Genomic DNA, 72,089 nt, shown 5'->3' with positions numbered 1-72,089 from the left:
GCATGTAATTACAATTCTTGATCTAATATTTCACAGCAGAGCCCTGTGAGGGCTTACAGTGTTGTGGCCACAGCAACACCTAAGGCCCAAATTTCTGCTGAGTATATAGGGCAGGACCCTACTTTCAAACAACTAACTTACAAACAACTCCTACTTGCAAACGGAAGGAGACAACAGGAAGTGAGAATAAATCTACCCCTAGGAAGGGAAATTCTCTCCTGTAAGAGTTAATATGGGAAAAACATTTCTCCTTTCCACTGATGCTTTCCAATCCATTGGGACAAAAAGTGAGGTGAAATCTTCTGAAGAGGAGGAAAGACAGCAAAACAAATGTCACAGGGGTGATAACCCTTCCCTATGTTTTCCAAAAAGCTTAAAAAAGATTTTTTGGCTGGAGCTAAACACGTTAAAAATGTACCCGTTCAAAATGACAAAGAGATTCTACTTAACAACAAACCTACAGCCTGTATACTGCTGTTCAGAGTATATAGGGCCTGGTGGTCCCACACCTTTCCTTATTTTAATTTGGGTGCGGGGTTCCCCTTAATATCCATACAAGACCCAAAGGGCCTGGTAATGGACTGGGGGGTACCCATGCCGTTTGTCTCACTGATTTTCATCCATATTGCCAGGACCCGACATTACATTAAACCCGCAAGCAGTTTTAAATTAGATTTTTTCCTTTAAAAATGACATTTGGTGCAGGGACTGTTCTAAACACGGGAAACACGCGTCACTTTACAGGCATACTATAGACACCCCTCAGGTACGATATTTAAAGGAATATTTCACTTTTTTTTTTTTTACTTTAAGCATCATTAAAATCACTACTCCCGAAAAAACGGCCGTTTTTAAAAGTTTTTTTTGCATTGATACATGTCCCCTGGGGTAGGACCCGGGTCCCCAAACCCTTTTTAGGACAATACCATGCAAATTAGCCTTTAAAATGAGCACTTTTGATTTCGAACGTTCGAGTCCCATAGACGTCAATGGGGTTCTAACGTTCGTGCGAACTTTCGGTCCGTTCGCAGGTTCTGGTGCGAACCGAACCGGGGGGTGTTCGGCTCATCCCTAATCAGAAGTAAGGGCAGAAGCACCAGCAGAACTCAGCAAAGAATGTGCTGTATCAAAGTGTTGTATTGGGCCCAGGTTTTCTCCTGATCAAATACAGCATTAACAAACAAGCCTGCAGGGATAGAAAAGTGTTGTATAAGTTGGGTACCACACCAAGTAAGGAAGCCCTGCAAAGAGTGTTATTGAGGCAGACTAAATGGGCCTGCCATGTGATTAAAGTCCAATCCTTTCTGCTACTACCGATTAAACCGTAATGCCAGTTTTAAATTAGCAGACAGATAATAGGATCATCTGATGGTACAAAGAGGATCCAAAATCCCCAATCAATCCCCAATTGTAAGATCCAAGTCTCCCAACTGAGGGGGTACTGGTCTAGCCAGTGCAACATCCCCAGGACATTCACTGGCATCCTCTGACTTAGGAGGGTCAACCTTGGAATGTGGTTTGGCAGGTGGTATATTCCCCATCCAAAAAGAGTTGACCGCTGGGTGGCACCCCCCACAAATGGAAGACTCGTGTTTAAAGTGACATACCACTCACGGTAGCTCCATGCAGGTTACTGAAATGAAGTCGGCCTATGCAGGCATATGAGTAATAACCATAAACTAACATTTCGGCAGTCAAAACTCAGTTCTTTCCAGGCAGCCATTTTTAGGCAAAACTGGGTATCAAAATAAACAGCACTGCCATCCATATATTTTTTAGGCCCCCCAAATGAGATCCACATAACCGAATAGAGATGGGGCTAATTCTGGATTCTTTATTTATTTTAAATTTTTACAGAGCACCCTTGCATAGGCGCAGAAACCCTGTAACCAGTTCCTAAAGTACAAGGAAGCTGCTTTGATTTTTCACCCTCAGTATTAACATCGATATGTATTTATTTGTTACCTGTCTCTTTATCAAAAGACACCAGCATCAGCATATCAATGAACCCATGCTGCCAATTTAAAAAAAAAAAAAATAATGTAATTTTCTGTGCAAAATCGACCATAGAGGGCCACAGTGAAGAGCAGAAACATGCAGGGTTAATAAAAAGGAGCCTCCTGCCTCAAGTGACACAGAAGAAAAGGAGCCAGGGATGCAAAGAGTTAATAAGTGCCTCCTGCTGTACTAAAACCTTATCCCTCATACAGATAGTGTGAGGAGCTGAGTGAAATGCTGGAGGGGAAGAAAGCTGACAGTGTAATCAGGTACACAGGAATGAAACAAATATCCCTACATAGGTTTTACATGTATATCTGCTGTCTTCAGCTTTATATATCCTTTAGAAAATGCACATTGTGTTAGAGATTTTCTCTTCCTGTTCAGCACTGGGAGTGGATTATTGACATACAGCCAAGACAGCTGATTGTAGGAAAGGCATACACCCCCTCTCCACATAGGCAAAGGAAGGAAGGAATGTGCAGAGCTGTGCTGTGACAAGACAAGCTCTCTGCTAATCTATTTATAGCAACCTTCCATGACACAAATTAAAGGCTGGTTTTATCTCGGTTGCCGGAGAACTTGTCAGACATTATTATGTTGAAAACAGAAGAACAGAGCAGCAGAAACACATGGGACTTAGTGCTTTGGAGAGAAATAAGAAAACACTAGAGATAGATGTGCCTAGATCAAATTTCATGAATCATGTTTCCATCCACTTTAAGAAGAGGAAGGAGCCAGTGAGCCTGACCTCTGGATAAAAGATCTGTGTCCATGATGATACATGAACGCTGGATAATAACAACTCTTGTGACAGCTGAATCTCCTTAGAGCAGTTGGATGTTCCCCAGTGTAGCCTTTTCCTAGAGTTCAGGCTTCACCCAGTCACCACAGGCCTTTGTAGCCAATCCTAAACGGAGCCACTTAAAGGCCAAGTTCACCTTGTTCACTTTTTTTTTCTAAATTCCAGCTACCCTTTGTATCAATACAGCACTGATGTATTTATTTAGCAAAAATAAAACAGCTTTCCATTAATTCTACACAGGCTTACCTCACTCTCTTCATAGCTGTTTAACCACTTGCCCACTGGCTCACGCCGATATACATCGGCAGAATGGCACAGGTGCACAAAACCACGTACCCGTATGTCATTCGGTCATCAGCGGCTAGCAGGCATGCGCGCGCCCACCACGCGCTGCGGGAGCGTGCCCGCGGGTCCAGCGGACTCAATGTCCGCCGGTCGCCCACGATCGTCGCACTGAGAGGCAGAACAGGGAGATGCCTATGTAAACAAGGCATCCCTGTTCTGCCTAGCAACATGACAGGGATCTACTGCTCCCAGTGATCGGGATCAGTGATCTCTGTCATTTTCTAGTGAGCCCATCCCCCCTACAGTTAGAACACACTGGGGGAACACGCTTAACCCCTTGATCGCCCCCTAGTGTGTAACCCCTTTCTCTGCCAGTGACATTTACACAGTAATCAGTCCATTTTTATAGCACTGATCGCTGTATAAATGTCAATGGTCCCAAAATAACGTCAAAAGTGTCCGATCTGTCTGATGCAATGTCGCAGTCACGATAAAAATTGCAGATCACTGCCTTTACTAATAAAAAAAAATTAATAATAAAAATGGCATAAATCTATCCCCTATTTTGTAGACGTGATAACTTTTGTGCAAACCAATCAATATACGCTTAATGTGATTTTTTTTACCATAAATATATAGAAGAATACATATTGGCCTAAACTGAGGAAGAAATTCGTTTTTTTTTGGGGGGGGGGGGTTTAGGGATATTTATAATAGCAAAAAGTAAAAAATATTGCTTTTATTTTCAAAATTATCGTTCTTTTTTTGTTTATAACGCAAAAAATAAAAATCGCAGAGGTGATCAAACACCACCAAAAGAAAGCTCTATTTGTCGGATGTCAATTTTGTTCGGGTACAACGTCGCAAGACCGCACAATAGTCAATTAAAGCAACGCAGTGCCATTTCGCAAAAAAGGGCTTGGTCAGGAAGTGGGTAAATCCTTCCGGGGCTGAAGTGTTTAAAAACACTGCTCGGTTACTTCTGCCTTACTTCCTGGACAATTTTTAGGTCATGACACAGGAAGGAGTTGACCAGACAGTAGATGATGCAAGGTGTGCTAATGAGATCAGCTGGTCAACTACTTCCTGTGTCATGACCTAATGTCTGTCCAGGAAGTAAGGCAGAAGTAATTAAGCAGTGTTTTTAAACAGCTATGAAAAGAGTGAGGTAAGCCTGTGTAGAATGCATGGAAAGCTGTTTTACTTTTACAAAAAGAAGTACAGTACATTAACACTACATTGGTACATAGGGGGGCTGGAATTTAGAAGAAAAAAAAGGTGAACAAAGGTGAACTTATGCCCTGTACACACGATAGGATTTTCCGACAACAAAATCAATGGGATTTTTTCTGACGGATGTTGGCTCAAACTTGTCTTGCATACACACGGACACACAAAGTTGGTCGGAAATTACAAACGTCAAGAACGCGGTGATGTACAACACGTACGACGAGCCGAGAAAAATGAAGTTCAATAGCCAGTGCTGCTCTTCTGCTTGATTCCGAGCATGTGTGGAACTTTGTGCGTCGGAATTGTGTACACACGGTCAGAATTTCCGACAACGGATTTTGTTGTAAGAAAATTTTATAGCCAGCTCTTAAACTTTGTGTGTCGGAAATTCCTAAGGAAAATGTGTGATGGAGCCTACACACGGTTGGAATTTCCGACAACAAGGTCCTATCACACATTTTCCATCGGAAAATCCTATCGTGTGTACAGGGCATTAGCCTTTATCTTCCCTTTTAGGTTCACACCCACAGTGATGCCATGCTTCCGGCTGTCAAGGCTCCCTTTCCCTAAAGGAGGTTCAAGGGGCCTTCATTCTATATGACCTAGCAGTGACTGGCTGTGATTGTGGAAAACACCATTGCTCTAATGTAAATGAGTTCTTACAGATTATTAAACTGTAACAAATTACATTTTTGTTTTTGTGTTTAGATACACTTTAATTTCAGCCTCCTTGTTCCTAATTTTACCAAAACATCAACATTTTACCAAAACCTGCCAATTTTTGCTGACATTTCAGGAAAATAAAGACTGCAGCAGCTGTGTATGGCAATCAATCAGCTCATAGCTTTTGTTTTCAAATCTTAACTGAACAAACTAAAGCTGACTGGTTGCCATGAACAACTGCTTTAGATTCTGTGTGCTCCAGTTTTAGTAACCCCCCCCCCCAAAAAAAATTCTTCAAATCCTTGACAATGACAGTGCTTTCAGAAATTAGCATTCTTGATATCACATAACTGGAAATCTCAACTGGCTCAATAAAAACTGATTACACAAAAGGGGTCGCTCACCATAACTCCACATCACTAAACATGACACCATGTTTAAAAAGTGTTTAGCAGGGAGATGTAAAGCGTGTCACTGGTTGGTTGCATCAGCTGTACTGTTGTAATACAGCAGTAGGACATTAATTCCCAATTAATCATAGATAGTTGCTTAGCAGCTTAAACTTCTCAAATACTTAATGCTTTACTAGTAAATCACATGTTGTTAAATAGCTATGTCTATATCCAAATAGTCTAAATGCAACGTGAGCTGGTGTTGCTGTGTATGTAAGACATCAAATACCCTAGCCAGAAAAGCTGTGGATTAGCTACAGATAAATTTAAAAGCACACCACTCCTAGTGTTAAGGCCCCTTTGCTGTGTTATTTGGGTTAATTTTGGCTACATGGCCCATGTGTCAGACAGCATGTATTAATGAGCATTATTTTTTTTTTTTACTTTTACACTGCATGAACATCACAGCTGGACTTTGGTACATGCGTATTATTTTGTAAAACAGCGATACTTGAGTAAAAGTTGGTAAGTGACACCCTAGTTTGGCAGCAGCACCAACAGGTCAAAATAGACTAAAATCACAGGGAGGTGCCTGTCTAAAAACATTATATATATATATATATATATATATATATATATATATATATATATATATATATATATATATATATATATATATACACAGTATCTCACAAAAGTGAGTACACCCCTCACATTTTTGAAAATATTTTATTATGTCTTTTCATGTGACAACACTGAAGAAATGACACTTTGCTACAATGTAAAGTAGTGAGTGTACAGCTTGTATAACAGTGTACATTTGCTGTCCTCTCAAAATAATTCAACACACAACCATCAATGTCTAAACCGCTGGCAACAAAAGTGAGTACACCTCTAAGTGAAAATGTCCAAATTGAGCCCAAAGTGTCACTATTTTGTGTGGCCACCATTATTTCCCAGCACTGCCTTAACCCTCTTGGGCATGGAGTTCACCAGAGCTTCTCAGGTTGCCACTGAAGTCCTCTTCCACTCCTCCATGATGACATCACGGAATTGGTGGATGTTAGAGACCTTGCGCTCCTCCACCTTCCGTTTGAGGATGCCCCACAGATGCTCAATAGGGCTTAGGTCTGGAGACATGCTTGGCCAGTCCATCACCTTTACCCTCAGCTTCTTTAGCAAGGCAGTGGTTGTCTTGGAGGTGTGTTTGGGGTCGTTATCATGTTGGAATACTGCCCTGCAGCCTAGTCTCCGAAGGGAGGGGATCATGCTCTGCTTCAGTATGTCACAGTATATATTGGCATTCATGGTTCCCTCAATGAACTGTAGCTCCCCAGTGCCGGCAGTGCTCATGCAGCCCCAGACCATGACACTCCCACCACCATGCTTGACTGTAGGCAAGACACATTTATCTTTGTAGTCCTCACCTGGCTGCCATCACACACGCGTGATACCATCTTAATCAAATAAGTTTATCTTCATCTCATCAGACCACAGGACATGGTTCCAGTAATCCATGTCCTTAGTCTGCTTGTCTTCAGCAAACTGTTTGCGGGCTTTCTTGTGCATCATCTTTAGAAGAGGCTTCCTTCTGGGATGACAGCCATGCAGACCAATTTGATGCAGTGTGTGGCGTATGGTCTGAGCACTGACATGCTGACCCCCCCCCCACACACACACACACACACACACACACACACTGCTTCAACCTCTTCAGCAATGTCTATTTCCCAAAGACAACCTTTGGATATGATGCTGAGCACATACACTCAACTTCTTTAGTCGACCATGGCAAGGCATATTCTGAGTGCAACTTGTCCTGTTAATCCGCTGTATGATCTTGGCCACTGTGCTACAGCTCGGTTTCAGGGTTTTGGCAATCTTCTTATAGCCTAGGTCATCTTTATGTAGAGCAACAATTCTTTTTTCAGATCCTCAGAGAGTTCTTTGCCTTGAGGTGCTATGTTTAACTTCCAGTGACCAGAATTAAAGAGTTAGAGTGATAACACTAAATTTAACACACCTGCTCCCCATTCACACCTGAGACCTTGTAACACTAACGAGTCACATGACATCGGGAAGGGAAAATGTCTAATTGGGCCCATTTTGGACACTCACTTTTGTTGCCAGTGGTTTAGACATTAATGGCTGTGTGTTGAGCTATTTTGAGGGGACTGCAAAAACTACATTGTAGCATGTAATTTCTCCAGTGTTGTCACATAAGATATAATAAAATATTTTAAAAATGTGAGGGCTGTACTCACTTTTGTGAGATACTGTATATTTGTTTTTTATTTGTCGAACATTAGAATAGGCATGTTGGAAAACTTTTGTTGATCAGTGGCTGCAGTACCTGATCAGTGTAAAATGAATCTTCTATGGCCAGATTCAGTATTGACTAACATGACCAGACACCATAGACACACAATACTGGAAACAGAGAAACAGAGATACTGAAAAAGAGAAAAAGACAGTCAGGGTAATTCATAAAGAATGTCCACAACATCGTGCCTCCATACAACAAATGTTAGTGGAGGTAAAAAATTCATTCATGACAGCTAAAACTATTTCTTATACAGTGATCATCGCTGTATAAACAAAAACAGTGTTAAAAAATCCCTGCTCCCCCCCCCCCAGAGTAGTGCAGTGATGGCACTGAGCTACTCTGATGACGGGATGTAAAAGAAAATGTTAAAAAAGAAAAAAAAGTTTACAAAATGTAATAAAAATATATTTATTTATTCAAACATACTGTTACCAGTCAGTATCCCTGATCACCACCACACCAGTCATATGATGATGCTGTACGGCACTGCACTGGTGATAGTATGTTTAAAAAAAAATTGTGGAAAAAAATGTTTTTAATTACTTTCTTCGTTTTTCCAAAATAATTGTGACAAAAATGTACAACTTAAAAAAACTTGCTATGCCATGGACTGTCTACTTTCCAAAAAGGGGTCATTCGGGGGTATTTGTACTGTTGTGGCCTTTTTAGGGCCTCAAGAAATTAGGTTGTCAGGATTTTTATCTGGACTGTGATATTGTGGTAGATAAATTGGACACTTTTGACACATTTTTGGGACCATTGACAATTATACAGCGATCAGTGCTATAAAAATGCACTTATTACTGTATAAATGTCACTGGCAGGGAAGGGGTTAACACTAGGGGGCGATCAAAGGGTTAGCTGTGTTCCCTCACTGTGTTCTAACTGTAGGGGGGATGGGACTGTCTAGGAGGAGAGAGAGATTGGTGTTCATACATAGTATGAATACACGATCTGTCTCCTCTCCCCTGAGAGAACCGGGATCTGTGTGTTTACACACACAGATCCCGGTTCTCTCTCTGTCACGAGCGATCGTGGGTGCTCGGTAGTCATTGCGCCCGCCAGGCACTTGCATTGACTCCAGGCACACACTGCGGGTGCGCGCCCCGAGTGGCCAAAAGGTGAAGCAATGTAAGGTAACGTTTCGCCCAGCCGTGCCATTCTGCCGCGGTAAAACTGAGGAGGCTGGTCGGCAACCAGTTAATACACACTTATTGGGATTTTTTTTCACAAAGACATGTAGCAGAATACATTTTGGGATACATTTATAAAGAAATTTAATTTTATTGGATATGTTTTACAACAGAAAGTACCAAATATTGTATTTTTTTCACAATTTCCTGGTCTTTTTTCACTCATATAATAAAAAAAAAAAAAAAAAAAACAGTGGTGATCAAATACCACCAAAAGAAAGTTCTATTTGTGTGACAAAATTATATAAATTTAATTTGTATACAGTGTTCTGTGACCACACAATTACCAGTTAAAGTATCACAGAACTGAATAGCAAAAAATGCCCTGGTCATGGAGGGGGTAAAACCTTCCAGGGGTCAAGTGGTTAACAACCAGTGACAGGTGCAGAAATAAGGGGATATTCACAGAAAACATGCTGTTCTGCTACACAGCGTACAGAGACAGGCACCCTTCCTATCTCTGTGCACCAAGTTAAAGAGATTCTAAAGGCAAAATGTTTTCCTGGAGCCTCCATGGCAGCATACCTGTGACAAACTCCGCCTTGAGCTCTCCTCCCAAATCTGTTTGTTATTTTCCCCTTCCCCCACCGCTATCACTTCTCTTTAAAAGGTTCTTGCTCTCTACTCTTATTCTGCTCTCTGTTCCCTTTTTTTCTGTTTTATCTGCTACATTCCCCCCCCTTCTAGTTGCTTCTCTTCCGGCTCTCCTTGTGTAGAATGTTGTTCTCCCTCTAAAGCAGCCAACGCGTGCTCTTGTAATTTCTCTCTCCTCGTGTACCGGATCTGCGCATGCGCCTGCATATGGAATCCAGCAGAGATGCGGCCGTACAAGCAGTCCCAGCGCCACTGGTTGGCACATGCGCGATGTGGCTGTAAGCCATGGTGGCCATCTTATTGAGGGCAAATCAACTCTTTTTTTGCCCTTCCCTGCCTTATTCATATTCATATGTTTTATTACTTTTCCGCTCTCCTTCCCCTTTATATATATATATATATATATATATATATATATATATATATATATATATATATATATATATACACACCCAGGAGCTTTAGGATGGTGCCCTTCTGCTCTTGCTTCTGTCTTTGCTGAGAGACCCTGGAAGTACCGCTCAAGTCTTTTAATTGTAAGCCCGCCACCCTGCAAGTCTCTTTTCTTCTATTTATATTTCTTAGTCTCTCTTTCAGCTGCTATTTTTGCCCAGCGGTCATGATGAGCCAATCACTGCCTGACCAAGATCCTCATTTAATTATAAGGTAAGGACCTTCAGTTGGGTAAGTAGTAAACAAAAAAAAGAGTGTGCTAATGCTGGTACATTTTGTTCCAGCACTGTATGCCAGAAGATGTCTAAGGAGACATCAAGGCGGCATGAACAGTCAAAAGATGGCAGTCTGAGCCAAGATTAATCATCTAGATCAAGGCAGAAGGGCGCAGGCCCCTGCAAGAAAACAGCGTTCCTCGCATTCCCCACATCACAGGCCCAAAAAACGCTGGCCATGTGGGGCTACCACTTTGCCGCACAGCAAAAGAGAATCAGAAGGCTGGCAGGGTGCTGATTTGCTCAAAAAGTTTGTGATGGATTTGCTTTTGAGTTTGTAGTAACTATTCCTTTTGCAGCTGCCAGCTCAACCCCCTTTAGGAGGAGGTTCTCTCCAAGTGGCCTGGACCAACTATATCCACTAGCAGAAGCAGATTCTGAACTATTACAGGGCCCGCCAGTGGTGGACGTAGCTGCGATCTGCTTGGCTGAAGTATAGCACTATACATGGATGATTCAGCCTCGTTCAGAGATTTTCTTGACAGAGGTAAAGAGCCTGTCCTGGGAAAAATCTATCAGTTGGCAGAGAGTGCTAGTAAGTTGTCATTTGCATTGACCTCTATATCCAATACCTTATGAGTATGGATGGACAACATAGAGATGGCTATTCATCAAGGGGTCCCGAAGGAAGACATGATTAAGGCTCTAGATCAGGCATGTCCAAAGTCCGGCCAGTGGACCAATCGCGGCCCGCCTGGTAATTTGGACTTGTATATCTTTGTGGCCCCCAAGGAATCCCCAAGCCACAAAAGATATACATGCTGGCTGGCTTGAAGGGGACAGGGGGGAGGCGGGACGAGTGCTGTACATACAGGTGAATTTGCTGTTTGCACGGCGGCCTCTGTAATAGGAAGTCTCATCTCCTGCGTTACCATTGGACGACTGTTCTGTCCATCATAGGAGGTGTGACTTTGTATTAAAGAGGCCCCTGAGAAAACAGATTCTGCTGTATGTAATCTGTTGGCGCTTGTCCCGCCCCCTCCCTGTCCCATCCGAGGTTGCAGATGGGCATCAATCAGGCTGCACTGATGGCAATGGGGGTGCTGTATTCCTGGCAATGGTAAGGCATGGCAATGGTAAGGCTGCATTTATGGCAACAGTGGGGCTGCATTCATGGCAATGGTGGGTCTGAATTCATGGCAACGGTGGGGCTGCATTCATGGCAATGGTGGGTCTGCATTCATGGCAACGGTGGGTCTGCATTCATGGCAACAGTGGGGCAGCATTCATGGCAACAGTGGGGCAGCATTCATGGCAACGGTAGGGCTGCATTCATGGCAGTAGTGAGGCTGCAGATGAATACTGATTATGTTGCATCAATGGGGACTGACCCTTATTTTGCTTCACAGTTCTTTATTTAAAATGTAAGTTTTTTCCTGAAATTTCCCTCTTAAAGTGAAGGTTCGTGTTATACGCCGATAGCCAAATAACACGCCCAAGCTCATCTCTTCACCACACATAGCCACAAAGGCAAGAGAATTCTTGTTGGGCAGTGTATTAGTGCTCGGACGAACATACTTAGCCCTGAATTTTAATGGTTCCAAGAATGTTAGGCAAAATGCTCGGCCCTCACGCACGTTCACTTCATCTAAACTCGGCCATCTTTCAAAAAAGTTTGGACACCCCTGCTCTAGATGATATTCTACTCCTAACAAAGAACTGAGTCCAACCAGGGGAACACAGGGGAATTCTACTGTCAACACTGGAGGAATTCGCTTGGTTAGGAAACTAGGAGAAAAGTCGGCTTGCCTCAACACAACAAATGACTTATCTGAGAGCATTATTTGACGCCTCTAAAATATCGGTCTCTCTACCACCTCAGGATTTGTCAGCCTTTGTCTAGAAGATGAAGATGGTGACGAACAGTCCCTCCTGTCAGCATCAAATTCTCTGAGCATAATAGTAATTATGTCATCAAGCACTGGAAGAAACAACATCTGTCCCGGACAATATGCCTGAAAAATCCAATGCTCAGGCATCTTCGTTGGTGGATAATGGAGGCAATGCTTTCAAAGTCACGTCTGGCCTGGACCATAACTACAGACGCCAGCATGATCACCTGGGGGACGCACTGTGTCAGGTCCCAGTTCAAGGAAGATGGGCATTTCATGTAGTGGTAGTTGTGTCAAATATCCTAGAATTTGAGCAGCCTATCTAGCAGTGACAGCCTTAATGTCTCAAATCAACAACAAGCCAGTGCTTCTCATGGACAGAGCTGCAGTATCATATAACCAACATCAGGAAGCTACGCACAGCAGAGCCTTGCTGGAAGTGATGGAACCCATTTTACTATGGGCAGAAAGAAATCTTTCGGATCTAAGGGCAGTCTACCCACCAGATCACCTAAACACAGAAGCTGTTCACCTGTTGCAGAATTTTCAAGACGGTAACGGTTGGTCCCTGCATCCCAGGATATTCAATTGGACTGGGGTCTTCCAGAAATGGATCTTTCCGCTACAGCGGACAACTCCAAACTACCGAGGTCTATCACATGTCTGCCTCATCACCAGGTGGAGGGAGTAGATGCTCTCTACAGTACATGAATGTTTATACCCCAGTCAGGATTTCACTTACTCATATTCTGTCTTCTATCCCAATGGAAGTTGGCTCATCTGAACACTCACAGACAAAATCTTCTTATATGGTGTTTGAGAGGCAGAGGTTTCAGCCAGTACCCTGGCTGTTCTTCGGAAGTTATCTCGACTCTTCTAGAAATTGGGAAATCCTCAACTAATAAGGTGTACACTTGGAACTAGTTTGGAATAAGTTCAAGGAATTTGCAACTGGCAAGGACTTTAAACCCGCCCTGCCACCCCCCTGACCCCCCCCCCCCCTTCTCATCTTCTAGACAATCTCTTGGCAGATTTATATCAGGGCCTAGGTCTAAGTTCCCTAGAGGTTTAGATTGTGGCAATTGCAGCACCAGCAAAAAAATATTAGACCGAAGATTCCGTTGTGGCTCAATTCTTCAAATCTTTGAAGAAGATACGTCCGCCTGGTAAACAAGCTTTTCCAGCCTGGGATCTATCTATTATTTTGGAGGCATTATCAAATCAGCTGAGTATTGCGTATATGAGTATAACCCTGAAGCATGCTTTCCAGATAACAGCGGCATCAGGCAGAAGAGTGTTGGAATTGCAAGCCTTAGGGGTAGAAGATGAGTACATTTCTTTCTACCTGGATAGGGTGGAACTGCGTACAGTTCAGGGGTTCGTCCCCGAAGTATCCTCTTCCTCCAATCTTTCTGAACTTTGGGCTCTTCCAACCTTTTTGGACCCTGATTCAGGCTCTCTCTATAAACTAGACATTGCCAGTGTTCTAAGGTGCTATCCTCAGGCTACATCACCATTTTTTTAAGCATAATCCCACCTGTTTCAGCTAGTTATTTGTCACAGGTATGCTGCCATGGAGGCACCAGGAAAACAGAAAATTGTACCATACTTACCGTAATTTTTTTTTCCTGGTGCCTATCCATGGCAGCATACATTCCCCCCCTTGGTAGTCTATATTATGGAGAATGCTGGGGTATCTTTAACCATTCTTTTTATACTATTCCCTGATCTTGAGGGAGAAGCTCAAGGTGGAGCTTGTCACAGGTATGCTGCCATGGATAAGCACCAGGAAAAGAAAATTACGATAAGTATGGTACAATTTTCTGTTTTTTGCCCTAATGCATTCTCTGCATTAAGGTAGAAAAACTTCTAATACTACTTTCCCCCACCCCTAAACACTGTCTGGCTGCAGCCCCGCTCTCCTCTCTTCTTCTTCTCAAAGGACACACAGGCAGCAGGGGGAGCCATTGCTATTAGTCAAACCCTGGGAGGAGGGAACTGGGGGAATGGCCGAGCTGTGTTATGTTTGTCAAGAATGCATTGCAGAACCTTTCTCACAAAACATTTTTCCCATTAAGACCATTTTTGCAAATTAACATGCATGCAATAACACACTGCAATGGTGCATTATAGTGTGAAGGGGGCCTTAAAATGTATTTAAACCCAAAAACAAAAATGTTATATATTACTGCCTACCAGTTTCTTATATATATTGTTTTCAGATTTTTTTTCCTTTATTTTCTCCCGTAATCCTGCAAATAAAACACTTTCTGTCCCTTCAGATTTCTGTTTATTCTCATTGTATCTTTGATGGTTGTCAAACAAGCTGGACTTCAAACATGTCTGCTTTTGCTCATCTCTGTTACATATGGATTGATAATGAGTTTCCTTTTAAGTGAGAGGAAGTGACAAGAACACTGAACTTCTGGCAAGATCAACAGGTATTTTTTTTATGTGTTGAAAATTAAAACTTTTGCAGCCACCACATCTGGAGTGATAAGCTGCAATTTAGTAAATTTTTTTTTTTGGAGTTTAGTTATGGAGCACACCACAACACAGATGTTAATCATCTGCGGTCCCTTGTGCTGCCCTACCTAGATGCATTAGGATGCCATTCAAATTGAGTGGAACCTCAACACACCACATTAACATTATCGCTATACAATGTAAATGGACCATTAGGGTGCAGTATGTATAGAACATGTTTTTCAGCATAACAAGAGGAAGTATTAAAATGTTTTGGAAACATTCTGTTGATCTATCTATTAAATTATCTATATACAAGTTTCCGGGGGGGGGGGGGGTGTGACCGGATGTTGAGGTGAGGGAAGGCGCTGTGGCCGTGCCCAGCTCTCGCCCCTCGCTCCTGCTCCTATGCCGGACATAGTGTGATCCGAGAGAGACGCCGTAGAAGGGGGACGCCTGGAGCATCTGGAGTAACCGCCGCTGCTGTGACACCCCGCTGTACTGTGTTGGGCTACTCGCACAGAGCTCTCCCGAGTGTAGCATCAGCGGCGCCTGTCCCAGTGAGAGAGGGAGGCACCGGCACCTGGGATTGAGCAACGTTGCTGGAGTGCCCCTGGAAGGACCGAGCAGCAAAGGATCTCGTTTGAAGCACTGGAGGGGTGAGTCGTCTGCTTTTTTGCACACTCACCCACAGCACACCATAATATAAAGACCTTGTAGAAAAAGACACTTGCCGCTGCAAATCCGACTGGGGAATAAGAGGCACACAGACCCAGAAATCAGGGCAGAGCCCAGCACTGCGTTGAGAATAGCAATACCCTGTCGGAAATGTCAAGGAAGAAGGGGATGGAGGATGGGCCAGCTCAACAAGGGACAGGGGCTCTTGGAACTCGCAGCACCAAGGAGAAGGGGAACCAAGTGGCCGCCAAATTGGAGCGCTTTGCGCATACCCCAAACCAGACCCCTAAAAAATCTAGCAGCTCAGGGGGGGTCAGCAACAAGCTGGCCACCCAGGGAGGAGAAGCCAGTCCCAAGAAAACGGGACTTTGGCAGCTATGCTACCAGCGGGTCCGGCAGCAGGTGGAGCCCCGGAAAAGCAACAGGTATTAGGCCTGGAGGGGGCGGTAGGGGGAGGTCAGGGGGGCCTGGTAAATGAGAGGGAGCCATCCCTAAATGATATTCTCATAGCCGTCAATACCTGCAAGCATTCAATCAATGATTTGTCTGAGCAATTTAAAGGCATTAGAGATGATTTGCTTGCTGTTAAGGGGGAAGTGAGCATAGTATGTACCCGGACAACAGCTCTCGAGGAGAGGTTCAGCCAAATGGAAGAAGACGTGTATCCATGACGTGTATCCATTAAAACAAGAGGTAGCACTCATGAAAATCCAATTAAAAGATTGTTTGCAGAAAATGGACAGCATGGAGAACAGGTTGCGTAGAGAAAATCTGAGGGTACTTGGGCTCCCAGAGGGCTGTGAGGGGAATAACCCCATTCAATTCATGGAGGACTGGCTGAGGGAGAAATTTGGCAAGAACTCATTTTCAAACACCTTTGCTATTGAGCGTGCACTTAGGATAGGCCCCAGGGCCCCAGCTCCAGGAGGCCACCCCAGGCCCCTCATTTTTAAGCTTTTATGTTTCCGGGACGAGGTCACTATTTTACAGAGAGCAAGAGAGTTAAGGAATATCCAGCACAATGGAGCTAGGATTTCGATTTATCCAGATTTTTCCCCCGAGCTACAGAGACAAAGAGCTAAATTTGTAGAATGTAAACGAAAGCTTCAACAACTCAGAATTAATTATGCGCTCTTGTACCCGGCACGGTTGCGTGTCTCAGCTCTGGGGGAGGTCAGGTTCTTTTCTACCCCCAATGAAGTGTCAACTTGGCTAGAAAAGAACGAAAAGACACAGTTTCATTCTACTCACTCATCCTATGCAAGAGGGGTGAGTGTATTGATAAGTACAGATTTGGCCTTCTCCTGTGGTCAGAGTAAATTGGATGAAAATGGAAGGTATATTTTTCTCTCTTGCTTAATAGAAAATAAAAGATTAATACTAGCTAATGTTTATATCCCTCCCCCATTTAGCATGGTAATATTGGAAGATCTAGCCAGGTTTATAGTGGATTCCCCTGGGAACCCGGTAATAATAATGGGGGACTTTAATATGACGATGAATAAAAGCATAGACAGGTTCCCACTAAAGGGTAAAGCTGGAGAGGCCGCCAATTGACAATTGAGCCCTTAGCTGCTGCTCTGAGGATGGCACAGGGCGTACAGGGGTTTAAAAGAAAGAGAGGGGTGGATAAGGTGGCCCTGTACGCCGACGACATTCTGCTGTTCTTGGCAGATACGCAGGACTCATTGGAAACTGCTATGAGAATAGTTGAGAAGTTTGGGGTTTTCTCTGGGTTACTGGTCAATTGGGAGAAATCAGTGATCTTGCCTGTGTATACCTTGAGCGGGCCCCTCCCTCACCAGGCGTCCCAAGTCCAAGTAGTGAGGCAAATGAAATACCTGGGGATTAACATATCTAGAGATCCAGGACAGTATATATCCGGAAACCTAGTTCCACTTATGAAAAAGCTGAAGCAGAAGTGCCCAGTATGGAGACGCCTCCCCCTCTCGGTTGCCGGGCGCTGCAACCTGATCAAAATGGTCTGGTTACCCCAGATTTTATATGTCTTGCAGAACTCTCCTGTTTGGATTCCCAAGCATTGGTTTAAAAAAATAGATAGTGTGTTCAGAGAGCTCATCTGGAAAAATGGGGTGGCTAGGATCGGCTTGCGGACTCTACGGCAATCGGAGGTGAGGGGCGATCTGGCGGTACCAGATCCACGAGACTATTTCTTAGCAGCCCAATTGCAACAGGTGGGAGGCAGTAACAGGCTAAGAGACGTAGGAGCGGGGGGTAGCATCTTGTTGAATGACACCGGACATGACACAATTGCAGAGGGATTGGAGGCAAATTCATTTTGCACCAAATGCCCCACTATACAGATGATGGTCAAGGTTTGGGCAAAAGTCAAAAAAATTCTGGGATACACTGGTTTTGCGGAATTTTCCCCACTCTGGGATAACAACAGCCTTAGCGAGCTTAAAAAAATGGGACGCTTTGAGGAGTGGGACCGCCAGGGTATTCACTATCTGGCACAGGTGTATAGGGCAGGAAGGTTGAAGTCCTTTCGGGAGCTGGTAGAGGAATATGCAATCTCCAACAGGTCATTTTATAGATATTTACAAATCAGGCATGCCCTGGAGGCACAATTCGGGAAGGAAGCGCCAGTGTGGTGTGAAATGGCCTCTTTGAGAAAGCTGATCGATGCGAGCTCCACAAGGGGATTGATCTCTGACATTTATGGATGCCTGAAGGCAGCAGCTCAGGAAGGTATGGTGGAAAACAAAAATAGGATCAAATGGGAGAAAGATGTGGGAGCACTGTCTGACGACCAGTGGGAGTATGTCTTGTCGTTGGGGCCCAGGGTCACTCTCTCTCCCTCACAGGTGATGTCCCACTTTTACTTATCTTATAGGGCATATTATACACCCCTGAAATTATTCAAGTGGTTCAAGAGACCAGACTCGAAGTGTCCAAGATGTGGAGGGGGGTATGGAGATTTGATTCATATGTTCTGGCGATGTCCCAAATTGCATAGATATTGGAAAGGGGTAGTGGAAAAGATAAACCTGGTGTTTGGGACATCGCTGAGGCTGGAGGCGAGAGAGTGCCTGTTGGGACTGATGGGGGACAAAGTGACCTCAAAGGACATACAGACAGCAAGAGCTAGATGTCTGTTTCAGGGAAGAAAGCTTATTGCACAGCGTTGGCAGAGAAAGGAGGCACCGACGGTGCCGGAATGGGAGAAAGCAGTAAGGGAGGTGATTTGCAAGGAAAAGTACATTTATAAGAAGAGGGGTAATTATAAGAAATTTGAAAAAATATGGAAAGTATGGCTGGACCAGGAAAGGGTTGGACCGGAGGGGAGGGTGGGGTGAAGATGGTATGGGGCGGGTTGGGTTTAGGATGCATGGTTTGGTGAATGGTGGGAGGTTGGTAGGGGGTGGGGGGGAGGGAGTAAATGGGAGGGAAAATGAAAATGAAGAATCCTTTCCTTTCTTTTTTTTTTGAAGTTTATTGCACATGGGTATCTTGAATTGGTACATATTGGATGGATAAGAACGTATGGATAAAAAGGACATTATTAATGTGCCCTTACTCTCGGTGATGATCCTTTTCTTTGTATTCATTTCTTTTCTGTTTTGTGCATGTTGTAATGAAAAACTTTTTCAAATAAAAATATTAAAAAAAAAAAAAAAAAAATTATCTATATACATGTTTTAGCCTTTAACCTTGCCTCCAACAGTGGTGGTGTTCTGTGGCCTTTGTGTCCTTTGCTGTCTCCTCTGGCGGTTGGCGGTTTTTGTTTGGCATGGGAGCTGTGATATGCTAGGGGAGATTCTTGTCTCCTGCTTTCCCCCCCCCCTCGTCCCATGGACTTTGGGGAGGGGCCACCGGCATATCGGTGCTATGCTCCTACACCCATTGGGTGGCTTCCGCAGTTGCGCTGCCACCAAGTGGCAGTGCAGTTTGTCATCTTGGATGGACACGAATTCACTGCGCATGCATACTCCCATTGGTAGCTGACACCCTGGGCGTTGGCACACCAATCCATCCTCGCATGGCGTTGGGGGCGAAGTGGACCGGACCCCTCTGGGGATATAAGTCAGGGGTGAGACATGGCTGAGTTCACTTCCTTCGCTCACCAATACTATGCACACCACAGAGATTTTCATTGCTGTTCAGCTGTTTGCATATCAAGGTAAATACACTCTCCCCACCCTAGCACTCACCTGGTACTTTATCTGCATTCCCTGCACTTTTTTGTTTCATTTAAAACACTGCTTTTCACACAACCTTTTCCTTTTTTCTTTCCCAGACAAACACATTTTTTCATGATTTACTTTCTTACCCATGTCTGCTCCGTTATTGGATCAGGTTAGTCCACTTATGTTTCTATAAAAATAACTGTACAACTTTTGTCTACACTGCTTTTTTAGTAAAGCTTGACACATACACTTATGCTAGAGCATACATGCTCTCATACAAAAATATTATTACATTATATAACTTGATGATTGTACTAAATTTGGCAAATCATTGAGACATATGCATCTATGTTTACAGCTGATATCTATCAAGCCACATACTGAGACAACAGGACCATTCACTTTCACTTATACCATGTCTGCCGCCTGTCGTCCCCCCTGGGGGTACCTGTGTCCGTCTTCTTCCCTCAGCTCCCGTGCCATACTCTGGCTGCTGCTGTCCATTTGGGGGCTCAGCGATGGAAACTCTGGTTTCGTTCATTGGTAAGTATTGTGCCGTTTTTACTCTGGCCCATTCTGCCAATGTTCTTACATTTACCACTGTGACACATCTTTTTGTCTATTTAGATACATCTTATCTGCATCCACCCCTGATGAGCGAGCAATGATCTCGCGAAACATGCGCCGGGTTTTCTGATGCATGCATTTGTATATACTGCATTGTATAACGTTTGTATCAACTTTATTTATTCTCTTCATTATGTGCAAATCCATTGGCTGAGCTAATATGCTATACTATCCATGTATGTATGTTAATTTTAATAAACATTTATACTGCTATTACTCTTGTTACTCAGTGGCTAACTGTGACCACCTCATTTAAAGTCCCAGGGCGACTCTCTCTTTATTTGCATATGTATATAGGGATGGAGGTGCATCACTGGTGACTGCAGACCTTTTATTTTATTTTGTATCTATTGAATGCTGTGCTTCTTTTTTTTTTTTTTTTTTTGTAGTATCATAGCATGAACCTTTCAGAATGACTAAATCAAACTAAAACAATTACTATATAATAAAGGAAGAAGGGGTAGGGAAATTGGGTACATATAAGCAAGCTGTTTATAGATAAATGGTCAATTAATTAACTGACCAATCACTGATCATACACCTGGTGTGGCGTTGTTGCTGTAACCAAAGGCAAGTGGTAGGACCAAAACGGGGAGAGGATACTCAGTATAAAGAATACCTGGTGAAAAGAGGTTACTTAGCAAACAAAATTGATCAGAGTATATAATTTCATCAAAAATGTTGATTTATTATAATGTCAAATAAATAGTTCAAACATATTGGTGTAATTCATAAAAGCAAACACATTATGGCTATCAAAGAGTAACCATATCCATTTAAAATTCTACAGACAGGACAACATTCAAAGACATAATACAAAACGACACTGAACACGGTCCGGATGTTTTATGGTGGTCTGCAGCAGTATCAATTCAATTAGTGGGAGTATTCCCTGTAAAGGATCACAATGGATCACCTAAATGAATAATTCATTTTTGTGATAATTGCCTGCTGATCAGCATAAATATGGAGGAACAGAGTAGGTGAGAAAACAGGTTAGAAGAGACCGGTAACTCATGGATTACAGAACCAGCATTTAGGGGGGTGACCATACATGTGAACTATGGCTATGGGTATCATCAAAAATGGGGGCTATGGGGACAACCTCGGATTCTCAGGCAGTCAATAAGGTGCAAGTGTCACATATTTGATCAGGACCACTCATTGAATAGATTAACAATGATAATGGTAGTTAGATGTTCCTTATTGCCTAGTTATTGAGTAGTTCACAGCTCCTGGTTCATTATGGTAACCACATAATGCTGTCACTGGAAATGGCTAAGTGTTGAGAGCATTGTCCAAATGATACTTGTGGTGCTGAGTGACAAAACTTTATACATCATATTTCAGGGTGCAAGCATAAACTTAAGTTAATCAAATATAGACAGCATGGGGTTTATCCATACATTACCAACCATATGTATGGTGGGGGCTGGTCCAGTTTCTTTCTTATGTAGTTAGCGGCGTAGCCGAGATGACCCTGGTAGCAGTGGAGTCTCACAGCAGATGATGGCAACCAGGTTGCATCTCCATGGCCAAGTGTATCCGGCTCGTTGCTGTATTAATCCATCGCCGGCCTTGCTTGTGTCGTGGGTAGTTATGGCTGTTTACCGCACACTATGCCAGGCATCTTATTTCTCACAGCTGTTCAGCTCCCATAACATCGTAGAGCGTGACAGCGCTGTTGATGACATCAACACGTTTTGCTGGAACTTAGTAGTGTAGCTTCATGTCGGACGTTGATTGGTAGAGTGGCCACACTCCCTTTTATTGTGCTATTCTCGTATGGTCGCTACCAGGGTCATCTTGGCTAACTACATAAGGAAAGAACTGGACCAGCCCCCCTCATACATACGGCCCCCTTATAAACAGAGAACTAAGTACAATTTTCCAGTGCTGGAGTTATCAGAGAAGAGCATTTAAAATGGTAAGAAGCTATTTTTCAACATTTTTCAATATTTTTTAGTTATACAAACATGTAACAAACCGTCATGATCACTGCCCCTGCCCCTGTCCCTCATTCCAGCACCCGGATGTTGGCTGTTGCTTTTCCCCTGCCTGTGTTCACCTGCAAGATGATTGATCTGATCAGTCACCTGATTAGCAGATATATAAAAACAGGGGACAATCAGCGCAAACAAAACCAAAAAGCACAAATGAGATGCAAGCTGAACACTATAGGTAATCACATATGCCTATAAGGACACACTCTTGTATTCCGTGAGTTTATTCAAATAAAAAAATCATATAATGAACATGTAGATATAGCGCTCATAGGAGCAAACAGTAAAAAGCCAAATGGATATCAATAAAAAGATCCATGGATCGAGTGTATAAAAACACATATAGATGGCAATGGGTGACATCCGTGCATAAGCTCCTCCCCCCAGATGAGCGCTATAGCTACATGTTCATTATATGATTTTTTATTTGAATAAACTCACGGAGTACACTTAGAGTGTGTCCTTATATCCTTTCATATCCATTGGGGAGGCTGTATTATCCTAACACTCACCATTGCCGACCTGGAGGCTTTTACCATTGGAACTCTCTGCTGGACGGTTTCTTCCATCTTGCTGGAGCGAGGACCTCTGAAGCAGTGCCAGGAGTTACCATCATCCCTGTTGGGATAAATGCGTATTTGCCCTTCTGTAAAACAGAGGTCCATCTTATCTTGTAAGCGCAATTTGGCTTATATGGTGGAGGATATTGTCATCCATTTTTCACTTGGAGAAATTATCCCACTTTCTGTCATGAGGAATCTTGGCTTCCATCATCTTTGGATATAGCATTTTTCCACCTGATTAAAGCAAACTGAACACTCTATCCCTTGCTTGTGATAGAGACCGTTACCTGCATTGTTCCTGTTCAAGCCTCCCGTTTGTCTGCCTTGCTTTTCTGTTGGATTTCCCTGTGTATGACCCGGATTGGATATTGGACTATTCCCTGAACTCAGCCTGCCTTATTACCTAGATTGTCATTGGAGCGGATATTGGACTATTCCCTGAACTCAGCCAGCCTTATTACCTGGACCGTCTTAGAACCATGCTATCTGTCTGTTAAACTGCAAGTAGTCTGTTGTTTGCTCTGCTCGCATCTGCCCAAGTGTGGTGGCCAGGCACTATAGCATTGTGTATGTAGGCTTGCTTGTCTTAAGGGAAAGGGGGCTACTATAGTTGAAGCACACAGTAGCTAGCTATAGTGTCTGACCACTTGCATTGAGGTAGACGTGACATTTGTGACACAAACATAGTTAGCTGTTATGTCAACTTGGTTGCAAAAGTGGAAATACGCTTTAGGCTGGGTTCACACTATTACAAATTGGATGTGGATTTACCCGCATCCAATTCGCATAGTAGGAGATTGTGACTGGCTCTCTATGGAGCCGGTTCATGCATGTCCGGAGCGGCTCTGGTGCAAATTGCACAGGAGCCCTGTGCGTCTTTTGGTCCGTTCCAAGGTCCGATTTCAGCCCAAAAATCAAGGCTGAAATCAGACCTGAAACGGTAAATCTTAACGTACCAGACTCCTGCTGTGAGCCGCTGGGATTTCTAGTGTGAACCCAGCCTCAAGGATATGTATGTGTTATAACACATAAAACAAAATATTGATTTCCAGCTGATACAACCTTTAATCTGAAGTTTAATGGATTTTCTTAGATTCATTTGGACATATTTTTGATTTGCTTTTTTTTGCCAATATAGAGAAAAGAGAAAAGAAAAAGTTAAAGTAAAACTAAATGCAAAACTATTTTTTTGTTCTGGATAGGGTGAATTGCTGTCTGTGCCCACTTTAGTGAGATTCACCATCTCTGTTTGTACTGTTTACCATTATTGAAAGCGAAAAGAAAATCCAAAATTTTGGGTTGTCCCCAGAAAAGTAATAGCAATAAGGACATTAGTTCCGGTGACGGGAGGTAGCCATGAATAATGGGCCTAGATGTATTGCTATCACTCCAGTGTATGCAGGGGTATGTAACATGTGTAGCACAATCAATGTTAGGCTTTCTGATTTGTGCATTTTTGATGACAAGTTCTTTATCATAAGACATCAGCAGTCAAAAAGACCTCAGATGTCTCATCTGTTCTCCACTGAAGCTAATGGAGCACACACAGGGCCCCTATGATTAAGCCCCGGTGGGTGAGACGAATCATGTCAGGGGGCATTGACTGAGGCTTTTACATGTATACATTCATACCAGGATTGGCTATGATGAGCAGTGGTCTTATGCTTAAATATTCATTGCTCAGTGGATGAATTTTTCTTACGCTGGTGTCCAAACTATCCTGAGTGCCAATTGGGCCCTATACCTCAGCCTGGAGCAGCACCACCAAGAGCTAACGGCCTTAACGTTAAACATGGCAGGGGCGCATAAGTGAGGGGGGTACTTATGGCAGCTCCCTTCCATCTGTTAGTCAACAGTCGTCTTATCAGGTGCAGCTGCTGGGAATGTGTGTAAAACCAACTGCAGCCAAAAAGCAGAGCTCCAGCCCCCCCGCACCCACACCCCCCCAAAAAAAAAATTCAAGTCAGCAGCTATAAACTCTGTAGCTGCTAACTTTTAATATTAGGACACTTATCTGTCTGGGAATCCAGCGATGTCGGAACCCCAGACGATTTTCCGATCGACTCTCGGATTGCTGCTGCCACTATTCGTGGTAAGGGAAACTGGCAGTGAAGCCTTTCAGCTTCACAGCCGGTTCCCTACTGCTCTAACTGGTACGGTGGTGGAGGAAGGAGGAGGGGGGCTGAACTTTCGGGGGACCTCGCCGCATCTTGCCGCAGCCAGGTCTCCCGGAAGTGGGGAAGGGTACCTGTCAGAAACAGGTACCCATCCCCCCCCCCCCAAAGGTGCAAAATGTGGCACCGGAGGGGGGGGGGGGCAAACAAGCGGAGCTTCCCCTTTTGGATGGAGCTCTGCTTTAAAGAAAACAATATTGCAGATTTTCCCTCTCTTCCTGTCTGTTAAAATAAGTATTCAAACCTACGGTTGCTGAAAAATAAATCTGTGCTTTGGCCATACATCAGTTTAGTTTAGCCTCAGTAAGGCCCCATTCACACTAGCGCGTTTTTTGATGCATTTTGCATTTTGCAGAAATGCACGGGAATTTTTTAACATGGGTTCCTATGGAACATGTTCACATCAATGCTTTTTTGTATCTCTGCGTTTTTGGAAAGGGTCGGGGACTTTTTTTCATGCAAAAAGCAGCGTTTTGCATGTAATGGTTTTCAATGGACAAGCATCAAAAACGCAAGTGCACCGTTTTTGCAGCGTTTTTGATGCGTTTTTGGTGCGTTTTTGGTGCGTTTTTGCCGTTTTTTTTTTTTTTTTTCTCTTTTTTTTGTAATTTTTTTTTAAGACTGTAAAAAAAAATGAAAAAAAAAAAAAAAAAAAAAAACGCAAAACGCAAATCGCGGCAAAAACGCGGCAAAAACGCGGCTCAAAAACGTGGCAAGCATGAAAAAAAAACCTCCAAAAACGCTCAAAAGCAACATGCATAGGTGTGAATCGAGCCTCAAGGAGCACATCCACCAGAATATAAATCACCAGCCAACATATAATATCAAGTTATGTGTACCTGTTGACTCTTATTTTGATTGTAAACTGGTGGTTCTCAATTGTAAACATTTTATCATGCGCTTCCAAAATGTGAAGATGAATGTCTGGTCCCCATGTTTTAGAATGAACCTCTGCTTGAATAAGTATTGTGGAAAAATTATTTTAAAGCTCCATACACACTATCAGATTTTCTGCTGATTTTGTCCTTCAGATTTACCAAAACCATATAATATCAGGTCAAACCTTAGGAGTTTCAATTTGTATGCAATCAAGCAGGCCCTTGCACTACATGGTTTTGGTAAATTTGAAGACAAAAATCAGCAGAAAATCTGATAGTGTGTATGGGGCTTAAAAGTTCACAGCACAACCACAGAAACCTCAGCAAAAGTTGTTAGAAACAGTCTGAAACCGAATTTAGAATCTTTATTGTGATCTTTGAGGAACTTTGAGAATGAATAACTTCACATTAAAGGGGTTGTAAACCCTTAAGGTTTTTCACCTTAATGCATTTATGCATTAAAGTGAAAAACCTCCTGTGCAGCAGCAGCCCCCCAGAGCCCCCCTTTTACTTACCTGAAACCCATTTTTTCCAGTGACGGGGACGTGCACACCAGCTCCAGCCGGTGTCTCGGGTCCTGATCGGATAGACTGATAGCAGCAATGCGGGAGTTCCCCGAGTTCACCGAGAGAGAGCAGCTCTCCAACAGGGCACTCAAGAAGAGGAGGAGCCAGGAGCGCCGCTGAGGGACCCAAGAAAGGGAGGATTGGGGCCACTGTGTGCAAAACCAACTGCACAGAGGAGGTAAGTATAACATGGTTGTTTAACATAAAAAATGAAAAAAGTGAACCTTTAGTTATCCTTTAAGGGTTTTTTACCACATTGGAGTGCATTAACACATGTGCAATACATGTTACACCGCATGTTGACCAGCATTGTGTTAAAGCATCACTTGAATGGGCCACCAAATACACTAAAACACAGGGGGAAAAGGCGCATGTACCTTTTCTGATTTTTTTTTCTCATTGCAGCTGTGCTGCAATGCACATCTGTTGGCTTAGTGTGTTGAAACATGTAGGCGGGTAGAGTTTAAGGCTCCCCAATTTGGGAAGGCTGGGGTTAAATATGTTTCCCGTTTCTTTTCTTGGCGGGCTTTCCTGGATCCGACCCACTGGTTCTGTGCATTATAAAAGGGACAGTGGTCTATACCCAAAGAGCTGAGAAACTGTTGGTACCGCCCCCGGACTAAGTCTTGTTGGCATACTGAACAACAAGTAATGCACTTCTGAAGGAGTTGCTGGGACTTGTAGTCCACCCTAAAGGATGGCAACCCAGGACACTACCACTATGGACTTTGCCAAGAATGGACTCTTTTCTGTGCAGGTATGCTGGGGCAGCCACAAGCCTGTGTTAGGGACTAGGGATATTAGGGAAAAGCTAGCAGGAGGAAGTGGAGGATCAGGGCTGCTCTGTGCAAAACCATTGCACAGAGCAGGTAAGCATGACATGTTTGCTATTTTAGAAAAAAATAACCTTTAGAATTACTTTAAAGCTGTAGTAACGTTGCGGTAGTTGGGGAAAAAAAAGGTCCCCCTGCAAGCTTTGAAAATCTGCTAAATGGTGCATGTTTAGGAGATAGTTACTGTACTATAGGTAGATAAAAAAGTGGAGTTTACTGCCGCCTTAAATGAAATTAAAACCAATATTTCTCTTTTTTCTTGTGTATTGGATACTTAAAGTATTAGTACACCTTTACAGAAAAAATGTAAAGGTGAACTAACAACAGACACCTTCCCCACATGCTGGTCCTCGTTTTACTTACTTCTGGGATTGCCAATCGCTCCAGTGGTCTGGGAATTTGAAAATCCTGCTCTTGTCCCCCTTCTGCATCAATGCTTCTTGCACAAAGCAGATGGATTCTGATTGGTCTGCGCCAGTCACAGTGATGGCGCTGACCAATCTGAATCCATCTGGTGTGTCCTGGAAGCACTAATGAAGAACAGGGAGAAGAGCAGAGATTTTAAATTCCCGGGCTGCTAGAGTGGCTATGCCTGAAATTTCAGGGCTGCATACCTGCCATAGCCATTACAAGGTAAACATCCTTCTCTGTTGGATTTTAGTTATTTTATGTTATAGAGAATGAGCAATAAAGAATGAGACCACCCAAATGCCTAAGCTTGCATTCACATATGAGCAAAGCATATTCCTAGTGATTTAAAAAAAAAATTTAAGGCATTTTACAGCCATTTTTCAGGCATATTATAGCCATATTACAGGTTTTTTACAGGCTTTTTGCACATGTATCAAGCTTTGGGAGTTTTTTTTTTTTCCTGGAGTGGGTAAGGGGAGGAGGGCAGCTCTATAGAAAGAGAGGAATTCTTTAGACATAAAAAGAATGCACAAAATGCATGTATCGCAAGTTTACAGGCATTCCTATTGAAGTCTATCAGATCAAAGATGGCTAAATATGCTCAAAAAATCTCATGTACTTTAAGCATAGGGTGTAGAGCACAGGACAACTGAGTATATGTATATGTATGTACGCAGCATGCAGGAGACACACAGTGGTACTGTATATCCTTGGTTCCCTATTAGTGGATATTTTGTTGAGCACTCTCTTCAAGGATTGGTCCCGGGCTTTGCACCTTAATTTAAATGGAAATCCATGTGGATCTGTTTGGTGGACAGCCTCTTTGGGTATCTAAACACCACTAAACACTACACTAATTCAAGGACAACTTTGGGAACCCTATACAGCAAACCATCTAGTATAAGGGCTGTGCTGGATCATGTGCTTCAGGGTATACTTACGGAGCTTTATAGCCCCTGTGTCCGCCCCACAGACGTTTGGTGCCTCCAATGTCTCGCCATGTGCCGATAGTATGATACTTTATCTATGGGTCTTGAAGAAACTACGCAATCCAGTGAAACGCATTGACTCTTGGAGGATTGAGCTATCTGCACATCTCAGGCTTATTCTGTATAAGTTTATTTAGGTGTTGGCATGGTTATGTATCATACTTTGGCATCTTTTTGATGTTTTACTCTTTTGTGTGTATTTTTTACTATTCCCTGATATTTTAAACTGTAAAGAATTATAAGCATATATTTTATACTATTATGGTCTCTGTCTCGCGTCATGCCATTAAAGTCCAGCACTAGCAGGACACATCCCTGCCACCTCCCCTTTCTTTATATTCAATGAGTATACAAGTGTGAACAGGGTAATTAGAAAGAATAGGTTTCTGCATAGTTAGGCATAGGGAAATGAGCAGAATGGGGGCTAAGGCTGGCCACACACATCCATGTTTGTTTGGCCAAAACTTTTGCTCCCTGCTCCTTCAATTTTCAGAATGCAGGATGTTAGGTGGAAGGGGCCAACAGGGCCACCAGTAGCTTGAATATTGCCCAGTTCATCAGTAACTGGCTGAAATTCTTGCTTTGTGCATAGTCAGCTTTAGCCAAGTTATATACCAAAGAGATTCTGCTACTGTAGTGGACAAGAGTTCCAAAGAACACTTGGGTGACTCAGCCTACCAGGCCCCCTCAGTATTTAAAATATTACTGTTAGGTGCCATAACAGATCAGCATCACACCAAGCTCACATGTTCTGTTTCCGAGGTTTAGGCCCCTTTTACACAAAGGGTCCGATCAGGTCCGCCTTTTTTTCAGAATGCCATTGCTCCAATAATGTCTGTAGGATTCTGTCTCTTTCTCTTTCACACATGGTTTTCGGATATGACATAATAATAATTTTATACATCAATGGAATGCACTTTGAGAATTAAAGCCCAGTTCCACTTTAAAAATATAAAATGCAGATTTTACTATCATTCTCTTCATTCTGAAACTGTCCACCACAGAAACTCAATATGACCACTAGATGTCACTACTCTTCGGGGTTGAACAATACCCAGCATCATTCAACCCACTTCCTTTGTGTCCAGGGAGTCAAGGACACACCCCTACAGGTGCCTCATCACATTGACCTAGGCTCACAGTACCTTTGCATTGAATGATACTCACACACATTACTGTCCTGCAGGGCAGCCATCAGAAATGTTTGGGCCCCTTACGCAGCTTTAGGCCTGGGCCCCCTCCCAAGCCTGACCACCAACATTCCCCAGGGCTTGCCTATGGGCCATCCTATCGAATCCACACACCGGCCACCTCACCTGTATGCATTCAGCCCCCCCCTCAATCCTGTATATATGTCAGCGCCCCCCCCACACACACACCTGTATATATGTCAGAGCCCCCCCCCCACACACACACACACACACACACACACACACACATCTGTATATATGTCAGCGCCCCCTCACACACACACACACCTGTATATATGTCAGCGCCCCCCCACACACACCTGTATATATGTCAGCCCCCCCACATGCACACATCTGTATATATGTCAGCGCCCCCACACACACACCTGTATATATCTCAGTGCCCCCCTCACACACACCTGTATATATGTCAGCGCCCCCCCACACACACCTGCATGTATGTTAGCACCCCCCCTACACACACACACCTGTATATATGTCAGCGCCCCCCACACACACACCTGTATATATGTCAGCGCCCCCCACACACATACATCTGTATATATGTCAGAGCCCCCTCCACACACACACACACACACACTTGTATATATGTCAGCGCCCCCCCCCCCACACACCTGTATATATGTCAGCGTCCCCCTACACACACCTGTATATATGTGAGCCATTCCCTACACACACACACACCTATATATATATATGTCAGCGCCCTCCCCCACACACACCTGTATATATTTCAGAACCCACCCCACACACACACACACCTGTATATATGTCAGCGTCCCCCTACACACACCTGTATATATGTGAGCCATTCCCTACACACACACACACCTATATATATATATGTCAGCGCCCTTCCCCACACACACCTGTATATATTTCAGAACCCACCCCACACACACACACACCTGTATATATGTCAGCGCCCCCCCCACTCCTCCCTTTCCTTCACAGCCCCTACTTGTAAAGAAGGTCTTCCTACCTGGTTCCAGCACGTTTTCACAAAGCTGACATGTTGCTGAGAAGCACAGTACAGGCAGATCACTGTCATATGAGGGGTGCACATGCACATAGTAGCCAGAGGTGGCAGTAAAGAGTTTGATGTCTGAGCTCAATGACACGAGAACAGCAGAAACTGTGAGATTGTTTCTGTAATGCACAGCATGGCTCCCCTCCACCCAGCCTGCCTTCTTCTGGCCCATGCGGGCCCCTCGGGCCCCTCGGGCCCCTGTAGCGGCTGTACCCCCCCTGATGGCAGCCCTGCTGTTCTGTACAGCAGTACTGACCTCACACCAATAATGCCAGACAAGAAGAAAAAAGCCCATGACATCATGTGACTGGGCAGATGATTGATGGATTAAAGATAGGTATAAAGTGTTTTTTTTTTTTAATAAATAAATATGTATGGGAGGAACTTTGGGAAAAAGATAGGAGGTGGAGTGCAATGGAAAACCTGGAGCTTGAGTTGGGCTTTAAGACATCATAAAAACAATCTACAAATATGCAGACATCTACCACCCTTCAATTGCACAAAATCTGACAATTCTATCCCACATTGCCTTTTATAGCTTTTCATTATCTATATTTTGTTGTGGAGATCCTGTTGAATGTGCTATGTTTTCTCCAATATTAGTGTAAAACGCAGTTGTACAAAGCCATGCGTAGAGTATTTTATTTTATTTGGCAAAGGAATCTGGTATTAACTTGCTGCAAAAATAAATACGATCGACATACTATTTATAGAATACCACTTAAATGCCTACGTCCAACTTGCTTATATAAAAACTAATCAAATTCTGGAAAAGAAAAAAAAAAAAAAAACAATACAAGCTTGTGTTAGTGTTTATTTCCTTTAAGTGATCACACATGATCTACTGGAAATTAACACTGTACCTTGCAATACGGATTCTTGGGTTCAGTATGACATTTTTCTTTATTCACCGCAGCAGTCACCATATGAGTTTCCAAATATTTAGAAGCATTCCTAGGAAACCTCTCAATATTCTGCACTAACATGGTGTTTATATATCGAGGTTATTTTAAACCACATAATTCACTATGTTTAAAAATGCATCCAAAGTCAGTGCCTGTGGCTCCTAAAACAGAGAAAACAAGCTTCTTAAATATTTGTGGAGATATTAAAGTAGCAACCTACACAATATTTTGATATATATATATATATATATATATATATATATATATATATATATATATATATATATATATACACACATATTTTTTTTTTTTTTTTTTACACTCTGTATATAGTAAATATTATATTTTGGGAGTAGAAAAATCGAAGGTTATCGTTTCCCTGAAATTTTTGGTGAGAATCACAGAATTGTTGTGAAATGTTAGCATTTTGGCCAAATTCATTGGAACCTGTCACGTACCTGATGGTGGAGCCTGATGTGCAGAGGACGGCCTCTCTTACAGCTCTGACTTGGAGCCCCTGATAGAGCTGACAGGGAGCGCCGAGATGCAGAGTAGCCTAAGTGCCTGGCAGGATCGCTGAACCTGGAGCTGGATCGGAACTCCTGGCCGGAATTTAGAGATGTCTGTAGAAATCCAAGAACAATAGTAGGCAGGAGCTGGAACAAGCGGGCAACGGGAACCCCACAGGCGGACGTGCAGATGCAGCAGCAGGAGCGATAGTGGCACCTCCAAGGCTGAAAAGAAGGCAGGTACAGGCAGGCCGGGTCACACACACTGGACCTGAGTTCTCCTTTTCCTGCAGTCTAATGCCTCGCACACACGGTCGGCTTTTCCAATGGAAAATGTTCGATGGGAGTCTTTTGTTGGAAATTCCGACCATGTGTAGGCTCCATCGGACAGTTTCCATCGGAATTTCTGTCACACAAAATTTGAGATCTGGTTCTCAAATTTTCCGACAACAAAATCTGTCCGCGTAAATTCCAATTGTGTGTACACAATTCCGACACACAAAGTGCCACGCATGCTCAGAATGAATTACGAGATGGAAGCGCTCGGACTGGTAAAACTAGCATTCGTAATGAAGATAGCACATTCGTCACGCTGCAAATTTAGAAATCTTTTAATGCAGCGCATTCTCTTCTTTTTATAATGCTAGAAGAATGAAGTTGTTTTGCTGCTCATATTCACACAGAGTTCTCACAAACTGATTTCTTTATTATTTCTCGTGATTTCATGAATAATCTTAATTTTTTTTTTCCGCAGATCTCCATACTCATTTTTTTTTTAATTTTTTTTTTTTATCAGGATCTGCATTTTTTTTCTAGTGCTCTTTATAATATTATTTCTCGTTTTGTGTGTTAAGTTACCACAACACCATTATTATCTTGTATTTTTTAACCTCAAGGAGGTTGGTTGGTGTCCCTTGTTAATTTGACCTTGTATTTTTGAAATGTACCTGCCTACTCACAAACTGTCCTTTTTGAAGAAGACCACAGCCTGCGTCTTTTGCCAGACCAGACTGAATCCAGGCCATCACTCTCTGGTCTTCCTTACACGCTTCTTTCCAGGCTGTGGCTCTGGTGTTGGAGGTGTAGCAGGAGGCGGAGGAGGAGGACCATGGTTCAACTCAAAAACGTGGCTTTGGCTTGTGAGTTCGCCCCTCAACCCCTTATTTAGGGCTTGCAAGATCACTTCCTCACATAAGAGGCATTGGCCCTCCTCCATTTCCAGCATTTTGCATGCTGCCATGTAGGCATAGTCCTCTTGAACACTGGGGGGGTTTCTGATGGCTGCAGTAGCCCTCAGAAATATGCCAATTGCTGCCTCCTTCAGGTTACTCCTCTTCCTGGCACTTTTTTGTGGAAGGCCAAGGGGAGGGACCTGCGATTCAGGCAGGCTACAGGGCCCAGCCACCTCCTGGCTGCCACTTACCCCTGCCACCTCCTGGCTGCCACTTTCCACGGCCTCCTCCTGGCTGAGACATCGTTTTAGTTTTTGGTTCAGCAATCACACACAATTTTCAGCTCATGACTGTTGCAAATTGAATGTTAATAAATAGAAAAGATTATCATTCTGACCCCAGCATTTTTCATTCTTGTCACAATCATTTGTGGCCACTACTGTCTATTGATATGTAAAACACTTTGTGAAATCAGAAATTAGTTATCAAAACTAACATATATTTAACATCATTAATTTGACAAACAGAAATATTTTGAAGAATGCTATACTTGACTCAAGCTGGGCCCCTCCACATGTTGCTGCCTGGAAGGCCCAGGTTGGTCGTCAGAAGCCTCAGCTGAGGTGGAAGGAAACCTTGAAGGAAGACTGGAGAGTGCTGGCCTGGGTTCAGTCTGGCCTGCCAGAAAATGCAGTCTGTCATAGTACTACAGCCTGGGTACATAAATGTCATCTGCTGCAGCTCCTGATCTCAGGGACTCCTGGACCTTCTTGCGCTCCCTATTGTAAGTGCTCCTCATGCCACCAATAAGGGCCTTCAAATAGGGTTGTTTAGTGTGGGGATCACCGGCTTCACAAATTCCAGCAATTGATCCAGTGCTGCCTGCCTCTTTGGTTTATTGGTATAAAAGGGGTGGTTTACCTGCCACAGACAGGGCAGCTCCCATTACATATCAATGAATATGGGGATAAAGTCCTCATAATTGAATAGATCAATTTTCTCTGCAAGACACAACACAAGACAAACCCTAATGTCAGGGGAAACTCTGCTAATCTTGACCCTATATAGGCCTCAATCTATAAGCAGTATAGGCCACTGATGCACCACCTTAAAATTGTACCTTCATTATAACGATCGTCGCTTCCGTTAATTCGTCCTCCACTTACAGATCGTACGTACAACGCATGCGTGTTCCGCTTTGTATACACTGCACATGCGTGAAACTCCGCCCGCTCCCCTGACGTTCTTTCTAGTCTATTCCCCGCCCCTTGTCTTTCGGCACAGTGGGAGAGCACATGGCGGAGAGACAACAGCTACATGCTGAGGAGAGCAGCAAAGACAAAAGGCCAGAGCCCCGCACCTCCCGATCCCAGAGGAGATTGAAGGCCTTAATTATGGCCTTTATAGAGATGGTAGAGACAGTGGAAATCTTCAAGAGGGCCGACTATGATGGGAAGTATGGACCGTACCCAAACTCAAATATGAGAAAAACCAAGATCATGCCTAAAGTTGTGAAGAGTCTGAAGAGTACCCCAGGAATTTTGGGGTACGGCGATCCAAGGATCAACTGAGGAAACGATGTTTAGACCTCAAATTGAGGGAGCAGGATCAGTACAGAAGAATCAAGAGAGTGCTGCAAAAAAGTAAGTATTTTGTCGTGTGTTCCTATTCTTCTTCTTAACAGTTGTGATGCTCCATGTGCTTTTCTTTACTGTTGTACATTTTAAAATGGCAACTTTCATGTTCATGGGCACAGTAATTGGTCATAGGAAACATCGTTTGTTCGCCCACTTATAAGATATTTTAGGCAGATACAGGTTAACTACATTTGTTCATGCCTATTTGTATTGAAATAAGTTTGTGGTCTAGATGGGTTTGTAACTAGAATGAAATGCAAACTTGACTCAAGCAGCTGTTTACATATCTGGATGCAGGAGCACTAGTGTGGGACATCAGAATCAAACTTTTTCTGTGTCCCACACAGGTGCTCCAGTGGATACTATAGGGGTGTCTACATTTGTGATACTTTAACAAAAAAGGTAAGTATTCCAGCTTAAGAAAGGAAATAAAATGTTCTTCAGCTTGGAACTCAGACAATTGTACGACACTTCCAAGCAATGTTTCATATTCCTATTTCTGCCCTCAAATATCTGTGTGGTAAGTATACCTATTTTTTATTCACATAGGGGAGAAAAGACTCGGGACATCTGAGGACACCAGGGACCCCCCACCTCCTAAAGAAGGGGAAATCCCCACACCACAAGTAGAGGATGAGGAGGGAGAGGTTTATGAAGTGGGCGAAATTGTCACCACAACAGGTGAGTGTCTGAAACCACAGTTTCAGGTAAGATATCTGTTCCTGCATATTTCTAATACATGGTATGTTTTTTTCTTTTAGGTGATGGGGATGTTGTGGAAGAAGAATCTCATTTCACCAGTGATAGTGCCCAGATCCTCATCGGGGAGAGAATGGGGTGCAATCGTGATTTAGAAAATATAGAGGAAAACATCAATGATGTTCAAAAAAAAATGAACAACATCATTGATGTTTTAGGCAGAATCTAAAACACACAAAAATTGGACCATTTTTTCATGTATTTTTGAATAAAAAAAAAAAAACTTTTAAAGTATTTTAAAAGCCAAATTTTGAAGATGCACACAGCGTGTCAACATGTGCTATCTGCCATCAAGGGATATCAATGTACGTGTTTTGTGGGTAGCAACCCCTTCCTTCTAACTCAATTAGGTGAGAAGAAGGGGTTGCACCCCCAAAACACATCCATTGATCCCCCATGATGGGAGCTAGCACATGTTGACATTAGGCATGGGAACAGGAGGGAAATCCCCAGTTTGAATCCCAATTTGTGTGCATCTTTAAAATTTGGCTTTTACAGGGGGTGACATCACCCCATCTGATGAAGGCAATATCAACACAGTTTCAGACACACATGTCTGATATTTTATTTATTTATTTTATTTATTTCAGGTACTTATATAGCGCCGTCAATTTACGCAGCGCTTTACATATACATTGTACATTCACATCAGTCCCTACCCTCAAGGAGTTTACAATCTAAGGTCCCTAACTCACATTCATACATACTAGGGACAATTTTAGACAGGATCCAATTAACCTACCAGCATGTCTTTGGAGTGTGGGAGGAAACCGGAGTACCCGGAGGAAACCCACGCAGGCACAGGGAGAACATGCAAACTCCAGGCAGGTAGTGTCGTAGTTGGGATTTGAACCAGCAACCCTTCTTACTGCTAGGCGAGAGTGCTACCCACTACACCACTGTGCCGCCCACATTGCCTTTACTTTGTCAAAGTTGAACTTTGTAAGTTCCTGAGTTGTGTATTTTATGCTTTGAAACATGCCTGTTTAACCAAAAAAAGGATATTTACAATGTGAAAAAAATATATACACCAAAGATGTTGGTTTGCTCCAAAACCCTTTTCTAGTGCACATGTGAATGTGCTTTGAGTAAAATGTTTTCTACTCAACAATGTGTGGCTTATTTTTTCAATGCTCAGTAGCAATTTTTGTAGTAAGTTGGTGTTTACAGTGACAATGGGGGTTAGTTAGTAAAAGCAAATCCACTTTGCACTACAAGTGCAGTTTCAGTGCAGTTACATGAGCACTTTCAAGTGCACTTGGAGTACAAAGTGGAATTTCCTTTAGTAAATAACACCCATAGTGCTTTATAATTTGCCACAATCACGCCATTTTCGTGACTTCACAAAATTCATTCATGGTGCTGAAAATGATGAATATTTTTGTCAGCAATGCATTACATACATTAACAACAAAACCAAGGTGTGTGTAGCAGACCCACAACATAATAATAGTTAGCTGAAGAAGAGATTGTCACCTCATGTATCAAATAAATTGCATTTGCACTATTGAAGAAAATGTCCAAAAAGAAAAGCCCATTGGAGAACCTAGGAGACAGCTAAAAGAAACCAAGGCAGTAAATCAAAGGAAATCTTCTTTCAGTTTAAGTTCAAAAATTTAGGATAAAATGTTTCTTAAACAGTTTCTGGTACATCAATGGCCCCCCCACACGCAAAGTACTCGACATACTTCTGTCTTACTTCACGGGCGATTTGGGGGGGCAAGCCAGGACGGCCAGCTTCAAGCGCCGTCAGGGTTTCTTGTTGAAGTCCGGCCTCAGGCCCAACTGAGGCCACATAGTTAATTGAATTTCTCCTTAAATAGTTGTGTAGAATGCAACATGCAAGGATTATATGGTTAGGTTTATATTCTGCCATGTTGATTGGCGTAAGGAATAGGTGGAACCAGCTGGCCATTATCCCAAAAGCGTTCTCCACCACTCTTCTGGCTCTGGCCAGATGGTAGTTATAAATCCTCTGGTCTGGGGTGAGGGTCCTCATGGCTTCAAAATGGTCGGCTGGTCAGAACGAACTAACAGAAAGCACTGAAAAACAGAAAGGCTGGAGCTGAAAATCAGATATGAGCAGACAAGAACATTAGATACATAATAGAAATACGAACCCTCAAGCACAAACTGAAGAGCAGTAACGATTGTAAAAGCAGGAGGCTGAAAAGCGCGAATCGTCTGTCACCAAACTTCTACTAACACGAGATTAGCGGAAGGAGCCCAAAGGGTGGCACACATGGTATTAAACTTCCTCTTTCTGGTGCCATTGTACTGAAATATGTACGGAAATTCTGACAACTTTGTGCAACCGTGTGTATGCAAGACAAATTTGAGCCAACATCCGTCGGAAAAAATCCTGTGGATTTTGTTGTCGTAATGTGCGATCATGTGTATGCGACATAAGATTGTTTCCACCTCAAATTCTTCCTCCCCTTCAACAATTACAGGTTCACGTGGGCCAGGTGTTTCGTGCTGGAAAGGGATCAGGGATAGCAGGTTTCAACAAGGTTATGTGGAACACAGGGTGGATCCTAAATGACTCAGGCAATTCTAATTCCCACAAATTTAGGGCCCCGTTTCTTCGAGGGACAGGCTAGTTTCAAATTAGTTTTTGCTAGCCACACTTTGTCACCAGGGTTCAGGATCAATTAGGTGTTGGCAGAGTTCCTCCATAGGAGAGGGTTCTCGCACAGGCTCAGACATGGCTGTCTGCTACTGTCACGTACCTGATGGTGGAGCCTGATATGCAGAGGATGGCCTCTCTTACAGCCCTGACTTGGAGCCCTGATAGAGCTGACAGGGAGCGCCGAGATGCAGAGTAGCCTAAGTGCCTGGCAGGATCGCTGAACCTGGAGCTGGATCGGAACTCCTGGCAGGACTATAGAGGTGTCTGAAGAGATCCAAGAAAAATAGTAGGCAGGAGCTGGAACAAGCAGGCACCGGGAACCCCACAGGCGGAAGTGCAGATGCAGCAGCAGGAGGGATGTTGGCACCTCCAAGGCTGAAGAGAAGGCAGGTAAAGGCAGGCCGGGTCACACACAAGTGGGCATGTCAGGAACAGAGGCTGAAGCAGAAGCGGAGTCAGGATACAGGCCGGGTCATCAACGGGCTGGCAGCAGAGTGGCAGAAGGAACAGGCAGATGCGGAGTGGAGGACAAGCCGAGGTCGGATGCAGGCAAGAAACAGGAAAGTCAGGAAACAAGCTGGGTCACAACGGGAACAGAAGTCAGGTAAGTAAATGCAAGACACACAGGGAACACTTTAGAGCAGACAGCACTGAGTCCAGGTACTGACCCTGACCCTGGCATTTTGGCCCCATGACTGTCACAATTAGCGCTTGTGCGCCGAGCCACACGCACATGTGCGTGCAAAAGTGCGCACACAGATGCGGCGAAAGGCGCGCGCAAAGGTGCGTGCTAGCGCACTCTTAGCAATCTCTCCACAGGAACTGAAGTTCTGTCACCACCATTTTGGTTGCTGGCATTGGCTTCCTGACAGAACCAATGGGGAAGGGCAAAACAAAGATGGCTTTTTTATGCTTTTTAAGAACGTGATTCGTTTTAAATGACCCCGGGGGGTTAACAGAAGCTAATTACCACTAGTTGGTCAGTTGGTCAGCGAGTGCACGTCAGTCAGCGAGTGCACATCAGTCAGCGAGTGCACATCAGTCAGCGAGTGCACGTTGGTCTACAAGTGCACATTGGTCAGCGAGTGCACATTGGTCAGCGAGTGTACGTTGGTCTGTGAGTGCACGTTCATCAGTGAGTGCTCGTTGGTCAGCGAGTACCTGTGTATTGTCTTGTTGGGTATTAGTGTCAGGAAGCTAGTTGTTAGGTTGGACAGGGTATAATCCCCAATCCTCATTAAATTAGGTAGGTACGATGCCCGCATGTATGCGTTCCTTGATCATCCGATTGAGGGTGAATACTGCTGTGCAAAATGTTAGCACATTGTTTCCCTGGAAGCCCAGGTTCTGAATCTGGGGAAGCAACTGTCAGCACTGAGAAGTCCCTCCATACTAAAGGAGAGCCAGGAACATACCAGGCAGGTGTCGGCAGGGGCCAGCACAAAGGCGGGTGGAGACAAAGAGGTGCAGGCTCCTGGAAAGAGTAGATGGGTGACAGTCAGGAAGGGTAGAGGGGGAAGTGCCAGGGAGGCCGATCCAGAGCTGGAGCATCCAAATAAGTAGGCTCCATTGAGTGACATTGGTGAAACCAGTCAGGGACCAGCACTGCTGGAGCTGAGGGACTCTCCTAGCTGCCGGGGGAAGAACTGCTCCAGTGAGCGTGGGGGGGAAGTGAAGGGAAAAGAAAGACAGATTCTGGTGGTAGGGGACTCAATTCTTAGAAGGACAGAGAGGGCAATCTGTAACAAAGACCTGAAGCGCTGAACTGTATGTTGTCTATCACGGATCTGGTGGACAAATTACTGGGAGGGGCTGGGGAAGACCCGGCTGTCATGGTGCATGTTGGCACCAATGACAAAGTCAGAGGCAGATGGAGTGTCCTAAAGAACGATTTTAGGGACTTGGGAGCTAAATTGAGGAAAAGGAACTCCAAGGTAGTAGTCTCAGGAATACTACTGGTACATGGAGTCACAGCAGAAAGACAGAGGAAGATTAGGGAAGTAAACAAGTGGCTGAAGAGCTGGTGTAGTAAGGAGGGGTTTGGGTTCCTGGAGGACTGGGCTGACTTCTGAGTCGATCACCAGTAGTATAGAAGGGACAGACTGCACCTAAATGAGGATGGTGCAGATCAGCTGGGAGTAAAGATGGCCAAAAGGTTAGAGGGGGTTTTAAACAGCGTAGTATTGGGGGCATTAGTGGTAGGTTGACTAAAGCACATAAACCCAAGGTAAGTATAGTAACAAATCCTGGTTGCAATCTTGGAACACCCAATAAGAGAATAGTATGCAACCGATCTAAACTATGTGACATGTTCACCAATGCCAGGAGCCTGGCGGACAAAATGGGTGAACTAGAGATACTGTTGGAATTTTGGGAATTTCAGAGACCTAGTTCAACAGCTCTTATGATTGGCTGGCAACCATTCAAGGGTATACCCTTTATCGCAGGGATAGAGAAGATAAAAAAATGGGAGAGTATGCCTATATATTAAGAATAATGTACAATAGAATGTGAGAGATGACATCACTAAGGGAGCTAGGGAGGAGGTGGAATCCTTATGGATAGAGCTCCAAAGGGATGAAGCTAAGGGGAAAATGTTACTGGGATTATGCTATAGGCCCCCTAACCTGAGGGAGGAGGGGGAGACGGATCTCTTATCACAAGTTGGATTAGCAACAAGGATGGGAAGTGTTATCATTTATGGGTGATTTTAATTATCCAGTCATAGACTGGGCGGAGGGAACCACGCATTCGTCTTAGGCTCGTCAGTTCCTAAATGTCTTGCAGGACAATTTCATGGTTCAGATGATAGACGCACCAACTAGAAATAAAGCGTTACTGGATCTACTGATTACCAACAAAACAAACCTGATCAGTAAACAGTAAAAAAGGGAGGACAGACCATATTGACCCCATAAAGAATGAGGAAGGATATCTGGTTACAAAGGATGGGGAGATGGTGAAGGTATTGAATTTATTCTTCTCCTCAGTCTTCATGAGGGAATCGAGGGGCTTCAGTAACCAAAACTGCAGTGTTTATCCTTATGACACATCACAGGAAGCACTTCCATGGTTAACAGAGGACAGAATTAAAATTAGACTTGGGAAACTTACATGAATAAATCACCGGGACCAGATATTATTATTATTATACAGGATTTACAGTCAGGTCCATAAATATTGGGACATCATCAAACTGGTGTAATTCCTACACTGTTCACCTGATTTGGATGTAAATACTCTCAAATTAAAGCTGAAAGTCTGCAGTTAAACCACATCTTGCTCGTTTCATTTCAAATCCATTGTGGTGGTGTATAGAGCCAAAAAGATTAGAATTGTGTCGATGTCCCAATATTTATGGGCCTGACTGCATATAGTGCCAACAGTTTATGTAGCGCTTTACAACTTGAGGATAGACAGTACAAATAAAATACACTTTAATACAGTAGGAATCAGAGGGCCCTGATCATTAGAGCTTACAATCTAGGTCAAGAGATACAAGAGATATTAACTGTGGGCGATGTGCTAAATGAGAAGATAAATGTACAGTTGTTAGGTGGGGGCCAGATAGGCCTCCCTGAAGAGATTAGTTTTCAGGGATCGTCTGAAAGAGGATAAAGTAGGAGAAAATCGGACGGATTGGGGCAGAGCATTCCAGAGGATGGGAGTGGCTCCGGAGAAGTCCTGAAGGCGAGCACGGGATGAGGTGACAGGGGAGTTTGAGAGCAGGAGGTCTTGGGAGGAGCGAAGAGAACGATTAGGTTGGTATTTTGAGACTAGGTTAGAGATGTAACTGGGGGTCAGGTTGTATATGGCTTTGTAAGTTATAGTTAGTATCTTGAATTTAATTCGGTGACTGAGAGGCAGCCAATGGAGGGATTGGGTATAGCATACGCTGAGCGGTTTGTGAGGTGAATGAGCCTGGCAGCAGCGTTCATGATGGACTGAATTGAGGATAGCTTATTTAGAGGTAAGCCAATGAGGAGGGAGTTGCAGTAGTCGAGGCGGAAGATGAAAAAAGGGAGTGGATTAGAAACTTTGTGGTGACATTTGTCAGGAAGGGGCGTATCTTGGAGATGTTGCGGAGGTTGAGGAGGCAAATTTTGGATAGTGATAGGATGTGGGGCAGAAAGGTTAGTTCAGAGTCCAGGATTACACCTAGGACCTTGACGTGGGGGGACAAGTTGATAGTTGAGCCGTTGATATTGACAGAGAAATCAGGGGAAGCGGCACCTGAGGGAGGAAATATCATGAGCTCGGTTTTGGATAGGTTGAGTTTGAGGAAGTGATATGACATCTAGGCTGATATGTCTGCTAGTAAGTTGGTAATGCGTAAGGAGACAGATGGAGAGAGTGTCCACTGGTTTGGATGGCTTGCATCCGAGAGTACTTAGGGAACTCAGTCAAGTAATTGCCAGACCATTGTTCCTAATTTTTACTGACAGTCTATTGACTGGAATGGTACCAGGTAATTGGAGAAAAGCCAATGTAGCACCAATATTTAAAAAGGGCCCAAAATACATCCCTGGGAATTACAGACCAGTTAGCCTAACATCAATAGTATGCAAGCTCTTGGAGGGGATGATAAGGGACTATATACAAGATTTTAGTAACGGGAACGGTATCATTAGCAGTAATCAGCATGGATTCATGAAGAATCATTCTTGCCAAATCAGTCTATTAACCTTCTATGAGGAGGTGAGTTGCCATCTAGATAAAGGAAGACCCATAGACGTGGTGTATCTGAATTTTGCAAAAGCATTTGACACAGTTCCCCATAAACGTTTACTGTACAAAATAAGATCCGTTGGCATGGACCATAGGGTGAGTATATGGATTGAAAACTGGCTACAAGGGCGAGTTCAGAGGGTGGTGATTAAAAGGGGAGTACTCGGAATGGTCAGAGGTGAGTAGTGGGGTCCCCCAGGGTTCTGTGCTGGGACCAATCCTATTTTTTTTGTTCATAAATGATCTGGAGGATGGGGTAAAAAGTTCAATCTCCGTATTTGCGGACAATACTATGCTAAGCAGGGCAATAACTTCTCCGCAGGATGTGCAAACCTTGCAAAAAGATCTGAACAAATTACTGGGGTGGACAACTACATGGCAAATGAGGTTTAATGTAGAAAAATGTAAAATAATGCATTTGGGTGGCAAAAATATGAATGCAATCTATACAATGGGGGGAGAACCTCTGGGGGAATGTAGGATGGAAAAGGACCTGGGGGTCCTACTAGATGATAGGCTCAGCAATGGCATGCATTGCCAAGCTGCTGCTAACAAAGCAAACAGAATATTGGCATGCATTAAAAAGGGGATCAACTCCAGAGATAAAACAATCATTCTCCCGCTCTTAAAGACTCTGGTCCGGCCGCACCTAGAGTATGCTGTCCAGTTCTGGGCACCAGTCCTCAGGAAGGATGTACTGGAAATGGAGCGAGTACCTAGAAGGGCAACTAAGCTAATAAAGGGTCTGGAGGATATTAGTTATGAGGAAAGGTTGCGAGCTCTGAACTTATTCTCTATGGAGAAGAGACGCTTGAGAGGGGATATGATTTCAATTTATAAATACCGCACTGGTGACTAGGGATGAGCCAAACACCCTCCTGTTCGGTTCGCAGCAGAACATACCGTACAGGCAAAAACGTTGGCAGAACACGCGAACACCGTTAAAGTCTATGGGACACGAACATAAATAATCAAAAGTGCTTATTTTAAAAGCTTATATGCAAGTTATTGTCATAAAAAGTGTTTGGGGACCTGGGTCCTCCCTCAGGGGACATGTATCAATCCAATTTTTTTTTTTAAATGGCCTCTTTTAGGGAGCAGTGATTTTTTTTAATGCTTAAAGTAAAACAATAAAAATGAAATATTCCTTTAAATATCGTGCCTGGGGGGTGTCTATAGTATGCCTGTAAAGTGGTGCATTTTTCCCGTGTTTAGAACAGTACCACAGCAAAATGACATTTCTAAAGGAAAAATTGTCGGGTCTTGGCAATATAGATAAAACTAATTGAAAAAAAAAGAGCATGGGATCCCCCCTCAGTCCGTTACCAGGCCCTTTGGGGAACCCGAACCAAAATGTAAAAAAAAAATTGCATGGGGGTCCCCCTAAAATCCATACCAGACCCTTCGGGTCTAATATGGAAATTAAGGGGAACCCTGCGCCAAATTTTTTTTTAAAATGGCATGGGGTCCCCCCAAAATCCATACCAGACCCTTATCTGAGCACGCAACCTCACAGGCCACAGGAAAAGAGGGGGGCGAGAGAGCGCCCTCCCCTCCTGAACCATACCAGGCCACATGCCCTCAACATAGGGAGGGTGCTTTGGGTGGGAGCCTCCTATGGAGGTTGATGGGAGGCGGATTTTTTTTCTTTTTCTGTCCGTCGGCAAAGCGATTTAAGAATATGAATGGACATCGTAGAACATTTTATTTTTTCGTTTTTTAATAAAGTACTTGTCCCAAGCTGTGTCTTGTTTTTATTTAACATTTTGACACTTTTTTTGTGAAATGGTAGGGGTACATTTGTACCCCGTTACCATTTCACACAGGGGGGAGGCCGGGATCTGGGGCTCCCCTTGTTAAAGGGGGCTTACAAATTCCGATATGCCCCTCACCCGCAGACCCCCACAACCACCAGGCAAGGGTTGTGGGGATGAGGCCCTTGTCCCCAGCAACATGGGGACAAGGTGCTTTGGGGGGCTACCCCAAAGCACCCTCCCCATGTTGAGGGCATGTGGCCTGGTACGGTTCAGGTGGGGGATGCTCTCTTATCCCCCCTCTTTTCCTGCGGCCTGCCAGGTTGCGTGCTCGGATTTTGGGGGGACCCCTACGCCATATTTAAAAAAAAATTGGCGCAAGGTTCCCCTTAATTTCCATATCAGACTCGAAGGGCCTGGTATGGATTTTAGGGGGACCCCCAAGCAATTTTTTTTTTAATTTTGGTTCCGGGTTCACCTTAATATTCATACCAGACCCAAAAGGGCCTGGTAATGGACTGGGGAGGATCCCATGCTCTTTTTTTCAATGAGTTTTATCTATATAGCCGAGACACGACAATTCATTACAACCGCGATCAGTTTTAAATAACAATTTTTCCTTTAGAAATGTCATTTTGCTGCGGTACTGTTCTAAACACGGGAAAAATGCGCCACTTTACAGGCATACTATAGACACCCCCCAGGCACGATATTTAAAGGAATATTTCATTTTTACTGTTTCACTTTAAGCATTAAAAAAAAATCACTGCTCCCGAAAAAACTGCCGTTTTAAAAAAAAAAAATTTGCATTGATACATGTTCCCTGGGGCAGGACCCGGGTCCCCAAACACGTTTTATGACAATAACTTGCATATAAGCCTTTAAAATGAGCACTTTTGATTTTTCATGTTAGTGTCCCATAGACTTTAACGGTATTCCGGCGGCTTTCGAATTTGCCCTGAACACCGCATGTTGTTCGGTGTTCGCAGAACATCTGAACAACCAAAGGTCGGCCCGAACTTATGCTCGGGCTGAACCGTTCGCCCATGCCTACTGATGACCCCACAATAGCGATAAAACTTTAACCACTTCCCGCTTGCTGGCGAACATATGATGTCCTTGACTTTGTGCAGGTATATCTGAATGATGCCTGCAGCTACAGGCATCATTCAGATATCGGCTTTTTCAGCAGGCGATTCCCTACATCATAAGGATGATTATAACTGCTGTTCCACTGCTTGATCGTTCTTATGGGCGGCGAGAGGGGACGCCCCCCCTCCCGCCGCTCTCCAGTGCTTCTACCGACTCACCGCTTCCATCAGTGAGTCGGAGACAGGATCCGCCAGCCCCTGATGTTTACCATAGAGATTTCTGGTGGACCAGATGGTCGCCAGAGTCTCTATGATCGTTCGGAGGCCCGGGCTCTGCATTCAACCAAATGGCGCCGCCTCAGCTTGGAAGGCAAAACCCTTTTTTTTTTTTTTTTTTATTTCAGGTTTCCCAGCCTAGAGGTGAGATGTGGGGTCTTATTGACCCCTTATATCACAATTAATGTTTACATTCCTTGTATCAGGAATAAAAGTGATACATTTTTTTTTTTTTTTTAAAGTGTCAAACTAAAAAAAAAAAAAGTAAAAATTGGAAGCGCCCCTGTCCCTGTGTGCTCGCACGCAGAAGCGAACGCATATTTAAGTCCCGCCCACATATGAAAACGTTGTTCAAACCACACATGAGGTATTGCCACGAACGTTAAAGCAAGATAAATAATTCTAGCCCTAGACCGCCTCTGTAACTCAAAACATTTAACTAGTAAATATGTTTTATGGGGATTTTTAAATACCAAAGTTTGGTGCCATTCCACGAGCGTGTGCAATTTTGAAGCGTGACATGTTAGGTATCTATTTACTCAGCGTAACTTCATCTTTCACATTATGCAAAAAAATTGGGCTAACTTTACTGTTTTTTTTTTAAGCACAAAACTGTTTTTTTCCAAAAAAAGTGTTCAAAAAATTGCTGCACAAATACTGTACAAGATAAAAAGTTGCAACGACTGCCATTGTATTCTCTAGGGTCTTTGATAAAAAAACATATATAATGTTTCGGGGTTCTATGTAATTTTCTAGCAAAAAAAAAAAAATTTTTTTGTACACATAGGAGAGAAATGTCAGAATTGGCCTGGGTGGCAAGTGGTTTTAACAAGACACATGGCCAATCATTAAAATTAGAAGAAAAGAGGTTTAACCTTAAACTACGTAGAGGGTTATTTACTGTAAGAGCTGCAAGGATGTGGAATTCCCTCCCACAGGCGGTGGTCTCAGCGGGGAGCATCCGTAGTTTAAAAAACTATTAGATAATCACCTGAACGACTGCAACATACAATGTATATACAATGTAATACTGACATATAATCACACACATAGGCTGGACTTGATGGACTTGTGTCTTTTTTCAACCTCACCTACTATGTAACTATGTAACTATGTAACTACCCTTGACCTGTTTTAGTGCCCTTCAATAGCCTTATTATTTTAATATTTTTGTTCCATACAAAGAAAAAACAGGGGAAAAACATTTTAAAAATAGAGAGAGAACCCAAATAGTAAATAAACACACAAAATAAATAAATAAATAAATAAAATAAATAAATCAGTTTTTGTGCTTCTCAATAGTTTTTTTATTATTCTTTTTTTCCCGCAGGAAAAAATTGGCCACATTTTTTAAGAAATTGAGACAAAAGTCAATAACACACACACACACACACACACACACACACACACACACACACACACACATACAAAGAACACTAAATTACATAACTTAAATAAATTACCTTTAATATACCCCCGACCCCCCCCAAGAAAAAAAAAAAAAAACACTTTCTACATTGAAAAAGTGTAAATCTTTGTTTTTTTTATGGAGCAGATTTCATCTAAGCAGGAAAATTAGCAAAATTGAGTTCCTACTTGAGCTAAATTTTGCAAACCATGAAATCATCAATTTTACCAATCCCTATACATAAATACTTTTTTTTTTTCTTTTCATTTCTTGCAATAGAGTATTTTTTTAGGGTTGCCTGTGGACCATTAAAAGTATAGTAAATGTATTATCCAGTGTTGTTTTCTCCTGGCTACTGTGCGGCATGGCTTGTTGTATAGAACTTAGCAGATAGCACTGGGATGTCTGTACTGAGGATTTGCCTTTAGCAGCACAAAGGGCAATGATCTCCCTCCCTCCACACCCCTCCTTTGCTCTGCTCCCTCCAACATCTTGTACTGGTTATAGGTGGGGGGCTACAAGACCTTAACCCTGTTACAACTTCAACCTTTTTTTTTTTTTTTTTTGGTAGGTTTAAATGTACAACTTCATAAGGGATATTACAAATTACCTTTCCAAAGCCTCTAAAAAAAATGTAATGTAAGAAAGACTTGGACTTGTACATCACTAATTACAAATCATGTAAAGTGTTACTATTTACCAACAGTTAATGCATACATACATTCTGCTCAGTGAATTGTTTCATTAAAGAGAGAGAAAACATCAACTGGAGACAAATTATTTTTGTTTTTAGTTTGAAAGAAATTGAAATCCTGATCGATTTTTTTTTTTATCCTGCTCCATTTATAAAGCTGTCAGATTTCCTCGTGCTATTTCCTTTCGATTCCATAACTGTACAATTAACTTGCTACAATTTATTTATACAAGAGAAATACAAAGAAACATGAAATACATTTCAGATGATTTAGAAATGTGAACATGACTCATTTGTGTTCCCTTCATATTTCTGGAGAATAGAGGAACATATGTCCAGGGACAGGCTCTGAGCCCACCATCTGCTCCTGTCTGTGCCTTGCTCCTAGGTAGATCCTGGGGAGAGGAGCACACTCATTTTCCAATTAATGGTTATTACAAATCATTTCCATTGACACCAGTTTATTTGGGATGAATTGTATGTTATTCTGGAGTCTCAGCAATAGGACAGAGTACATTGTGGCACTACAAATCCCAGCAGGTCATGCTACATGTTAACAGTCCATGACTATAAAGTTTGTAGCCTCCTGAGTACCTACCTGCTCCCTGTTAGCTTTTAATACAAGGATTGCTGCTTACAGGTTCCTATCCACTTGCGACCTATTGGCTGATTATATAAATATCACTGTCTGTACCTACCTGAGTACCTACCTGTGCCCTGTTAGTTTATAATAAAATGATCGCTGCCTGCAGGCTTCTGAGTACCTGTGGCCGGCCAGCTGATTATAAAAATATCACTGTCTGTACCCACCTGTGTACCTACCTGCGCTTTGTTAGCTTATAATACAAGGATCGCTACTTACAGGTTCCTACCCACCTGCGACCTATTGGCTTATTACATAAATATCACTGCCTGTACCCACCTGAGTACCTACCTGCGCCCTGTTAACTTATTATATAAGGATCACGTCCTGTACCCACCTAAGTGCCTACCTGTGGCTTACCAGCTGATTAAATAAGGATCACTGAGCACCTACCTATACGCCCTATTAGCTTATTATATAAGGTTCACTACCTGTACCAATCTGAGTACCTAATGTCCTGTCAGCTGATTATATAAGGATCACTGAGTACCTACCTACACCCTATTTGCTTATTTTATAAGAATCAATACCTTCAGCTATCTGAATACCTATATCTTTGCCCTGTCAGGGGATTATATAAGGATAACCGCTTGCAGACTCCTACTTACCTGTTTCCTATCAGGTGATTATATAAGGATCACTACCTGTACCTACAAACCTGAGCTTTGTTAACTGATCACTGAGTACCTACCTATGATCTATTAGCTTATTACATAAAGATCACTAACTGTACCTATCTGAATACCTACCTGTTCCATGTCAACTGATTATATAAGGCCGCTGCCTGCAGACTCCTACCTACCTATGTTATAGGATCACTGCCTGTACCCACTTGAGTACCTACTTATGCTATGAAAGCTGGTTATACAAGGATTGCTGAGTGTGCCCATCTTAGTACCGACCTGTGCCCTGTTAGTTGATTATGTAGGAATCACTGCCTTTTCCCAACTGAGCACCTACCTATGCCTTGTCAGCCGACCTGCCTGTATTTGCAGAGCTGACTGATGTGCTGTCCTGCGTTCCTAGAAGACAGGGAGAAGGATGATTTCACGGCAATATCCAGTATGTGATGGTTTCCAGTATGATCCCTTTACTGGTGATCTGGTGGGTCATCCTGTGTCTGGCTTCCTCATGTGCTCTGCTCAGCTCAGTTCTGTCCATGTGATTCCACCTCCAGGAGCTCAGTGAGATCACAGGGATCCTCTCCTATTCCTGACACCTGATCAGAGCCATTCAATGCTGCCTGTTTGCATGATCAGGTCGGGTTGTGTGCTCAGTGTAGCTGATACAGCTACTCTACTTCTAGGTCATCCAGAGAGCTGTCATTATACAATCAGGATATATCTTCACTGGGAGGAATATTGGGGATGGCCTCCTTCTGAAGCTGCTAGTTGCCTAGTTGTTATGCTGACCTTCTGGCTTCAAGACTAAAGCCTCATACACACGGTACGAAAATCAGAAGGGGATTGTCCTTTGACAGGCTGTTGTCTGAAGTTCTTACCGTTAGTACGTTCCTTTCAACATTTGTTTTCCAATTTTTGGCCAACAAATGTTGGATGACAGGCTAATACATTTTTGTCATACGACAACTCCACGTCAGATTTTCGGATGGTCAGTATACACAAAAGTCGAAAGTACAAACACACATGCTCAGAATCAATGCTCACCAAACACGAAATTAACAGAAGGGGCCCAAAGGGTTGCGCTCAAGAGCTGAAATTCCTCGTAGTACGTCACTACGTTCATGTATGTGGCATGACGATTTGTGTAAAGTTAGTATGCAGGACAAGATCCTGGCACACGCCCTTTTGACAAAAATCAGACCCTCGGTTGTCCAACAATCGTACTGTGTGTACGCGGCTTAAGATCCCATACACACACTATCCAACTTTTGTTGTCAGATTTTCTTCAGATTTAGTAAAACCATGTAGTGCAAGGGCCTGCCTGATTGCATACAAATTGAAACTCTAAAGCCTCGTATACACGGTACGAAAATCAGAGCGGGATTGTCATTTGGCAGGCTGTTGTCTGAAGTTCTTACCATTAGTTACGCTCTTTTCAAAAATTGTTTTCCAATTTTTGGCCAACAAATGTTGGAATACAGGCTAGTAAATTTTTGTCAAATGACAGCTCCATGTCAGAGTTTCGGATGGTCAGTACACAAATCTGTCACACAAAAGTTGAAAGTACAAACACGCATGCTCGGAATCAGTGCTGACCAAACACAAAATTAGCAGAAGGGCCCCAAAGGGTAGCACTCAAGAGCTGAAATTCCTTGTAGTACGTCACTATGTTTGTGTTTGAGGCACGACAATTTGTGTAACATTAGTATGCAAGACAAGATCCTGGCACACGCCCTTTTGACAAAAATCAGAAGCTCAGTTGTCCAACAATCGTACCATGTGTACGAGGCTTTAGGCTTGGTTCACATATGAGCCGCATCTTTTGCACAGCAGGGGTCCGGTGCGTGCTGGTTCACTGTTTTAGGTCCGATTTCAGTCTGAATTTTGGGCTGAATTTTGACCTGAAACAGACAAAAAAAGGCACACATTTTTCCTGTAAAACGCACCGGACCTGCTGCGGAAATATGTGAACCGGCTCCATAGAGAGCCAGTCACATTCTCCTGCTATGCGAATTGGATGCAGAGAAAACCCACATTCAATTTGCAATGGTGTGAACCCAGCCTTAAGGTTTGACCTCATATTATATGGTTTTGGTAAATCTGAAGGAAAAAATCTAAAGAAAATTGTATAGTGTGTATCCAGCTTAAGGCTGGTCATACATTAAACACATTTCTTGTACAATTTTCCTTTAAACTGACCAAAACCATATAATATGAGGTCAAATCTAAATACTTTTAGTATGCAACACTAAATTTGCATGCAATCAGGCAGTCCCCTGCACTACATAATTGAAAGTATAGTATCTCACAAAAGTGAGTACACCCCTCACATTTTTGTAAATATTTTATTATATCTTTTCATGTGACAACACTGAAGAAATTACACTTTGCTGCAATGTAAAGTAGTGAGTGTACAGCTTATATAACAGTGTAAATTTGCTGTCCCCTCAAAATAACTCAACACACAGACATTAATGTCTAAACTGCTGGCAAGAAAAGTGAGTACACCCCTAAGTGAAAATGTCCAAATTGGGCCCAATTAGCCATTTTCCCTGCCCGATGTCATGTGACTTGTTAGAGTTCTAAGGTCTCAGGTGTGAATGGGGAGCAGATGTGTTAAATTTGGTGTTATTGCTCTCACTCTCTCATACTGGTCACTGGAAGTTCAACATGGCACCTCATGGCAAAGAACTCTCTGAGGATCTGAAAAAAGGAATTGTTGGTCTACATAAGGATGGCCTAGGCTATAAGAAGATTGCCAAGACCTTGAACCTGAGCTTCAGCACAGTGGCAAGACCATACAGTCATTTAACAGGACGGGTTCCACTCAGAACAGGCCTTGCCATGGTCGACCAAAGAAGTTGAGTGCACATGCTCAGCGTCATATCCAAAGGTTGTCTTTGGGAAATAGACATATGAGTGCTGCCAGCATTGCTGTGGAGGTTGAAGGTGTGGGGGGTCATCCTGTCAGTGCTCAGACCATACGCCGCACACTGCATCAAATTGGTCTGCATGGCTGTCGTCTCAGAAGGAAGACTCTTCTAAAGATGATGCAGAAGAAAGCCTGCAAACAGTTTGCTGGCGACAAGCAGACTAAGAACATGAATCACCGAAACCATGTCCTGTGGTCTGATGAGACCAAGATCAACTTATTTGGTTCAGATGGTGTCAAGTGTGCAGAGTGCCTTCTAGGGCTCTGTTCTATCAGCAGATGGATTAGGGACAGTAAAATTTGGGGGGGGATCAGAGAAGACAGGATCAAACAGCCTTTTTACACAGTGCAGAGGATTAACCCTTTAGGTTCCACAGTGAGTATAACAAGCATGCTTTACTGCATATACAGACTGATTTTACTGTTGTGGGTTTAGTAACACCTTCAACAAAAAATTCTACAAATTTATAGTCAGCCTAAGACTGGCCATAGATGTTTTTTTTTCTCTTTAATCAGTTGTGCTATGCTATTGTATTCTGACAGTGGGGACTCCTCCACTGTGAGAAAACATTGATCAATGCTGTAGTCGCTGATCACATGCAAAGTTCTCAACAGTCTTGTTTGAGAGAAATCAATCGGGAATGACCATAGATGAATCAAAATTCATCTGGTCCCTGCTAAACCAGATCCATCGATGGCCAGCTCAATGGTTCATGCATTCAAATATCTGTTTCGTGAGCCTAGCATACTTTTTTGCACCCCAGGAATTGTACCTTCCATACAAGAGAATGGCTATACACAGCTGTACTCTTGTTAACATGAATGATTCTTTGTGTTGGCTTTTACCTGCGCATGTGTGTCCAACAGACATTGTTGATGGGGGAATCCTTCCCACTGTGCTATTGTATTCTGACCAACAGCAGGAGGTTTCCCAACTATAGCAGTGATCGCAAAAAAAATAAACAGCAACAGCCTGGTTTTACTGAAGTCGATCAGTGGATCAACTTCAGTACAACCAGCCTGCCCATTAAGAGGTTGAAACTCGGCCGATTAAATTTTGATTTGTCTATGGCTGGCCTTACATTCTCTACTCAAATCAAGTTGGTTTAATAGGTGCCTCTTAAAATGTATAATATTTCTTTATTTATTTTGAGGGATAAAAATCTAGTTTGAAAAGGGGGTTCTATATTGGATGCACTTAAATTAATAGGACAATGGGAACTGAATAACCTTTCAAATAGTGAAGGAGTACTACAATTTTCCTAGATTTTTTAAGTAAGCTAAAAATAGTGCATACAAACTAGCCAGCCAGCAGCTGGAGCTAGAGGTTCCCCATTGCAATTGTAATAGGTTGTTTGACTGCTTTTCTGAGCAAATCCTGGTTTGCTTATTGATCTAAATAGCTGGAATAAATATACACACTCAGCTGATTGAATCAGGGGAAGAACAGATGCCTCTCCCTCTGCTCTGTTCATAAGGCTCTTTCTGGATTTTCAAGCAAAGACCATCAAAATGAAATAAGACCTTTTATACACAATTTAAAAAAAATCTCAAATTTGTAAAAATGAAATAATCAAAAAACATTGTAGTCTTCCTATAACAGCACTCATAGTGTTCTGCTGTCTCAAATGTGCACTGGTGTTAAAAACGCATTTTTTTGTATAAATATTCGCTGAAATCCTGCTTCTGTTGTAGAAGTATGTACTGTCCAGTAGTGACTATACTGCTTCAAAACTAGGTCCTAACAACTGTTTCTTATAAAAGGTCTTCCACTAAAGCAGACATCCTTTATTAAAACTATTGATGCATTAGCCTGTTTTAAGTGGGCACCATCTGTCAAAAAGATGTAATATAGTGTTTATTACATACTGTATTATATTACTATGGCCTTTTAAATACATTTTCTCGGCCCACCTCATGTCAACATACATTGGGTTAACTTCAACCCCTGAACCCACATGTCCACCTTTTTCTAGAGCGATAAAAGTGTAGCATCTTCCCCAAGAACTGTTTCCTTTTTTTTGTCCTTGCTCAAGGCCATCTGTGTTTTGGTCCTGAAAACATTAAAACAAGGTTACAGCATAGAATTTTGAGAGTATTTAAGGTCCAAGGTTAAGGTGGAGGTGGCTTGGCCAAGATATCAAGAGGTTTTTTGACAGAATACATATGAAGAGATATGTCAGAACAGTCCAATAATACTGGTGACCTAAAAGGAAGATTGAAAAGGGATTCTTTGATATGTTTAGTCCCCAAAACCTCAGGGGCTTTCATGCTGTTATTGGACTTGAAAAAATTGAACGTCTTCATCGATGCAAAAAAATTCAAGACGGAGTCTCTAATAGCAACGATGATAGTGGTCCAATAGGGAGACTGGTTGATGTTGGTCACTTGGCTGATGCCTATCTATTCATACTGATATGGTCAGGTCATCAAAAATATCTTTGGTTTGTGGTGGCAGGCCTTCATTACTAGTTTAAATGTCTGCCCTTTCGAATTTGCATGGTACCAAGGGTCTTTCCAAAAATCCTCCTTTCTGTCATAGCATATCAGAAATAAAAGTTTTTCATTATTTAGAGAACATTATCATAATATTATGAATGAGCCAATAAAAATATAGAGAATCTGGGCGTTATCTTTAACTTTCATATAGGGCAAATTTCAGTGCCCAACTGCATGATAACCAAAACGGTTTGTTGTATTCTAAAGGTCATGAAGACATCAACTATGTCTGCAAGGGATTGCATGGTCTTCTTAGGGATGTTCATGACAACCATTGCAATTGTGATCTGGGCCAGATGGTACACGAAAGCTATTTAAGTAGTCTTTCTGAATAAATGGGACGGAGTACCCTTGGAACAAAGATTAGTCTGCCCTCACAAATTTGCCAGGATTTGCAATGGTGGACATTGGTAGGGAACCTCTCTCTGAGCATGTTACACAGCACCAGAGACTGGATCAATCTTCTGTCAGATGCTAGTTTACAGGGCTGGGGGACCTACTGCCTGGGACAACAGACGCAAGGCCGATAGGGTGCTTTGGAGAACATTCCATTTTTTTGGAATTGAAGGCAGTCTATCATGTGCTGTTAGCATTTCATAAAGCGCTGCATAAACTGTCGGCGCTATATAAATCCTGTATAATAATAATGATAATAATAATTTCAGGACCTTATCCACGGGTGTCAGGTAAAAATACTTCTAAAACACAAAACAGCATTCGCCTACATTGCACAGCAAGGAGGCACCAGGAGACTTCTCTTATTACAGCTTTCAACAAAGATATTCCAGTGGGCAGCGATACACTTGAAAGTCTTAAAGTGGAAGTAAAGTTCACTTTTTAACTTGTACCTACAGGTAAGCCTATAATAAGTCTTACCTGTAGGTACAGTGAATATCTCCTAAACTTGCACTGTTTAGGAGATATTCACACAGTATGCAGCCAGTGACTTCACTGGCGCATGCGCTCTGAAGGGATGGCCAACCAATGCCATACCTTCAGAGCTTTGTGCCGGAGTTTGCACGCACAAGCGCAGGAGTGATGTCATTGTGGTCCTGGCTCTTCATAGGGCCATAGTCCGTGATCCCAAAAGAAAGAGCGAGTGAAGATGGAAGCACCAAGGAGCCATGACAGAGCTGCGCTGCAGGGCTCTGTGTCCAGGTAAGTCTGTCATAATGTGCTAGTATGTGGTAAATACTAGTACATTATGACTTAAACCTGCAGGGGAGCCCAGTTTTTGATTTTTTTTTTTTTTGGTGGTTTGCTACTGCTTTAATAGTGATCTGTTTGCTTAGGGAGAAAAACCTGTTTCCCAGCACCAATAAGTGGACACTCAACAAGAAATATTTTAAACCAATTTTTGCCTAGTGGGGGCACCAATTATCAATCTAATGGTGACTTGATTGAATACCCAACTACCTATGTCTGCAGCAAGATGGTTCAGAATTCAATTTCTTGAAGTTTACTGTTAATTTACATGTTTCCTCCTGTTCCATTGATTTTGAAAGATCTTCTGAAGATTCAAGCAGTATGTGGCAGTATGCGCCTTATTGGCCAAGGAAACGATGATTCCCACTTCTCATAGAGCTGGCAATGGTACCTCCGATAGTACTTCCATTCAAGCTGGATATTCTAATATATGGTCAGGGGCAACATCCGAACCCAGCCAGGCAACATTTGATGGCGTGGCTATTAAATCAGCCAGATTAGAAGCTCAAGGATTCTCGACAGCCGTGATACATACCTTGTTACCTTGGAAAACCAGTATTCAATCACTGCATGCAGCCAAAAGGCTTCAGCACTGATCAATGTTTTCTGATGGTGGTGAATTCCCGCTGTCAGAATACAAAGACACAGCGGGGAGGATTTCCCCATCCACCTTCAATGTGTGGAAGGGGAAAATGATTCAGCCATGTATGGCCAGCTTAAATCTGAACCTATCATTTTCGGACGTTGCCATTGGATTGTGCCTTATGACAAACTAAGCAGGCATTGGTAGTGAGCATGAAATATGTATAAAATTGTCTCAACATGCCAAAAATGTAAAGATAGGAGCCTATTGTCTAGAAGGTTTTTGAATATTATCTTCTCAGAATACCATTCATTCAACCTTACCATTTCCAACACGCAATGGGTACTATACCTAGGTTGTAGCATGTGGTATGTTCAACCATATGTTTTAGAATAAAACTGATGTGTTGAAAAACCCTATTGTTGTTTTTTTTTGTTTGTTTTTTTAATTTCATTTTAATGGGTTCATATAAATTCAGAGGGAAGATTTGAATGGTAACCTTCTGTTTCCCCTGAGGAGCAACAATCCAAAAACAATTTTAAACAAACACAGTGTGTTTTTTTAACACAAGGGTCACCCATATATTGCAGAAGAAAAAAGTACACCTAGTAAAAATATTATATATGAGAAGCTAGCCATATTTTTTTTCCATACAAAATATGTATTTCCCAGAAGGTTCCAGATAATGATTTTACAACACACATCCTGTGTATTATAATAAAATATGTTATTAACACAACATTATTTACCCCAGTCATTTCCCAGTTGCCCATCATAATATACTGCTATGTTAACACATATATTCTTACCTCAAGAGGGCAAGTCTTTATCCCTTATATAATATGGCCAAAATTTCCACACTAAACATGATCATATATTAACTGTACTATACAACACCCCCACAGCATTCCACAACAGGACATAATATATTGCTATTCCATCAAATACATAGTTCAAGTACATCCCAAAAGACAGGTCTGTGCTTCCTTTTCATAAAACATATCTCTTGAAGCTTATGTATGTCAGCATTTTGCTCCTGTAGATAACTATATAAAATAGACAAAATGGAAGCATTTTAAGGAAATAGCTACATATTTGTTTAATGAATATTTAACAGCATATGTCATTAAATCCATCTCTAACAATTTTAGTACGTTTCCAAACACAAAATTATACAATTAGTATTGTTTAGACTTGCTGCCTAATCCAGGGTTTATCTGCATCTGTCAATCTTCTATGACACTCTGATTTCATTCACATGAAGGATAAATACCTCCCTCCTCTGATGCTTTCTTTTTGGTGCTGGAGGCATTGAGCAGTGATAGTCAAACATGTGGTTTAGTTACACAAAGCCACAGGTCTTCATTGTGCACCATTACAACCTTCCAGCCTTCAGCATCCTAACAACCAATGATATCATCATTTGAAAAGGAGGACATGGGATTCCTGCACAGCATCCTTGTTTACCCCCTCTCGGTCAGCACTGGGGGTCACATTAGCATAGTGAGGGAGAGAAACAAAGGGAGAAGGGAAACACTGGAATAAGAGACAGTACCAGGGTGCAAAAGTGTGTTTGTTTTGGAAAAAGAAATCACCTCTAATGTTGGGTGTTCAACGTGTGCAGATGTGGCTGCATTATATAAGATTATTTGCTTCGTATTTTAGAATGGGGTGCATTCAGATGCATAATTGTAAAGGGTGCCGTGACTGAAAAAAGGTTGAAAAACACTGCTCTACATTAATACACACTTGCTAGGTTGGTGTAGCCAACCATAGAGGCTTATAGAGGGTTTTTCAGAACTCTAAGGACCTTCTTTCCTGCAAATTATAAAAATGGCACTATAGGCAGTGCTAACCATGAATTGTGTGCCTGTCATATGCAATCACAGAATCCTTAGATGCAGAGATAATCATGGGATGGTGCCATATACGTGAAAACCTTGTCCTATACATACGTTATGTCCAAACCTCAGAACTTCCCCAGTGGGGGCTCCATCTCTGCATCTAAGGATTCTGTGATTGTATACGGCAGACACGCGATTCATGGTTAGCACTGCCTATAGTGCCATTTTTATAAGTGCAAAACTACACCTTTTTCTAAATAAATGTGAAGTTTTAAACGGAGAGCACTAGATATGTATGCTTTTTCTTCCTAACCCAAAATGGTCCTAAACAGGGGGGGGACCAAAAGAAAAGTGGGGCTCAAAGGAAAGGTAATCTAGATAAATGTATTAAATTCGAGTGAATATTTATTGGTACAAAATTCAAAAACATGGGGATATATACAAGAGTATTACCTATAAGTAACATTGCCCTGATAAAATTGATCGATACCTAGATTGATCAAAAACAAGAACACAGACATGGGGAACATATAACATGTAAAGACTAACAAAACAAAAACGTACGGACGTCTAGGCTATTGATGTCTGCGCAACCTGTGACAATGAGAAGTGTACAGCTATGCTGAATAAGGTTGCAGTGCAGACATCAATTCCCCCGGGGGAGGGGCGGCTCAGAGCGGGGTGTGGAAGGATGTGGGGAGCAGGGGGGGGGGGATGCTTTTTCTTCCTGCATGCATACTGTGGGGATTGGAAATCGAATAATCCATCCATCCGAGTAAAAACATGTAGTAGGGCCTACTGGTAATGCAGGGGTCACAGCAGTGAGGTGAGAGGCTAAGCTACAATAGTGGAGGCTTCACACCTTGCATTACATGTCACATTGGTGATAGGAGTTGATTCAAATAGGATAGCGTTTTCTTTTCCTTTGATATTTTTGGATATGCATTGGACTATTTTTTGTACATATATATTTTTTGCACAATTGTTTGCAATTTTATCGTTTCCTTCTTTGATATTTTTGGATATACATTGGAATATATATATATATATATTGTAACATCGGGGGTTGGTTTAGCTTAAAGGTAGAGCTTACCAGTGAGCCGAGTCCACGCCAGATACGCAGTTTTAAGGGCTTGTCGGCCCACTTTTATTAAAGAAAGAAAATGTCCGATAACAGAAGTGTTGCCCACACAGGGGTTTCAGCTTTCCACAGCAACAATGTAAGTTCAATCAGAAATACCAAGCCACCTGGCTCTCTTTAGCAGCACTGCTGCTCAAACTTATGCTTCAGCCCTCTCGGCTCTATAACAGATTTCCTGTACACCCAGTACCTCAGCACTCTTTTCCAGCTTCCTTTTCCAGCCCATAGGCTTGAACCCTCTGTCTACTCTGACAGACCTGTGCAGACATGCACACTTCTCCCTTGCTTGCCTGGACTCCTCGGGAGGGTGGAGCCCAGAACTATGGTCAGGTGTCTACAAATAGCCCAACACACACCTGACCAGTCAATCTGCTGGTGGATCTCAAAACCTGGAGAAAGCTGCAAAAGCAGTTTTCTCCAGTCCACATTTATGCTCTGAAGCCTTGCCTCAAGCAAATGTGCATACCCTATGTCCACTTTAACCCCATTTTTATAGCGACAGGGACTCTCACTATTACATATCCCCCCCCTTTGTTTTGATCCGGAGGGAGGAACACCAGCACCCGTCATGGTTGGGACACCTCTGTGCTGGCTGTCAGCCACGTAGGCCCAACCTTTTTCGGGTGCGCTTCCAGGTACGTCCCACCCTGGATCTTAACAGGGTCCTACATTTCCCTATACTCAGCCTTCTCCCTCTTCTTTTTGGGTGCCTGGGCTTATTCATCTTTCTAGGGGAAACTCTGCTTTCCCTGATCCTTTCTTTCAACTCACTGACATCAGCTTTAACCTTCACTATAGGTTCTAATATCTTTCTCTGGTTGTCTACGGCAACCACGTCATTATTAACAGCACCAATCATCAGATCACCAATTTTGAGATTCCAACTTCCGATACCACCAGTGCTTTTTTCAGAGTTTGTTAGGACCTGTCCTGAGGAGGGACCACACACAGGCGAGTGACTATGCTCCATGGAACTATCACCAAGCTCCACCTCACCTGCTGTCCAACGCTCCATGGGCGGCTGTCCTAACAAACACAGACCCAAGCACAAATCATTCCTTACTGCGATAATGCCAACTGGTGTACACATTACATTGCTACAGCAACCTTCAGCACTTTCTCCTACAGTGTCTCCGGGTACCTTAACCTGTACCTCTTGGCCAGTGACAGAAAGCATCTCGACTACTGCCGCGTCCATTCTGGGCCCTTCCTTTTCATGAGGTCTAGCAGGTGAGACAGTGTCTGCGCCCTCTACTGACCACTGCTCAGCCGCACCTCGGACTGCACCAGCAAAGATGTTCTCAGTCACTGCACCAGGCGGAGAGACCTCTGATATCTCCAACAGTTCCCCTGAGCGACCTCCATACCAATCAACAACTGGAAGTACTCTCACCGGGAAGCGAGAGATCCTGTGCCAAATGGTTAATAAACATTGGTTCCACCAATTCCACTCTTGGGCAAGGTTTTCCAGCACCGCCTGTATCACCTGGCTCCACCCATTGGTACTACGCAGCACCACCTGGTCCGACCACGATGGAGACACCCAAGTGTACAGTGAGCGTGTTTTTGCCAACTCCAGCATTTCAAGTAAAGTTTCTGTCATTTCAATACATTCCAAGTCTAAATTTGTGACCTCTTTAGGGACCTTTCCCTCCTCCGAGACATGGAGGGGCTCATCCACTGTAGTCTGAGAGGTTGAGACCTTGGAAGAGACCTCCACCTCTTTGGAGGTACTCACCATCACTGCCTGTTGCTCCCCTGGAGCACTGTCAGCCACATGTCTCCTCTTCCCCTCCAACTCAACAATGAGCCTCTGCAGGTCAACAATAGTCACATTGTCACCTTGACACTTGCTATTACTTGGCAGATGGGTTGTGGACAACCCATCTGCCATGCCTGCGCCCAGAACCGTTCCTTCAGACTGGAGGGCCTCAGTCTTTACAGGGGCTAGTGTACCCATGAGCATCGGCCATTCTGTGACCCCTCCAATGGGCATAGCAGGTGTTCTGTCCACACCGTTGTTACACATCATTGTTTCATAATTCTTTGTCACTTGGCCTAGCGCCGCAAGTGTTTCCTTGCACCAATCATCCCAGTCCCTTGTGGTTCCATCACCAGTGCTCCACAGCGCTGCATCAACTGCTCTAGAAGGCCCCACAGGAACCTGGGATTCACTAGCCAAAACAGCACACTTGTCACTTCTATCTACCTCACATTGTGACAATATTTTTTTACTCATATCAACTTGAGAAATTGCATCCTCAACCAAGGCAATGTGCAATGCCTTATTTTGACCACCTTGCTCTGGTGGCGCTACAAACACATCTAGCTTTGAACTCTCAGCTTTTACAGGCTGAATTAACCCCTTGCCAACTGGGCTACACTTAGGGTTGTCAGGTTGTGCCCACACACACTCACTGTGTGACTCAGTCCAACCTTGTTCCACCAGAGTAGGACCAGAACCATCCTGGACAGACTCTGGCTTCATCACATGGAGACCCCCTGAGACCTCCATGGACAATCCTATGCCTCCGCCTGTCACGTGAGATCTACTCTCATCATTGGTAGTGAACACATTACCAACCTCACTCTCAGATATGACATTACAAGAAATACATGTTTCAATGTCATTACAATCCACATCACTTTTACCCATAGTAACACTTTTGTCAAAACAATCATTAGCCTTTTCATTGCATGTAGACACAACTGCCGTTTTTATGGGTTGTCTATGAGCCACCATAACCTCTGAGTGACTCTTCACAGCGCCTGCTCTCTGTAAAGGGGCACTCTTACCTATTTGGGCAGCTCCATAGCTGACCTGGGAAACTCTCTGCTCCCTCACTGCGAGCTCCTTGGAAGTTTCCCTGGGCAACCCTGCAGCACCTGTAACTAGGGAACATGGCACCAACACTGTTTTGGTCACCCCTAGCTCAATTTTTCCAGCCATCTGCTGGATTATAGCAGGCACTTGCAGAGTCCCCATGTCCTTTCCAGTCTTTAGCCCTGCAGCTACTTGGGCTTTACGCTGTGCCTCCCCACTGCTCTGGGTAGCACACTGCAGCAAGTCTATGTCCATTTGTACTGCGGATCTCCCCACTGGACATACTCCCACTTCACCGGGTTCAGCATCATAAACTGAAACAGTCTTACCAGTTCCTGCAGCTGGTGTCATAGCCTTCACTTGAGTGCGATGTCTTTCATCTGTGGTGTCTCCACAGGCTGACGCCCCCATGTGGTCACGGAGCAATACTGCAGCCTTTCTAGACCCACTGATGCCCCCTGTAGGCAACACACGATTCCTGTTGCTAGGGATAACAGCAGACTTGCACTCCAAAACTGGTTGGCTATACCTCATGCAGGATGTAGACTGTTGCACCCTCCTTTCTGGGCTGACCACTTTCCCTAAGCGGCCATGACACGAAACTTTGCGTTTCTCTGCATTTCCAAAACCTTGGTCTTCCGGTGACACCTCTCCCATCCTGGAGCATTGCTGGTGGCCCATGATACGCTGGAACACTCCTCTAAGAAGAATTTCCTCTTTAAACTTGCAGTAGTCATCCTGTTCCCAATCCATCAAATGGTAAACCGACCGGAACTCTATCCGTAACAAGGGTTGCAGCAATTTTGGCCACTGGTCCCTAGGCCATTTTCTCCTTACAGCGACTTTTTCAAATTTTTTCAGGAAGTCCCCAACCTCCTCTGTAGGTAGCATGGGTTGCACATAGTCAGAGGCCACAATCTCAGCCCCTTGCACTGCGCCCCACTCTTTGCGATTCCGCTTGAACCATTCATTTACTGCATCGCACATCACTAGGCCTTCTGGACTGGCCCTCCTAGGTGGCGACATCTTCTCAGGCCACGCTGAGCTCACTTCCACCACACTTTTGCGCTTTCCAGCAAAAAAAAAATGAAGCACTGTTACTTTAAAGCAAGTTGCTTTTCACTTCATGCAAGATTTCCTCACCTGCACAGTGCACACACAGATTGTGCTGTCTCATGCACACAAACACAGTTCATAGCAGAAAAAAAATAAGTTTGACTTTTCATTCACAGGTACACCACCTGCAACACGCAATGCCTTTTGCCTGGCTGCACTTCCACACACAGCCAATAGTTCCTGACTTGAACTCACTGTGGAGCAAGAACCCGGATTCCACCGTCTTCTGCCCGCATCCAACAACCACTTGTAACATCAGGGGTTGGTTTAGCTTAAAGGTAGAGCTTACCAGTGAGCCGAGTCCACGCCAGATACGCAGTTTTAAGGGCTTGTCGGCCCACTTTTATTAAAGAAAGAAAATGTCCGATAACAGAAGTGTTGCCCACACAGGGGTTTCAGCTTTCCACAGCAACAATGTAAGTTCAATCAGAAATACCAAGCCACCTGGCTCTCTTTAGCAACACTGCTGCTCAAACTTATGCTTCAGCCCTCTCGGCTCTATAACAGATTTCCTGTACACCCAGTACCTCAGCACTCTTTTCCAGCTTCCTTTTCCAGCCCATAGGCTTGAACCCTCTGTCTACTCTGACAGACCTGTGCAAACATGCACACTTCTTCCTTGCTTGCCTGGACTCCTCGGGAGGGTGGAGCCCAGAACTATGGTCAGGTGTCTACAAATAGCCCAACACACACCTGACCAGTCAATCTGCTGGTGGATCTCAAAACCTGGAGAAAGCTGCAAAAGCAGTTTTCTCCAGTCCACATTTATGCTCTGAAGCCTTGCCTCAAGCAAATGTGCATACCCTATGTCCACTTTAACCCCATTTTTATAGCGACAGGGACTCTCACTATTACAATATATATATGTATATCTTTTTTTTTTTTTTTTACACTTTTTTTGCACAATTGTTTGCACTTTTATTATATTGTGGTTATTTTTTGTAAGTTGCACTACATCATTCCGTTGTATATGATATGTAAAATGTAACACTCCTATTAGAATAAGATACTCTGTTTACAAAGTTTATAATTATCTTCCCTGGTACTGTGATAGCACATTAAATCTTTATATATAATGTGGCAATGGGCAATCCATTTCTTAAATCAATAAAATAGTTTCACAGTACTAGACTGAATGGCCATCATTCATGTCATTACCTATTAGACATCCACTACAGTTATCAACCATGTTCCATTAATAATGTTAGCTGGGTAGTTTGATACACTTACTGCTATGCTTGGCATAAAGATTATTCTTTTCATGTCCTACTCCTAAAATACAGAGACTGCAAGTGCAGATTTAGAAAATGTCTGTTTTACAGACCTAATGACATCAATACCTGAATCACTGGCCTGAACAAGTAAATAAATAAGTTTTGATTTTGCTGCCCCAATGGACGCATTGAAGTCATGTGAAATCTCTGCAACAAGGACCCAGAAAGCTATGGAGTTTCAAAACATCCCTGTTTTATTAAAAAACTAAACAAGGGTTTGGTTAAAGTTAGGTTTAAAAAAAAAAAAAAGAAAAAAAAATTATATACACACATGCGCAAACTGTGAAAAAATTCCTCTAATAATACTGTGGTTTATGCAGCTGCTGTTACAAACCTATTGGTTAAACAATAATATATGATCCACTAGTAGTAGTACTCTCCGTGAAAAAACAGGGCTTGCTTTGATAATTAGCAACAATACTTCTATAAATGACAACAATGTGACGTGTTCAAATAATCCAAATGTGCTTAATTGTACACACAATTATTGATAAAAAAAGTGAACAAAGCTTTCATTCCATTTGAATCCAGACAGAATTAAAAGATAAATTCCATTCCAGAATAGATATATCTATTCATACACTTCCATACAGCACAGACAGGAGAGTGACACAGGAGAGACCACAATCTCTTAGACTTAACCACTTGGCGCCCGTGCTATAGCCGAAAGACGGTTACATTGTGGGCTTAAACTGACGGGAGGGCGTACATGGACGTTCTCGTGCTTCCCAGTCCTTGGGACTCGGCTGATCACTAATTGAGGTAAAAGGCCAATCACAGTGGGTCCTTTACCACATGATCAGCCATCAGCCAATGACAGCTAACTGCGAATGTAAACAGAAGCCGGCTAGCGGCTTTTTTTTCCCCTCACGCTGTCAGTGTGAAGAAAAGAAGAAGGCCCTTAACTGGCTTCTGTTAGAGCGACATCAGTCCCCTTAGTGCCCATCAGTGCTGATAATCAGTGCCCTCCAGTGCTGCTAATCGGTGCCCACCAGTGCCATCTATCAATGTTCATCAGTACTGCTAATCAGTGCCCACCAGTGCCACCTATCAGTATCCATCAGTGCTACCAATCAGTGCCCATCACTGCCTCATCGTCAGTGTCACTTATCAGTGTTGCCTATCAGTGCTGCCTACCAGTGCTTATCAGTGCCACCTCTCTGTGCTGCCAATAAGTGCCCATCAGTGCCACTTATCAGTGCCCATTAGTGCCCATCAGTGCCACCCATCAGTGCAGCCTCATCAGGGACTTCTGATCATTGCCCACCAGTGCCACCTCATCAGTGCCCATCAGTGCTACCTATCAGTGCCGCTTCATTAGTGCACATCAGTGCAGTCTATCAGTGCCCATCAGTGCCACCTCATCAGTGCCCATCAGTGAAGGAGAAAAATTACCTGTTTGCAAAATTTTATAACAAAATATGAAAAACTTTTTATTTTTTTTAAATATTCAGTCTTTTTTGTTTGTTTAGCAAAAAATAAAAAACCCAGTGGGGAGTAAATGCCACCAAAAAGAAAGCTCCATTTGTGTGAAAAAAATTATGATAAAAATTTCATATGGGTACAGCGTTGCATGACCGCGCAATTGTCATTCAATGTGTAACAGCGCTGAAAGCTGAAAATTGGTGAGGGCGGGAAGGGGATATAAGTGCCCAGTAAGCAAGTGAATAAGAATACAGTGGTGTCACCCTCCTTCCTGCAGCTTGCTGATTGGATAATGAAGAAGAAGCAAAGCGTTTATAAGTCTTCAACTGTGCACGCTCTGTTCTTTTTCCCGTCAGCATTTAGTAGAATTTGATTGCCCCCTGTTGTTGCCGTCCCTCCCAGTCTGAGTGCTGCTCTGTAGAGGAAAACAGTGGCTAATATCAGGACAAACTTAGGTACTTATGCAGAATAAATGTAAAAAGAACACATGTAACTGTACAGCTGCATTTTATAGTGTTTTTAAATCTGCAGTTCAGGTTGAGAAATAGCAATAATTTAATAGCAGTTTATTTTTGCTTTGGCAATAATTTATTCCAGTTTCATTTTTGCACCACAATATGCCTATTTTTATTCATTCTCTAAAATTGGATAATAATGATGAATCTGATGATGGTAATGATGTTGATGATTCTGGGGAAAATTAGACGTGCCCTGGAGTTGTAACATCAGCCTGATAGGTATGATGTCTAAAGTTCATTACTGTTTTCTACCAAAGCAGCAGAGAGGAGACAGCATCAAATTTTACAGTCTGTTGGAAGGTAACCTGCCACTTATTGTATACATGCTCCAGCACTGCAACCCACAAAGTCCATTGTCCTGATCTGCAGGTTTCATCCAGGTTGAATGGTGCCCAGCCAGGCAGCCCAACTCTTTTTTGGTGACCTAAGGTGTCATGCTGGCTTGGGTACACAGGAGAATGCTACAGAAAACTGACCTTGCATCACTATGTGAGTAGCATTTTCTGCAGCATAGCGGACTGGCCACCTCTAATGCAAGGATGGATAGAAGGAAAAGACTGCTCATAATGTGATTTGCAATAAGATGCCTAGAAGAAAGGTATGTATAAAAATGTAATAAAAAAATGGGGGTTTGGCAAAGATGATAGTCCAGAGGGAACTGGTTCTAAAACCTGGGCTGAAAAAATGGCTGTTGAACAAAGATTTGTTGCTATATTCTGCTTTGGCTTAAAATATAGAGAAAGGGAGGGGTAACATTTTGGGGGTAAATACAGGAAGAGGAAATTCCAGCACAGAAATATAAATGCAGGTAAGTATATCATTTATATCATTTTTTTTCTTCTTTGACTGAAGTTTTCTATTTAATGTGGATTGCCATCAGAATTAGTTGAAACCAACTGCTCATTCACACTAACCTTATCGCAAGTCAATGTGCATCAGGCCCATAATATTCAAAATATTGGATTCCATGTGGGTTGTATAGCAAAACCAATAAAGCATTCACAAAAATGTACGGTAATCAGAACCCTGTTATATTCATTTAGAAAATGTTATAAAACAGCATTCAAAAATATTGTTCGTTAGTCCTTTTTATTTTATTTCTTTGGCAATTTAGATTCCCCTTAAAGCTGTCATTTTGCCTTTTTTGTCTGTAATTTGACCAACTCTTGTCACAAAATCTGGATCAAAATATGTACTATTGCCAATCTGATTTCAATATAAAAGAATTCATTGTACAATGAATAAAATATATTTCAGCATGGGCTGAAACGTCTGTTTGTAATTCACAACAGTGTATGGTGATGATATTACAGCAAATGTTGCCATATTTTTGATGATATTCTATACTGTAAATGTTTATAAGGATGCAATTTTGAACTAGGTATATAAACATATACAGTATCTGGCATACATGCTGTAACATATTATCTACAGAAGCATGTTTTGGATTTCCCAAAAAAGCATTGGATATCATTACTAAATACTAATATGTTCTTTATTATTTATTGAATGGGGCTCAGCCTTGTAGCTCTGGATCCTCGTGTTCGATTTCCACTAACATCTTAACTAAACAGAATTTAAAAAATATCTCTGTGACAGTTTGGGTTTTTACCCTGGCTCTGTTCATTGGATCCTGTCCAAGAATTACCTTAACATGTGCATAGAGAGAAATGGTGGTGGCGCACTAGACTCTGTTGTGGATAAGTTTCTCAAATAGGTGTAAAATTCTTTTGGATACATGTATCCATAATGTACATGTACAGGCAGCTCTCCAGTTTACCATGGCCATTGTGTGGCTATTTGGAATGGAGTCTTCGAGTGAGCAATGCGTACCACAAATTTATGATTGTCTACTTGATTGGTCAGTTCTAGGGAATTGCCAGTGCGTTTCAGGGGGTTAGAAAGCTTCCTTCATTAGGGATTATGACTCCTAGCTAAAGAAAATCTGGACACAATCTGAATGTAGGATAACATCCTTAAATATATATGGTTGCTGAGGGATGTGTGCCCTGCTTCGATCACTGCAATCTAAATATAGTTAAAGGTAACAGAAGATATAAAATATTTGTAGTTCATGCTGGAGTTTTCTTCACTTCTGATGGCTGAACAGAGCATTGGGGGGATTTAAAGGAATGTAAGTATGTATTGCTGGAAGAGAGCTATGAGCTATTGCATTGTCAAAGTGAAGGCTAATTTTTTTGATGTTGGTAACAGAGTACCAAAGGTTATCAGGTCTTGCTATTGCATTGCTACAAGTATATATTTATACTTCTGTAAGGCAACTGTTTTGTGCCTCCTTTGACCTACATCAATTGATTTTTCAGCTTGGGTATAACACTAAAACATTTATAACATCAGATTTTGTAGCAACATATGGATTACCGACGTTAGATGAGGTGAGGCTAAAAGAGTAATTTTCTTCATTGTTACTCCAATCTGCAAACAGCTCGCTTGTAGGTGTATGGAGCCAGGGTGGGTGAACTGTAAGTACACATTGTATTATTTCATCAACAAGAAAGCATAAGCTTTGTAGGGGCAGCAACAATGAAAACCCAACCATATTGCACAGATAATGTGGCAGTCTGAAACCTATTATACATAGAGATATGTTACTAACATTCACTAATATTATGCAGTGGTTTCCATGTATCCTCTTTGGCAGCCCTGCCATCCTTGTCCATGGATTATTTTGACCATACAGAAAACCAGTCCTGACTAGCAGTTAAGAATAGGGATTAAAAATTCAATAATGTCATCAGCACTAGAAAAATACAGATAAAGCAGCTATATATCACCACTTCTTAGGGTATAAAATATATGTGTTCTATACTATACAGCGCAGATCTGTTAAACTAAAAGTAAATAAAGTGGAAATAAAAAAAAAAAATCAACAAGTAAGCAATCCGCAAACTTGTGCATAAATATAGTCAGGTCCATAAATATTGAGACATCGACACAATTCTAATCTTTTTGGCTCTATACACCACCACAATGGATTTGAAATGAAACAAACAAGATGTGCTTTAACTGCAGACTTTCAGCTTTAATTTAAGGGTATTTACATCAAAATCAGATGAACGATGTAGGAATTTCAACAGTTTGCATATGTGCCTCCCACTTTTTAAGGGACCAAAAGTAATGGGACAACTGGTTGCTCAGCTGTTCCATGGCCAGGTGTGTGTTATTCCCTCATTATCCCATTTACATGGAGCAGATAAAAGCTCCAGAGTTCATTTCAAGTGTGGTATTTGTATTTGGAATCTGTTGCTGTCAACTCTCAATATGAGATCCAAAGAGCTGTCACTATCAGTGAAGCAAGCCATCATTAGGCTGAAAAAACAAAACAAACCCACCAGAGAGATAGCAAAAACATTAGGTGTGGCCAAATCAACTGTTTGGAACATCCTTAAAAAGAAAGAACGCACCGGTGAGCTCAGCAACACCAAAAGACCCGGAAGACCATGGAAAACAATTGTGATGGATGACCAAAGAATTCTTTCCCTGGTGAAGAAAACACCCTTCACAGCAGTTGGCCAGATCAAGAACATTCTCCAGGAGGTAGGTGTATGTGTGTCAAAGTCAAAAATCAAGAGAAGACTTCACCAGAGTGAATACAGAGGGTTCACCACAAGATGTAAACCATTGGTGAGCCTCAAAAACAGGAAGGCCAGATTAGAGTTTGCCAAACAACATCTAAAAAAGCCTTCACAGTTCTGGAACAACATCCTGTGGACGGATGAGACCAAGATCAACTTGTACCAGAGTGATGGGAAGAGTAGAGTATGGAGAAGGAAAGGAACTGCTCATGATCCAAAGCTTACCACCTCTTCAGTGAAGCATGGTGGTGGTAGTGTCATAGTGTGGGCATGTATGGCTGCCAATGGAACTGGTTCTCTTGTATTTATTGATGATGTGACTGCTGAGAAAAGCAGCAGGATGAATTCTGAAGTGTTTCGGGCAATATCATCTGCTCATATTCAGCAAAATTTTTCAGAACTCATTGGACGGTGCTTCACAGTGCAGATGGACAATGACCCGAAAGCATACTGCGAAAGCAACCAAAGAGTTTTTTAAGGGAAAGAAGTGGAATGTTATGCAATGGCCAAGTCAATCACCTGACCAGAATCCGATTGAGCATGCATTTCACTTGCTGAAGACAAAACTGAAGGGAAAATGCCCCAAGAACAAGCAGGAACTGAAGACAGTTGCAGTAGAGGCCTGGCAGAGCATCAGCAGGGATGAAACCCAGCGTCTGGTGATGTCTATGTGTTCCAGACTTCAGGCTGCAATTGATTGCAAAGGACTTGCAACCAAGTATTAAAAAGTGAAGGTTTGATGGATGTTTGTTAATCTGTCCCATTACTTTTGGGCCCTTAAAAAGTGGGAGGCACATATACAAACTGTTGTAATTCCTACACCGTTCACCTGATTTTGATGTAAATACCCTCAAATTAAAGCTGAAAGTCTGCAGTTAAAGCACATCTTGTTCGTTTCATTTCAAATCCATTGTGGTGGTGTATAGAGCCAAAAGGATTAGAATTGTGTCCATGTCCCAATATTTATGGACCTGACTGTATCTAAAAACACCAACTAAAGTGTCCATGTGCAAACAAAAAGTCTCTTAAATATTTCACAATGTTATCCACTGTGCCCTAAATGTGCTGCTTAAGCTGTGCTCTTCAAAAGTGCTGTTGTGATTTTTAATAAAGTGAGATGGCTTTGCACTATGGTGGATCTTCCTTGTACTGAGACAATACACACAACATTTACTGGAGAGTATGTAAGCAGCTTGAATAGAATGCTATTTAAGAAGGAGGACATGGCTGGTTTTATCATGAAATACATTTATTATTTCAGAGACACAATAGTGACAAATATTTTTGAGTGCAGCAACAAATTACTAGTCCTCAAAGTAGGAGACACAGAGCTCGATTTACTCTGCAGAAAAAATTACACATTTTACAGAAACATTGTGTGTGGCACATTTACAGTGCTGGAGCACTAGAATAGGTCAGAAGAGGTCACAGGAGTTGGTAATGGTGGCTGACACTGATAATGATGACAGCCCAAGAAAGGTGGCAAGCACTGGTAATGATGGCAGGCCAGGAGATGTGGCAGGCCAGGAGAATTGGCATAAAAACTGGCAATTGCAAGCAGACTAGCAAAGGTGGCATGAGCTGGTAATGGTGGCAGGTCAGCAGAGGTGTCAGGAACTGGTAATGGCAGCAGGAGCTTGTAATGATTGCAGTCCAACAGAAGTGTCAGGAGTT

The sequence above is a fragment of the Aquarana catesbeiana genome, linkage group LG05 (genome assembly GCF_042186555.1).
Source record: "Aquarana catesbeiana isolate 2022-GZ linkage group LG05, ASM4218655v1, whole genome shotgun sequence".
NCBI lineage: Eukaryota > Metazoa > Chordata > Amphibia > Anura > Ranidae > Aquarana > Aquarana catesbeiana.
Note: the sequence above shows the minus strand (reverse complement) of the source record.